General features: G+C 42.9%; 1 protein-coding gene and 1 long non-coding RNA gene across 6 annotated transcripts in view; both read left to right on the top strand.

Moving 5' to 3' along the window:
* DOCK8 (dedicator of cytokinesis 8) overlaps positions 1-25,534 on the top strand; it is an 80,487-nt gene extending 54,953 nt beyond the window's left edge. For 4 of the 5 annotated variants that reach the window (XM_065744194.1, XM_065744193.1, XM_065744192.1 and 1 more), the window contains 21 exons: positions 565-704; positions 902-1,071; positions 2,643-2,788; positions 3,490-3,672; positions 4,361-4,496; positions 4,950-5,037; positions 6,702-6,798; positions 8,061-8,195; positions 9,765-9,917; positions 10,944-11,102; positions 11,863-11,963; positions 12,414-12,606; positions 17,110-17,253; positions 18,186-18,317; positions 19,095-19,229; positions 19,763-19,852; positions 20,174-20,410; positions 21,019-21,162; positions 22,253-22,359; positions 23,489-23,656; positions 24,303-25,534. In XM_065744194.1, coding sequence (XP_065600266.1) covers positions 565-704; positions 902-1,071; positions 2,643-2,788; positions 3,490-3,672; positions 4,361-4,496; positions 4,950-5,037; positions 6,702-6,798; positions 8,061-8,195; positions 9,765-9,917; positions 10,944-11,102; positions 11,863-11,963; positions 12,414-12,606; positions 17,110-17,253; positions 18,186-18,317; positions 19,095-19,229; positions 19,763-19,852; positions 20,174-20,410; positions 21,019-21,162; positions 22,253-22,359; positions 23,489-23,656; positions 24,303-24,363 — 2,919 coding nt within the window. In that variant the 3' untranslated portion in view covers positions 24,364-25,534. Of the gene's footprint in view, positions 1-564; positions 705-901; positions 1,072-2,642; positions 2,789-3,489; positions 3,673-4,360; positions 4,497-4,949; positions 5,038-6,701; positions 6,799-8,060; positions 8,196-9,764; positions 9,918-10,943; positions 11,103-11,862; positions 11,964-12,413; positions 12,607-17,109; positions 17,254-17,953; positions 18,160-18,185; positions 18,318-19,094; positions 19,230-19,762; positions 19,853-20,173; positions 20,411-21,018; positions 21,163-22,252; positions 22,360-23,488; positions 23,657-24,302 lie in introns of those variants that run through there. The other variant, XM_065744196.1, reaches the window with a different exon arrangement.
* Positions 25,535-38,955: 13,421 nt separating this feature from the next.
* Positions 38,956-67,783, top strand: LOC136053472 (uncharacterized). The gene is made up of 3 exons (XR_010622653.1): positions 38,956-39,009; positions 39,592-39,715; positions 67,685-67,783. It is a non-coding gene; the product is annotated as an uncharacterized LOC136053472 (long non-coding RNA).
* Positions 67,784-70,913: the final 3,130 nt, after the last annotated feature.

The following is a 70,913-nucleotide window of genomic DNA, read 5'->3' as shown; positions in this document are numbered from 1 at the left end:
GTATATCAGCCACAGCCATAAGTTACAGCAGTTTGAAGGATGCTCTAAATTGTGCCAGCTGCCAACACACTCAGCCAAAAGTTTCTGGAGTGAAAGGAAACACTGTTCATATATCCTTCTTGACCTTACTTCCATGGTAGACATTATAGGTGCTTAAGAGTGCAGAGCTTTCGATGCCCAGTGTCCCCTTTCTACCAGGGGCAACCTCATCAGCTTTGCAGCAGTAAGAGCAATGCAGAATTCTACACAAAGAAAATTCTGACTTACATCTCTTATCCAAACTGATGAATATAGGGTAGAAATTTTACATCTCAAATAACAATTAAATGAATTGTTAGCACGGAATGGAAAGGATGAAGTTGCATCCTAGCAAGTAATCCACTTGAAAATTGAGACTTTTTATTTCAGACTCCCAATGTTTTCCTCCAAACTTCTTTCAGTGCCTGAAAGAAGTTTTTCACTGGTAAGGGTATTTTGTTATTTGCTTGGATTGTCCTGACAACATCTTTAGGAACGTTTTGTTTCACTGGTCATCCTTCTACTGCTTCCAATATTCTTCTGCAGAACTCTAGCTCCTGCTCCAGCTTCCAGGACCAGAAAATTGCTGGTATGTTTGACCTCTCATCAGAATACCGTCAGCAGCATTTTCTGACTGGGTTACTCTTTACAGAATTAGCAGCAGCCCTGGATGCAGACTGTGAGGGGTGAGTATATGGTTATATAAAACAGCTGTCTTTTGCAGGGAATATGGATCTCTGCCCTGAGTGGAAGATGCTATCTAATGAGTATTGGTGCATTAATTTCTTTCTTCTGTGTCCACCTTGTAGATCTAAGATTTAAGAAACAAATAACTTGTGCACGAGCCATCAGTGGCACTCATGGCAATTTTTTGTGTTAACAGGATTAGCAAGGTGCAAAGAAAAGCTGTCAGTGCTATCCTTAGTCTGCTGAGTTCCCATGACCTAGACCCACGTTGTTCCAAAAAAGAGATGAAGATTAAAATTGCTGCTCTCTACCTGCCTTTGGTTGGTATAATTTTGGATTCACTACCGCAGCTCCATGACTTTACAAGTAAGACCTTTATTCATTTGTCTTTTTCAGCCTCTTAGAGTAACTTGTGTAAACAATCTGGCTTAAAGAATTTGCCCTATGTACTGAAATTCCCCATAGTCTAGCAAGGTATAGTATTTCTTTATTTCCAGATAATTAGGTTTTTAAAGAAGAGGAAAAAATCTAGTGTCCTTACTTTCAAACAAATAATAGACCCAGTCGTATATCTATGGGATCTTGCAAAAAAACAGTCTTGCAAGCAATACTAAGGTACATACATATATATATGTGTATATAGATAGGCCTAACAGACAGTGAGGAATAAAACAAATGATATGGACATTGTGTTAAATTAGAATTTTAAAAAATTGGGTTGTATTCCTTCCATAGTTCTCTGTTTCTCCTGTGGACTGTTAACATGACAATGATGTTAACCTCAGGCGAATGTAGTCATCACTAAGAAAACATATTTCTATAACCTACTATAACTTCAGACTTCTTTCCCTGAAGCCTTTTTAAACATTATTGTCTAAGCTGTTTTCTTAATTTTTTTTTTTTGCAAGTGTGTTCACATGAAACTGCCGAAAATAGCAGGTTGACTTTTTATGTGAAAAACAGTAAATTTTTGCTACTTGGAAAATTGCATTTTACTTTCATTTAAAAAATTAAAGACTATAGAGAAAAAAATACATAATCATCAAAGAATATACTTCTGTCACCATTTCTGAAAATATTTTTCATTTTGAAATCTGAACCAAAACAAAGTACTATGTAGGTATGTAGGTATTATTGAGAACTTTCAGTCTAATAGAGTCTAATAGCATGAAAGCATTTATTGCAAATAACATAAGCAAATCTCACCACATTATTCTAATGTAAGTGTTATCCTTGTGCCACAGATTAAAGGAGTCCAGGTATAACAGTATGGCTAGTTTTTCAAGTTTCTTTTTTTAAATATCTGCAATATTTGAGGTTGTTGATCTTGTTCTGAACACTCAGGGATTGGCCGGTCAGTCAGTTTCTCTGAAAACTGCATCCTGGAAAGCACAAATGGATGCTCAGAATCTATCTGAGGTTTTTGCAGTGCTTTTACAAACTGACTGATTCACTTAAATTGATGTCAAGAACTAGCACCAAGTAGAAGCAACCAGAGGCCTGAAATTAAACTTGTCCTTTAATCTGATGACAGTACTGCCTGTGTTAGCAGACTTACATTACTTTGCCAAATTTCCCCAGGCCCACGCCTCACTTTCATGTTGATCCTTTTACCTGGACTGAAACCGGACATCTCTTTCTAAGTGTTGCGAAGTTCCATCTTAACTTTGAACTTCAGAGCTAACCTCATATTTACTACTGCCTCTGCTTTTAATTCAGCTTCCATTAACACCTGGAGGTTGCTGGGCACAGCTTCTTTCCCTGTATGATTCCAAACAGTCTTGCTATTGCTATACTTCTTGCTGCTCAATAAACCTAAGTCTCAGGAATGAAGGTACCAATCATTTTGTTAGATAACAGCTCAGTGGAAGGCTGTGAAATGTGAGCAGCAGAAGCTCAATTGCTGATGAAGTCCCAGTGTGATGTTCTAAATGTAGTTTCAGATGCCCGCAGTGGGAAGGGCCGCACAGGAAACTCAGAAGAAGAACAGGAGTCTGCAGGTGCGATCAGTCAAAATGTGGCACTTGCTATTGCGGGGAATCAGTTCAACTTCAGGAGCTCTGGAACATCTTTGGCGTCCTTGGTATGTCCAGGGTTTTGCCAATCTCCTTTCTTGCATGTATTTTAAATTTGTTCTCTCCTTTGTATCCTTTCTTGTGACTAGTAACTGCATTTACGAGAAATTGCTATCTTGTTTCTACTAGCCCTGTAAGAATGCCTGATATTTCTACTGTCATCTTCTCCTTTTCTCTTCAAATCTTCTAATTGCCTCCTCACCAGAAGTGATTCCACTTTTTCCTATGTTTTTATTGTGCCTGCACACCCAATGTAGTTATATTTTCAGATCAGCAAATTCTTCTGTAACTCCCCCAACACCTCCCATTCCCAATGTCACCTAAATCCTTGGATTTAGGGTTCAAGATTATCTTCTTCTCCCTGTATCTCTTTCATTATGATCATTTTCATTTTTCTGTGCAATTTGGCTGATATGACTGGCAAGAAGGGAGCAAGCAGTTATATTTTCTTAAATTACTCTAGTGAACTTAAAATACAGGCAACTAACAAACCGTTGTTTTGTGCTTCTTTTCTTTCATATACATACAGTTAGTGCCTCTTCCACTAACATACATGTATAGATGACAAAAATAAAACCTGGAACAGGTTAAACTTACAGAAGCTGTACCATGAGATTTGACTCAACTGAAATTTAAGTAACATTACTTCACTTGAATGTCCTCCCTATTCTTTTATCTTTCAACTGACTTCTACCTTATCTGTCTCCAGTCCTACAGACAGAGTGCCATGTTAGGCCCTGATACTACTCGCAACCTTCTGATCTGTTTCCTCTGGATCATGAAAAATGCTGATCAGAATCTAATACAGAAATGGATTGCAGACCTTCCATCCATGCAGTTGAACAGGATCTTAGACCTCCTTTTTATTTGTGTTTCATGCTTTGAATACAAGGTAAGTGAAACATCGCCTGATTTTGTTGTCCTGTTTTGTTTTTTTTTCTTCTGGCTGCCCAGAGGAAACTTGTTATTGACAAGTGTTAAATTAGCTCATGTCTAATCTATGGTACAAACAGGCATATTAATTCAAAATAACTGAGACCAGCCTTCAAGCAAAATGCAGTGAAAACTTCTGAGAACATATTACAAAGTTGGTTTTAATTGTATTATTTTCCATGTCCTGAGGATTTGATGGCTATTTTGAGTGGGGAATATATGCATATACTCAAGTCTAGTTCACTAATGCATTTCAGTTGTGACTGCATGTGAACAATTGATACTGTCATTACTGGAACCATTCTCCTTATATCCTACCCATTTCAAAGCAAGGTCCTGGTGGTGACCCTTTTATTTAAGGATTAGGTCTGGACATCATGACTTTTTCTCTGATAGAGCTTGTCTGAAAAAACCTCTCTGCGCTTTAATTTGTCTTTCTGTAGCACTTAGCTAGTTTTTATTAACAGTATGCATGCTGCCTTTCCTCACCTGCAACCTTTAAGAAGCCTTTGTATGTTAATCAAAGATATTGGTTGCTTTCTACCTGCTCTCCCATACCCTTCTGTTCTCTGTTTTGGGTGGTATAACACTGGACTTGTGTTCAAAGCTGGAGGCACTGGTGTTGATTGCTTTGACTTTACTTTCAGGGCAAACAGAGCTCAGATAAAGTTAGCAACCAGGCACTCCAGAAGTCCAGAGACGTTAAGGCCAGATTAGAAGAGGCTTTGCTGAGAGGTGAAGGAGCCAGAGGAGAAATGATGAAGCGCTGCAGAATACCAGCTGGTACTTCCTAGCACCTTTACCCCATTTTCTTTTTGAGAGGATATTGGAATGTTTTAGATTTAAATGTGTTTATTGTTTTTTATGCATACTCCCTGTTCTCATGTTTATCCTTCTCTCCCACAATCCTTTCCCGTGTAGACTTTTTCTGTTTTGCTGTGGATAAAAATATTTTTATGTTTCAATTGTGCAACATAAGACTGGGACTGAGCTCATTTCAGGTGAAGAATATGAAGCCAACAAGAAATTCAGAGAATTTTTTGTTAGTTTCTAGTCAAAAGCCATGAATCAATGTCAAAATTATCAGAATAAATTGTTAATATCAAAAGAATGTTTCATTTAATAAATGGTATATTTAGGCTTTTGGTCTTAGAACAGATCAATAAGTAAGCTTATGTTCAGAAAATCCTAGATGAAAAAATAGTGGAGTCTCAGTAATATATGTTGCACTTTCAGGGAATGACAGGTCAGCAGGGCTGAATGAAAACCTGAGGTGGAGAAAGGAGCAGACTCAGTGGCGGCAGGCAAATGAGAGACAAGATAAGTAAGTAATTTAATAAAATATATTAGAACCAAGCTGTTCACATTTTTTATGTTTTGATCTTTCTACTAGGATGGTGTCAATCCTTTTCCTCCTCTGTTAATGGGAAAGAAATAGAAAATGTGGTTAACTGTTAAACCAACTGTTGCTGTGACATAACAGAGATCACAAATACTTGAATGAGATGTTTAGTTATCTACATTTTTTTCATTTTGATTATCAGAGTGGAAAGTGCTAGTCATTCATAGGTGCATCAAATATTCCACAGAGGCTTGCCATGATACTTGCTTTGGTGTTGCTGTAGCACTTTGCTGTGTACAGAACAGTGATGTAAATTTTCCACGATAAATATGTTGGGCTGAGTTTGACATCTAATGTTAGCCATGGGAAGGTGATTTTATAGTGAACATTTTTCTTGCTGCAAGTTGTAAGTTACGATACATCAGTACATTTTATCTTTTGAGCACTATATAGTTGTTGACAAGTGAATGTCTAGATCAATGGAAAATTGTAATGTCAAGAAAGATTTGCACATTATCACATAACGTTTTTGAAAACAAAGGTTGTTAAATGTGGTATTTATCTGAACTTTAATCCTGCTGCCCTCTGTCCTAGGTTGGAAGAGGTGCATATCCTGTGTGGATATTCTTACTTTGCCTTGAAGTCAGCTTGCTTCCTCCCATTTTCACTGAAGTCAGAGTAAACCAGCCCTCAAGCAGCAGCTCTACATCTCTGTTAAATATAAATTTAATTAAAACCTTAAACTCTACGTGTTGTCAAGGCCTTTCTCTTTTACACTGTGTTCATCACTGTGGTATGTGAGATCTTTGCTCTCATCCTTTATGGATCTCCACAGTGTATGTCTTGTAAAAAAGGTGTTTGCAGGTCACATACATGGCACAAAAACTTTGCAAATGTTGCCACTCAGCCTGCATCGCCTTGAGCCAGCATGTTTTGAGATGGAGACAAGCTGCAGTTAACAAGCTAAATGTGGTGTCAGAAATGTTCCAGTCAGCATGGTTGATGTGCTATCTTAGTGGTTGTTGGAAATGGTTCAGAAGGCTGTGTTGTTTGTCTGATTTGTTCCGTTCTTCTTCAAAGTTAGTAATCTATGGCTTGATTGTAGCACCAGCCTTTTGGCAGGCCCTTCTTTTCTTCAGTACTTTGAATTGTTGTAATTAATGATTGTGCTACTGCTCTTACTTCCTTTTTTGTCCCTCCCTGAAATTAACCAGCTGTGCCCAAAAGCATGGCTCCTTAGTTCTCTGATTTTCTTTTTGGGTGTGATTCCACTGAGAAGGAAAGGGAAACAAAGGTAGTAGAACAGCTACAGATTTTGAACTTGCTCAGAAGTATGGTTGTAAGAGTGTTCTTCCAGCCACAGAAAAATGAGATTTAGCCTTAGAGCAGCTCAAATCTCAAACCTTAAAAAGCTGTTTCAGGCCACGCAATGGCTCTTTTCTCAGCAGTTTAGGAAAAAGATCAATATCAGCTCTCCTGGTTTGACACTGCAGTTCTTAAGAAACTCCACCTAACACTGTTGTCGTTGTTTGCTCTTGAAGGATCATTCAGCATTGGTATTTTGCTTTTGTTTTGACAGTAGGTCACCTACCACCTGTGGAACTCCCTTCTTGCTTTAAATAGAACTTTTTTTTTTTTTTTTGTAGGTCAAAAGCAGAGCTAGATCAAGAAGCTCTCATCAGTGGAAACCTGGCAACTGAAGCTAACCTGATCATTCTTGACATGCAAGAGAATATCATCCAGGTGGGAAACTGCAGACCTGGCTTGGTATCGGTTTCTGCTCCCTCAGACGGCAGTGGAAGCAAGCCTTTTGTATCTTAGGCAGTGCCAATTGTTTTAATTAAAGATCTACTGTAAGCTTGTATGAAGTCTTGGAGTGGGGAGGAGAAGGCAAGGGTGAATGAATCTAAAGACAAAATTACTGCCTTACACTGTCGCCACAAGCACTTTCTACTGTTAGGGCATGCTAATGTAAACAAAAGGGAAATCTAACCCCTTCACTTCTACAGATGTGTTTAAAAGCCATTTCAGGTGTCTTACTAAGATACTGGACTTTGGAGAGGATAAAGGGAAAAAAAAAGTATTCATTTATGTTAGCAATGTATCTATCCTAAGACAATAGTAATTTGGAAGTAGGCTGATGGGCAGCCTTAGGTCATACTTTGAGTGATCCTGTGAGACAAAAGTCATTTAACCTTGACTCTCACAGAGTGTTTGATGCTGAGTAAGATCTTCCACCTGCATGGAGTCTTTCTGAAAAGAGATGTGGCCCCCCATAGCGATATAAAGAGTGTAACTTGCAGGAGTCTAATGCAGCAAAATTTCATCATTTCTTTGACTACAGTAGAACTGTAACAGTTGAATGTGCTGAGACAATGACCCCTGACTTAGGAAAGGCACTCCAAATTCATAGGTATTGGAATAGTACTGTTGGAGCAACGTGTATTAATATATAGTTAAGAGAGAACTTCATTTTTCAAAACCTGCTAGTTGAAAAGCATTTAGCTTCTAGATCCTTGTAGTACTAGGCATGACTTTTACATGCCACCTATTGATGCAACTTTTATCCCCTCTGTCCAGGTTGTAGGTTTGACCAGAACATACCAGTATGCTTGTCTAGCCAGTAAGCCCAGAAGTGCGTGAGGGAAAGAGGCTGGTGCATGCCCACCACAAAATCATTTCCCAAAGCAAGGTGTATGAAAGATTAGACACAAGACAAGCAGTGTTGTAGGAGTCACTGCAAAAGCTGGCTGAGCTTAAAGGTGCATCAAGGAGCATACAAATACTGAAAAATGTTGGAAAAGTTTTCCCATCATCTTGATCACTACCGAACTGTTTTGAGTTCCCTTTGCAGTAGATGTTAACAAATTTAAGCAAACAAAAAACAACAACCTCCAAACTGTTGGATGCATCTTGTGAATGGGATGGCAGAACAGTCAATTCCTATGTGCAAGTTCACGGCTGAATTACCTCATACAGTTATTGTTTTTCTCCTTAATGTGCAGGCAAGCTTTGCAGCAGAGTGCAGAGACAATCTTTTGGGAGGAGTTTTGAAGGTCCTGGTAAATTCTCTTGGCTGTGACCAGAGCACCACTTACCTGACTCACTGCTTTGCTACACTCAGAGCGCTCATTGCTAAGGTATGCTTTGACATATTTCTGTTTCCATACTTCCAGTCAAGTTGTTAGAGCAGCATTTCTATAGACAATCGCTCACCATTTTTCCCATGGCATTTGTTAAGTGCATTTAACTTGTGTTAATACTAATGTCTAGATGCAAGGGCACTCGGGGACTTCTCCAGCTGTTGTAAGATTATTTCAATGACCATGTAAGGTGAAGTGACTGAATCAGAACAACACTGTGTTTTGAGCAGTTACTCTTAAATACAGAAAATTAACAAATGAGAAGTGTAAAAAAAAATCTAACTAGTTATTTCAAATACATTATGATTTTAATTATGCGTCTTCTCTCCAGGGTGTGTGCATGTACTGTAAAGAAAAATTTGAATTACTGTATTATCAGGACCAGTTTCCAATTTAAAATCTGGAAAAGAGCCATTCTCCTATAAAGAGAAACACTTCCACAAAGGAAAAGTCAGTGAAAAATTTTTTTCACCTAAGCTATTCTAAAATGTGAATAACAAATAGGATACTCCTGTCCAATTAATGCCTATTTGCTATTAAATGCAAATTGGCTGACAAAGACTAATTACAAGGTAGATATCTGAGTAGTTATGAAACTCATAATTATGTTTTCACTGTACTTTATCTTTGGAAGCTAACTTCCAATTAGAATAATGAATTTTGTGAAGCAATTGTTACTCTCATTGAAATAGATCTTCCAATTAAGCTGACTCAGTTCTTCATTTTATGAAGCAATCATTGCAATTATATATATTATGCCTTAGGTATATACATGTTATTTTACAAACAAATGAAAATGATAGAACCCTATACCAGCAGGTTTGAAATATCAATTAGGCACGAAACAGTGAGATAATAAAGTGAAGAAGATCAAGGGCTGCAAAACAGGCCTCCAAATGGAAATTAGTCCAGTGTTCTGCACATGCACTTTTTATCAGTCCAATCTGTGTGCATACGGCACTGGTGCAACACTTCCATGTACAGTGACAGTCCCTTATGATAGATGTTCTGCTTCCAGAGTTTATTGTCTGCTAGATGCATGAGGACACTCTTAAAAAAAGAGGGCATGTCATGAAAGCTGGGCAACAGAATTTTTGTGGCACACTAGGAGGAAGAACATGCTGGAGGGCTGGGGTGGGGTAGGGCGTTGATGTAAAAAGCCAGTAATTGCTCCTTATGCACAAGGAAATATTCACGTTTCATCAACTGTTATATATTCTGAAAGTAGCAACTCTCCCTGCTTTTTAAGAATTTTGCAATGCTTTGTCCTTTCAAAAACTCCTTAAGACACTGTAGGACTCCCTGAGAATTTTTTTTGCTCTCTCTCTTTCTATTGCTCTTTTTTTAGACACAAAGGCTATTTTCCACCCCTTCTTCTCTTCAGAATAGCTTGGAAAGGGAGTCTATAAAGGCACAGAAATCAGATTCCCATATTAAAGGGTATAAAATGTTATTTGTGAAGTTTTTAGTCTTTATCTGAACCCTGTGATTTTCATGCACTAAGCTTGTGGTATTTTAATGGCCAGAAATGGTAGTACTGAATGATATCATCTCTGTCTCCCTTAGTTTGGAGATTTCCTGTTTGAAGAGGAGGTGGAACAGTGTGCTGACCTCTGTCAAAGAGTTCTTCATCACTGCAGCAGCAGCATAGATATTACGCGGACTCAAGCCTGTGCTACTCTTTACCTCCTCATGAGATACAGCTTCAGCTCTACCAGTGTAAGATTTTGAGAACAGCAGAATGTTTCATGCAAACTCTTTCATGACCAATTGAAACAGAAACTGAAGCTGTGGTAACAAACAGGAAGCATCTGCAGATCAATATGTTGTGTTGTTTGCAGACTTGAATTGGGAGCAGTATGAGAAATGCAGAGAAGGAATTGTTCTAATTATTGTTCAATATCTTGTTTAGGAAGATTTTTTTTTTTTTCTGCAGTACCTATATATACATTTTCAAATGGAACAGCATTAGGCCTCTAATAGCAAGGACTGTATGACAGATAAGCAACACTCACAGTTTTTTTCACTCCTGTGTCAGAACATCTTCTGACCAGTCCTATTCATTAGAATAGGAATTACAATAGGAATTATACATAGGAACAATAGGAATTATTCATTAGAATAGCAATTACAGCCTCAGTAGAATAACTGTATATTGTTATTATAGAGCAGATTTTTCACTTACCCTTTCATGTCAAGAACTATAAACTAGGCTCTGATTCTACACACGTACATAGGGCAAAATACTTTATTCATGTATATTCCTAATGTCCTAGCACATAAGGACATTCATTAGCATAATTTTCTCCCTAGTTCTCACTTTAAAAGCCTTTAATATGTAAAAAGTGCTGACTGTGCAGGAGGAGAACATGCCTCTGCAGCACTGTTACCATCACAGTATGGTGCATCACCAGCTGAAGTCCTGAGAGGCCATTTGCTTCATAGACTTGTTTCCAGAATGTTTACATAGTCCTGCTGCCTCTCATTCTCTGTGAGTGGCCTGATCTACTGCCTACTGGCCTGTCCTGAGGTGAAAAGAGAGATCTGATGTCATTTTGACTCAAGCAAGCATATTCTTGCCTCAGAGCACTGACATGTTGGAGTCCAGGTGAGCAGCAACTTTAACCCACACAATGTGGGCAGGTAAAAGTGGGTTTGGTTTATGCAGGAGACAGAGATATGTGAACTGATATGATATGCATGGCATATCATTCTCTAATTTTATTTTTTTTCTTCTTCTGAAAGAATTTTGCAAGAGTGAAGATGCAGGTGACCATGTCGCTAGCTTCTTTGGTTGGCAAATCACCTGAATTTAATGAGGAATTCCTTCGACGATCTTTACGAACTATCCTGGCCTATGCAGAGGAAGATGTGGACATGAAGGCAACTCCATTTCCCATTCAGGTCAAATCTTTCGTGACATCTGTGGCTTGTATTAGAGCTTTCACATAGGAATGTGCTTGGAGCAAGTCCTAGAATCTCAGTCTTACACAGGAATGAAAATAATGATGCAGGTGTTATTGTCTGAGTTTGTCTTATGCAACAGTAAGCAGGACAGAAGTGGAAGACCCAATTCTGTACCATTTGAGTCACATTAGAGAACTTTCTCCTAGACCCCAGCAGGGACTGCACACCATAGGAGTTTCCCAGGATGGAATTTGATTAATTATGTTTTCAAGCAAAGTAGCACTGTAGAAACATCTCTTTTCAACTTATAAGGCAGTAGTAGCAGTAATGAAAAATATTTCAGACAACTTCCAGGTGCTTTGCTGAAATTCAGTTTGTGTTGAAGGCTTACAAAAGCATTTGATTTGTTGTCAGATCACAGGATGAATTAAATTAGCACACAGTCTTATCGTTTTTTTGTTGTTCTTTGTTGTTGTTTTGTTTTGTTTTGTTTTCACTCAGAAGTAAACTGATCAAAGATGTCCAGCTCATTTTGATTCATTAAAATGTATGATTAAAATTTGCTATGTCAGCAATGTTTGCTGCACTGAATAGAATTGGAAAAACATACCTAGTAGCAATTCAGCATCCTGATATTTGCTCGCATAAGAGTGACTATGTTTGAGTAACATTATCATCTGTTGCAGAGACTGGTATTTTTCTAGAAGAGAAAAAATAAGTGCCTAAAAAATGCATGTTGATCTTTGTATTACTGCAGGTAGAGGAGTTGCTGTGTAATCTGAACAGCATCCTGTCAGATACAGTGAAAATGAGAGAATTTCAGGAAGATCCCGAAATGCTCATGGATCTTATGTACAGGTAAATCCATTTAGAATTGCTAGTGAGGAAATGCTGCAGTGAGGTAAGCACAAGAACTGTGTGTGTCAGGAACAAGCTGTGGAGAAACCCTCTAGCTGTTCTGTACATTCCCACTTTAGTAGAGATCACCTCTCACACGGGATCCAGGTGGGACTGCCCATGTGGAATCCTGGCAGTGGAGCCTCTGCGAGGTCACCAGTGTGTATGGGCAAGGATGGAAGTCAGGAACTAACAATCACTGAAGGGTCTTGTGTTCAGCATTTTTACTTCCTCATAATTCCACTATTTCCTTGCTCCCCTTCCCTTGCTATTTTTTTTTTACCATGTGCTCAGTGAATCCTACTTACAGAATACAGAAGTATTTGCTTTCCATTTAGCCCGTGTGGAGAACTATATCCTTTCTGTTACTTGGGAAGTCATTCACATCTCCTGTCTTCTCTGTGTCGTTAGAATTGCCAAAGGGTACCAAACATCACCTGACCTGAGACTGACTTGGCTGCAGAACATGGCAGAGAAGCACACCAAAAGGAAGTGCTACACAGAAGCAGCTATGTGCCTTGTCCATGCTGCTGCGCTGGTGGCAGAGTACCTCAGCATGCTTGAAGATCACAGCTATCTCCCAGTAGGCAGTGTCAGCTTTCAGGTAAGAAGAGAATCCAAAGCTCTGGTAGACTAGGATGACTGGTCATGCTGTGTGTATTTCTTCTTCTGTCAAGCTGAGTAGGAGTGAACATACAGGTAGGAAAAGCTATGGGGATCTGTCACCACTTTTAATAGGTCATTCTGATGATTGATTACACTCGCTGATGAAAACTGGTTCTTTAGTATCTAGCTGTCTGTAGCTTCTTTCTGAGCCTTTAGATGCTGTAATCTCTTATTTGCCAAATAAAAATCCTCTATTATCATACATCTTTTCCTACGGTTGTTACTTAATAACTGTGAGACATTCATCTTTCAGCCTTCTTTCTGATAAGCTAAGTAATTAGATCTACTCTGTTCTTTTAGACATGTTCTCCAGTCCTTTGAGTGTCCTCCAGTTACTAAGCAACATCTTTCTCAGTACTAAATGTCACAATCACATTAGTTTATGAACAGTAAAAATGTCCCATAGGGTCTTCAACTCTGGGAGGTATATGGTTTATAGCTTCAAAGACCCCACTAGTTCCTTTGGCCTTGTTGAGCTCATTATTCAGTGATACATCAGTCTTTTCCAAAGAGATTTCTAGGATTCTTTTTGTTTGTTGTTTCCCCTCTTTGTTCTCTACACCCTATGGATTAAAATGTAATACTGTGGTTTAAGAAATAGTTTGAAATACAAGTATTTTATCACACTTAGGTAATCAGATTGTGCAGTTTTGGTCATTCTTAGCCGCACTTATTTTATGTGCAAATGTACTGATTTTATTCCTTTGTTTCACACGAAAAATAGAATTGGCTACACCCTTAGAATATCCTCACATGTTGATGATTCTTTTATGACTGTTGTCTGAAACGTATGATGATTCCTTCTGAGAATGTTTTTGTTTATAGTGTTTGCTGCAATGATTTGGAATCATTCTAAGCAATGAATATAAATTGTGCAGTTTCAATTTACATGCGTAGACATTTATTGTTTGGGCATTGTTGATGTCATCTGATTGTAAACGCCTTGAAAGTAGAACCAGAGTTTCTATAGCCTGATGCTGATTCAGATTAATTACGAAGTCTTTGATTTTTTCTTTAGTAAAATTTTATATCAGTATTTCCATTATTTTGTCTGGAATGCAACTGATAGACCTACTGTTCGCTGCTTATCTTGTTTACTTTTTCAAAAATGTCTTTCACAGAAGAATTTTCCTGCTCTGGTACTTCTCCAATTTTCCAAAACATACAGTGACTCAGTATTAGCTGCCCCTTTGCTTAGCTCATTCATAGTGTCGAGAGGCACATTTTATGGTCCAGGAAGTTCTGAAAGGGCTAATACTAAGTAGTACATTGATATAACCTTGATATAACCACAACACGCATGGTTTTTTCACTTCAGAATTGTGGATGTGAATATTATTGAACCACTTGGAATTCTGCATTGAGTTTAGTATGCTGAGAAATAGTATTCACAAATTCCGCCATAGCAATCAGGTCATGGACTAGCATTATTCTTTCATAATTCCTTTCCTTTACTGCTAAACTAGCTGCATATACTTCTTTTACTGGCTAACCTTCTGGCCATGGATTTATACTCCTGCATTCCTTGTTCTTTTGTTTTCCTCACCAATTTTTTGCACACTTCCTAAAGTCAAACTTAAATACAGTATTTCTGTTTTCTTCTTTCCCTGCTTGCTTTGTACAATCAACATCTTGATTTGTGTGGAATTCCTTAGGAAAGGAATGCTCTCAGACTGTCATAAATACTTGTAATCACACACACACTTGATTCTAATTTGATTCCTCCTTTCATTGCTCCCAGGTTGAGCAGTTTTCCACAAATGAATATGGTTCTAGTTATTTTAGAGAACTGAAGCCTATTTTATGAGGAACCGAACAAGTTAAAACTTAAAAGTTTTAGAGCATCTTAGACAAATCAATCTCTCTGGTCAAAACACTTGTCTAAATACATGCTTGCTAAAGGAAAAGTTGTTCCATAGGAGATAGATATTTAAATGCCTTAATGACCAGAAATTCAATTACAAAATATTTTATATGACAGCGTAATTTTGAGCTTCAGTCTGTTCAGTAACAACACTTAACTGTAACAAGACTGCATTTTTACAAAGCCATTCAAGAAAAGTTCTCCCATTCTTTACAATTGATTTGTGTTTTGTAGCACTTTATTCAGATGATCTCTTTAAAAAAGAAATAACACTACTTAGACTATCTCAGCTTTACCTGGAGTTCCAGATGTGACTCACTGATTCTTTCTGAGTCAGTTTTATTTAGGTCCGTTATGAAATTAACTGATGCGCACTCAGATTTTTGTAATTAATGTATAGTACTACTCTGAATGAGCAGAAGTGTTGGCTCATTTTTATAAATTAGATTAAAGTGGGGCAGCAGAAGATTAAATGAGTTTACCTCGGTCCTATTCCATTGGAATCCACAAAACTGTCAGTAAGGTAACACTTTACCATATACTGTGCCAGGCAAAACTATATGCTCCCATCTCTGCAATCATAGAATTTTCTTTGGAGATAGACAATTCGTGTTCACACTGAATCCCATTTACAAGCAAGTTTAATGACTTAAAGGGAGTACGGACTGGCTCTAAAGTCAATTTACATTACCACAGACAAATTCTTAGTATATGTGAGTCTGTCTGTTGAAATAGAAGGCTAATTAGCCAACACCTGGCAATAGACTAATTAGCCATGGTGTTTTGAGGATCAACATTGAAGGCTGCTTGCTACATCTAACTTTATGATGAGGTCTAGTGACAACTGGTCAAGCCTCCTGAATTTAACGCAAGTGTCTCTTTTACTCAAATAGGTCCATCTTGTTAAAAATAGTTACAGATTATGTACTTGGTAGTTTGTAAATTGATTTTATCATAGAAGAGTCTTACAGAATTATTCCATGTTGAAGGTGGTTGAAGGAAAAAAGTGGATGGGGTATGTCCATGCTGCAAAAGATGACACAAGCACCAGAAATAAGTCATGGAAATGCTCTCCTACTGCAGCATGTGGACTTAAAAAAACAAACATGGAAGTACATTCCTGACATTAGTTATTACAGATTTAAAGAGAAAGAAAAGATCATTTATGCCTGTTATTTTCTAGGTTTCCTCTCAAAAATAAATCACTCTTCTGGACACTTTTCTCATTGCTAAAGAAAATTTAAAAAGTCATTAAATGCTGTGTGCCTCTTTGTGTAAACAGTTTAATGGTACTGTTATGGTAGGGGAAAGGCAGAAATTGGCTGTAGCATAGCTTGTATAAGCTGTCTTAATATGTGCCAGGTATGCAAACTGTGGTTAATGTTACTGACTTCAGTAGAACTGGTAGCTGAAAAATGACAGCAGGTCAAGGGAGGTGATCCTCCCCCTCTACTCTGCCCTGGTGAGGCCTCATCTTTACGGTGAGGGTGACGGAGCACTGGCACAGGCTGCACAGGGGGGTGTGGAGTCTCCTTTTCTGGAGATATTCAAGACCTGCCTGGATGCCTACCTGTGCGACCTGGTGTAGGGAACCTGCTTTGGCAGGGGGGTTGGACTCAATCTCTAGAGGTCCCTTCCAACCCCTGTGATTCTATGATTCTGTGATTCTGTGATACTAAAAGGTGCTGTTGTTTTCCCTCTGGCTGAACTGCAGGCATATTCTTATTCGTGTGAATGCTGTCCTGAGTTTTGTGCTGATTATTGCAGAGGAGCTGATGTTCAGAATGGACACAGTGATGATAATGTGGCTGCAGTAAATTTCACACATACACAAAAGCCATGGGGAGAAGTTCTGTGTTGCTAGTTGATGTGTGATGCCAATTCTTTATCTGAAATCTCATCAGCAGGAACAGCCCTCAGGTTCTCATCCATTTTATAAAGATGTCTTCTAGGAATTAGATATCTAACCAGCTGGCATCTATCCTGCATTCAGATTTTCACTGTCAGTTCTACTGAAGTGAGACACCATGACACTAAATTAACTCATTTACTAGCAAATCAAACGTTAGCATTCAGTAATTTCAGTTTTTAGAGTAGTACTGTCCATGTTTTACTTCTCTTGTTTCCAAAAGTTGCAAGATTAGCAACTTGAGAGTTCAGGTCCTAAAAGCTCAAAGAAGGCCTGAGGTGCATCTTGAAATTGTTCACCTCTGACGTACAAGAAACTGAAAGGATATGGCTTCCAGTTATCCCTGTGGAATAGGAGATTCAGTGCATTCCAACATTCCAGGGAAACCTAGCCACTGAAGGAGGTCAGCTGGTGATCTATAGGGGTTCACCTTGTAATCCTGAGGCAAGCAAAGAAGTGTAGGATTCTTAAAACAAAACTCCTGACCTGCCATCTGCAAAGATTTATGATATTACATTTGCTTCTAAATAAGATTTAATTGTGTTCCCTCTGGCTGCATTTCCATCTCATCTTTCTGTCACGTAAGTATGTTGAAACTGCTTCTGCCTGGATCTTTACTGTAGACTGTTGGTCTATGTTCCTGATTTCTCTGCTCTGATTTATTTTAGAACATTTCATCCAATGTGCTGGAGGAATCTGCTGTTTCAGATGATGTTTTGTCTCCGGATGAAGATGGCATATGTTCTGGGAGGTACTTCTCAGAAAGTGGCCTGGTAGGGTTACTAGAACAAGCAGCAGAACTCTTCAACACGGTAAGAGCAAAAGTGTTGGGAGACGTAGTGGGGCTGTGCCAGTTGGCTTTCCTACCCAGGAGGACATGAAGGTTTAGTGCTCAGCCAGGCTCCATGGATTGGCCCCTCTGCAGACAGCAGAGGCAGGGATGCATTTTTTGGTTGACCCAGCCCTGTCTCAAGCTGACTAAATACACTCTACAAGTAGCCTAGCTCAGCCATGTGCCATTCTCTGCTGTGGGGACTAGAGGTAGCATCAGCAGAAAATGACTGTATCAACAAAGCTTTCTGGATGGTATTTTCAAGGGATGGTACATTTTAGAAAAAGACCTCCTGCTTAAAATGCAGATTTTATGGAGCATGTGAGAGTTGCTTCTCTGCTTTCACACAGTGTGGAACCACTGGTCTTATAATTTGGACTTAGTATGCAGATAGTCATGACATTAGTACTCAACTTGCTCATCATGTTGTTACAGTACTAAAAAAACATACATTTAGTTTCTCTGAATAAATCATTTCAGCACCTTTTGTCCAGATGCAGGTTACGATGCTTTCTGGTTTCAGTAAAAATCATACGTGTAGAACAAATCCATTCCCTTCTTCTCACCTGGGTTTCTTAGAACTCTTCAGGTCCCTAATCAGAAACCATGCACTTTAGACAGGAATTCTGTGCTGAGGGCCCAACAGAGATCCAAGATAAATTTATTTTTTTGGTTCACAGCTACTTTCAGAACTACTCTTTTACAGTTAACAGATCTTATAATGCTAAAACAAGGGACATAATAGATTGAAAGGTAAGTCTCATAAAACTGCTTTTCAGACAGGCTATTAATGGAGATCCAGTTTCTTTTCAGAGATCATGAGGATTTCATTTCTTGTTTTCTGTTTTTTCTTCTCTCTCTCTGTTTTAATTGTTATTTTTATTATTTTATTTTATTTTATTTTTTACCAAGGGAGGGCTGTATGAAACTGTGAATGAAGTGTACAAAATTGTCATCCCCATACTGGAAGCACATCGAGACTTCAGGAAGCTTACCTTGACACATAGCAAGCTACAGAAGGCCTTTGACAGCATTATTAATAAGGTACTTGTGAGGCAGGGCACCACTAGCAAGACATATTGCTGGGCTGCAATATTTGGTTATGACTGATGATAGTAAAATGAAGATAGGTGAGAAATAGATACGTTTTCTAACAGAAGCTTCCATCTGCATAGTCCTACCTGTAAAGTGCATTCTGTAGTGAAAGAGGCTGTATTCTCCATGCCAGAAAAAGAAGTGAATATAAAATTCTTTTAGAGTTACAGAAAAACAGCTGAAAAGGTCAAACTTAGAATAAGATGACTTTATTCAACCTTACCACAGGTATTTAAGAAAAACAACCTTCTTGTCCACTGGCTAGTATTTTTAGTTATAGAACAGAGTAAAGACCAAATGACCTCCTGACTTCTCAGTTCTCATGCTGTTTGTGTGGTTCTTCTTTTCCAGACACATTTTACTACTGAATCTAGTCAGTTTCATGTTTTTACCAACTTTTGCTCCTTACAAAATTGAATTTTGTTAAATCCAATGGAATTAAAAAAATATTATGAATGTTGTTTTGTAAAAATCACGTCATGGTCAGCCTAAATCTTAAGTTAGGTTGCAGTCAAATGTCCTCTTAAATTGTATTTTTTTCGTTAGTGGATATATACTTTAATTCACTGGCACTGAAGTCGTGTGAAACTAAACATGTCTCTGAGAAGATGTAGCATTAGTAGGTTTTCTATATATAGAATTGGTAAAAAAGGCACCCAAGTGATACTCTGTTGACATTGAAAAACAAGTAAATTAATGATTTTCCTCTTTTTCGGTATCTACTAGGGCCAAAAGCGAATGTTCGGAACTTACTTTCGTGTTGGTTTCTATGGATCCAAATTTGGTGACTTAGATGAACAGGAATTTGTTTACAAGGAGCCTGCAATTACCAAACTGCCTGAGATTTCTCACAGATTAGAGGTAAGAAATGAAACATGGTGATAATACTATCTCCTACGTTATATCATCCTTTCTAGAGAATGCACACAGTTTTAATAGTATTACTACTATATAAAAAACAATCACAAACCATAATTTATATCACAGATTATTTTCTTTGTATATGTCTTTTCTCTTTTGGTCGTAGCCCTTTTGTACAGCAGAATGATGAAAGTGAGGGCCTCAGTACCTCAGGTCCTCTCTCTTACGAAGTTGTACTGATGGTGATATAAGAATAATTTGATCTGAGCACGTCAGATATTTGCTGAGGTACCTTTTCAGCTTTTGATGGAACTGCAATGTTTCCTTCTCTCTTTAGCTGGAGCTTTGCTTTTTTAGTGAGCAATTCAAACTGAGCTTTGTCAGTAAAACAAAGCCTGGCCAGCTGTATTTCACAAGTGTATTTACCGTGCAGAACTTAGAAATCATCATAGTTGCTCCTTTCTTCCAGAGGCATACAAGTCAATAGCATTGCATTAAGGACTAAAAACACACTGGGATAATTCTGTTTCCAGGGATTTTATGGCCAGTGCTTTGGGGAAGACAGTGTGGAAGTGATTAAAGACTCTGCTCCTGTTGACAAAAGAAAGCTGGATCCCAATAAGGTAAGGAAACTTGAAACAGACTTGAGTGCTCCTTGACAGAGAAGGAGAAGGATCCCCCTGAAGCTTTTATACTGAAATACTAAGGTGCCTTATAGCCTATGCCAAGTCACTGTGGGTAGAGATTAGAAGCTCAAATCCTCAGGGTGTCCTCTTATTTTGTGTCCTCTCCACACGTAAGTTTGGTCAGCTCTGAAGAAGAGAAGAATTTGTAGCTCTGCGCTCTTCCAAACTATGCTTGGCTAAGTGAGAGCTATTTTATGTACCATTCCTTTATACTTCTTTCATGATAAAGTACTGTAATATTCTTCCCTTTTCTCTCAGGCATACATACAGATTACTTTTGTGGAGCCATATTTTGACGAGTATGAGATGAAAGACAGGGTAACTTATTTTGAAAAGAACTTCAACCTCTGTCGATTCATGTACACTACGCCTTTCACCATGGATGGGCGCCCTAGAGGAGAACTTAGTGAGCAATACAAGAGGAACACCATCTTGACCACAATGCATGCTTTTCCCTACATCAAAACTAGAATAAATATCATCCAAAAAGAAGAGGTAATTGGGTTTTGAGGACAAATGTACTTTCTCAGGAGTTGAAGGAGTCTGAGGGGGAATGTTTTGAAATTCTGTGCAAAACAGAAAAAAAGCTGCATTACTCTTATAAACAGGAATTGCATAGAATGGGTAGAGAAATGCAAGATGAGTACTTACCGTGAGGAATAAAAGGTGGAACATTTAAATTCTTTAGACCTCTCAAATGCTGTGCAGGAGAATAAATGGAGCTATTAATGGTTGTACTTCCAGCTGATAAAGTGCAGTCAAAGAACTAAACTGGGCTTAGGGCTGCAATAGAGACACAGAAGCTTTATTGAGGTAGAAAGTGAAAAACTCTTTCAGACATCAAGTCAGCAACTTAAAATAATAATGAGCATATGCAAATTTAGAGTCTCATCTAAGTCCTGTTCTTGCAAGTGATAAGATCCCGATAAGCTCTGAATCAGATGCCACATTTATCAAGATGGCATTTAGATTAAACAAGGCTTCACAACTACTCTTAAAACATTTTAAGAGTATACTAGTTATATTTTTAATGCCAGATTTAGAACAGGTCAGTTATGCAGCTGGTTCAGGCAATGAATCATCTCTTCTTCCACTTCCAATAGTTTGTTTTAACACCAATTGAAGTTGCTATTGAAGATATGCAGAAAAAAACACAAGAACTAACTGCAGCTACAAACCAAGAGCCACCAGATGCTAAAATGCTACAGATGGTTTTGCAGGGCTCAGTTGGAGCCACTGTGAATCAGGTAAGGAATCCAAATAAGCCAGATGATGATTTTCTGCATGCTTTTCTGCTTGTGATTTTTTTGGACTCATCTTTTGCACAGAGAGAAGTATATTTAATCAGACACATTTAGTCAAAATGCCAATTTAATTTAATCTTAGATACCTACTTTAATCTTAGATACCTAGTCCTTTTATTGTGTTTGGTAGTATTTTATTATTTATTTATTTATTTTTATTTTTTATTTTTTTTCTCATAGCTGAAGCAGTTCTCTGTTAACACAGCTCCTCCATCAGGTTTTCTCTGTGGATGTGTCAAGTAGAGGTGAAGTCAAGCAGAGAAAGGAGTGTTTCTTTTGGTGGAAGTGTCTGATGAAATGCTGTCTTGGTTGTACGTGCAGATACTCATATAAGCCTTGTAATTTCATCCAAGGATTTTCTATTTCTAGCATACTAGCCATCTCAGCTATTTTGTTCACTCCAGGTGCATCCTCAGGGAGCAAGAATAATAACTGTGCCTGGAATCATCATAAATTTGCAGTTGGCAGAACTACATGAAACCAAGTAAATGAGTGCCCCCAAAAAACCCACCAAGATGCACTTAAATTAACATAAACATTCCCAGTAACAAAAAAGACCCCCCGAAAAGGACGGAATGAAGACAAATCTGAGAGAAAACTGCATCATCCACCTTTTCACAGAGCTTGGTTTCTTTGCTCAAAGTCTAAATCCTCTGGGTTTCTCCAGATTCTTGGTCAGTGGAAGCCCCCAGTATGAAGTAACACATTGTTGTAAGCTTTGAAAAGAGTACCCCTTTCTTCCCTGGTTTAACTCCCTTGAGATGCCACACCCAGGCTTTGGCAGTAGGCCTACCCTAGCTCTTCTCTGGAGAAGAGTAGAGTTGGTTCTTTCTCTTCTGTGTGGGCTTGGAGGTAAGGATAAAAGACCAAGTGCAGAAACTGTTTGCCAAAGGTAAATTAAGGGACAAGAAAGGAAAAATAGCTTGTTATTGTGACTGTGCATAGTTTTCTTCTATAATTCCATGCATAAAATGACCAAGCATGTAGTCTGTTTTCAGTCTTCTCTGACATTTTCTTCTGTTGTTCCTATAAGGGACCACTAGAGGTTGCGCAGGTGTTCCTGGCTGAAATTCCAGCAGACCCCAAACTTTATCGACATCACAACAAACTGAGGCTGTGCTTCAAAGAGTTTATAATGAGGTCAGTAAAACAAATCTGAAATATGGAATGGCATCAATTATATCAGTAATGGCAGTAATGCAACAGTAATATGACAGTGTAATTAATTATGCGAGTACCACAAATTCTGGCCTCTTGTATTTCAGAGTTGTTGGTCCAGACTTATTATCCCTGCTTTGTAGTCAGTGAAAGCACTGGATTTTGGCTCCCAAATGAGAGTAAATTGTAAGACTTCAGAATAATTATGTAGGAAATTAAGATTCAGCATTCATTTTATCTTTTGATATTTCACAGAAATTGAACACTGAAGACTAATGCCTTCATTTAATTACATGGTATTTTTGTTTTAATATGTACGAGGGCTATTCCAGAATTAATGCCTCCCTCCTATGATGTTACCTACACAGAGGCAGATGTTGGTGGTATGGCAGTAAAGGTTGAGCCTTCCCACCAATATTTCATTACATTCTCTTGGCATGTGACCGCTGTCAGCAGACGGACACTGACGACATGGGATCTGACAGGGAAGCACGTATGAAGCAAAAGTGTCTCATTGATTTCCTCCATAGTGAAAAAAATGGCACCTACTGACATTCACTGACACTTACAGAATGTTTATGGAGACCACACAGTGGATGTGAGGCAGTGCGTGGTGTGTTTCAGCAGTTGTGGCAGTGACAGTGGAGATGACCTCCACTGGTGCAGATTTTTACAAGCACGGCATTCAGGCTCTTGTTTGTCACTGGTGAAAATGCACAGCGACTGCTGGTGACTGTATTGAAAAAGAGTGTCTTGTAGCTGAGAATTTGCTCTACCCACTGGTATTGTACTCTTTGTATCCTCTGTAGTTTCTGAGGAAATAAACAGGAGACATTAGTTTCTTAGAGACCTACATACTATATATAGTATTAATATATTTTATATATTAGGTCCATAACAAATTTCTGTTGACTTTAAAAATACCACCTCAGTTTGTGTACTTGGATAACACAGAGGTTTGTTATTAGTTCATCATCACTGTGGAGTTGACAAATTTCCATAGCCCAGAGCAGCTGGTGTCTTGTCTGTTCAGGTTACCTAGCGAAAAGTTAATGAGTTGAGTAGAGCTAGGTAATGCATATTGTACCTTCTTTTCTTTCCCTTTTTGTAGGTGTGGTGAAGCAGTGAATAAAAACAAGCACCTTATTACTGCTGACCAGAGAGAATATCAGCAAGAACTCAAAAAGAACTATGGGAAGCTGAAGGAGAACCTTAGACCCATGATTGAGAGGAAGATCCCAGAACTGTACAAACCTGTAGTGAAAGTCAACAGCACAAGGTACAATTAGGGCAGGACTTCCTCTTGCAGTTGTATAAAAAAATGCCTCTTTTTAAAGGAAGGAAGGCAGTTCTACCAGCAGGTTTTGAAACATAGCAAAAAAACAGGCCATAATACAGACTGCTGAATTTATGTTTGATGCATGAAGTCTGCTGACTTCCACTGGAGCTGAATGCAGTATGAACTCGTGTCTCCCAAGCAGCTTCATAATGCATTATAATACAAAGCAAGGGAAGGTTTTCCATTTGACCTAATAAAGAGTGAATGGAATTGTTTGCTGCTTCTTAGACATCTGAAGGCACACAGAACACATATATGTTTATTTTGAACGTGTGGCATTGTGTGATGTTAGCCAACGTGAAGTAAGAGTGATCCTCTCCATAATATAATCCAGTTCACTGCCTTGACTATGACACAAGAGTTTTTAATTCTGCTCTTTACTTACAAATATATGCCTCTTCACAAAGACACTGTGTCCAGCATGTGGAGAGAGAGGAAGAAGGAATAAACCTGTGGTCTCCCAACATATAACATGTTTCAGGTGGTGATTTGTCAGCTACTTCTTTTAAAGGGCAGGTATTTCCTAGATTTTTTTTTTATTTATTTGCAAACTCGATTTGTGGATCCATTTCATTTTTCATTGCAGGGAATCATTTCGTAACCACAGTTTCAGGAAGTATGATGCCCAGACTTCACAGAGCACCTAAGGACTAGCTGCTTCTGCCAAGGAAGAGCTTTGTGCTACAACCCAGAAGTGATGGGTTATTCAACAACAGAGAAATCATAAATCTCCTCATACAGAAACAGCGTGTGTGCTGTTTGGACAGCAAGCAGAAAATCCTGTACACATGATCTCAGAAGACCGTGGGATGACTCCAATCATCTGTAAATCATGAGGGCTTCAAAAGAAGGGGTTGCTTTTTAGATGCTTTTGTATTTATTGTAAAATTGTCACATAATGCCAAGGGGGATAAAATTTGAATGGTCAGTGGCGTGAGATTGGTCACCACTGACAGACTCAGAACTCTGTGAGTTTTGGCTGAGGTGTTACATGAATCTAAACAAGATGTCTACTGAGTGTTGAGGAATGATGTCTATTTACTTTCCTTTTCCAAGACAGCATTTATCCTTGTCCATTTGGCAGGAGAGCACATTCTGCAAGTTAATCACATGCTTAAATGCTTTCTTAATGACAGGGGACATAAGCCCCTGCTCAGTGTCCACTGACCTGGAGCTTTAGGCAGGAGAAATGCCCTCAGCAATTTCTGTCACCAGTTTCCATCGCAGTGTTTAACTGCAGAGAGTTCTGCACAAATTCTCTCACCAAAGCTCAGAAAGTAAGAAGCAGCAGCAAGGAATTTTTATGGGTTTTTTTAAAAAATGTTTAAATGTAGAGACAGCTACTTGATGCACAGTTGGATTTCTTAGTGTTACATTTAGCAAAGTTAACAAGATATAGTTTAAGTAGAAGGTGCTAAGCGATGTAATTTTTATTTTGAAATTTTTAGTATGTAATGCTATCGTGTAAATAACCTTATTCAAAGTCAACTACAACAGCACACAGTGAGAATTTCGTACAATGCTTTTACTCAGGCTTTACTGCATCTTTGGAGAAATTAGAACGTAATTTATGATGTCTAATGCTTAGAATTTTTTGAGCCTTGGACAAACATGTTACTAAATAACCTTTACTGCACTTCTCTGAAGTAAGAAAATATCACTGCTATTTTGCAGACGGGGATAAGGATGTTGATACGCAACGAGAGCTACTAAGACTTGAGAACTCATTTAGTGAGGCCATGGCAGAGCCACAGTTTGCACTGTGACCTTTCTTATTGTGTAATGCTCATGTTTTGAAATAAAGTTCCCTCAATATTACTTATTTTCCTCTACTTTTTCTACTTTTTGGAAATGATAGTTCAGTGCTGATTAGAGTAACCAACCCCATTTGGTCAACTGCATAATTCAAAAGAGTAAAACTGAGATGTACATTGTTTTAGACAATTGCAGCAAACCTTCTTGGAGTGCATGCCACCAAATTCTAAACACAGAGCCTCTGCTGTGTATGCAGAGACTGCTGCTTTGAGCCGAAACGCTTTGATGTTTTATGCTCATTTGCAGCCTTCCCATTGACAACAGGAATCTTCCCCACACTTCCATTGACATCCAAGGGAGACAGATTTTTGCACATGCAAAGTAGAAGACTGACAGATCCAACAAGTCAAGATATGGAAGCAAGTTAAATAAACTCTGTACATGCACAGCACTTGGACTGCAGTGAAACATTTTCCGTCTCATTCACAGTTTTGCAATTGCAATGATTAAGCACTTCGGTGATTCTGGAGTGAAAGAAACCAAAGGATGTAAACAAATGCTATAAAAAGCTCAAAGCAAAAGATGCCTCTATGGAGGGTCTTTTCAATACTAAAACTGCTTGGAACCAGTTTTAAAGACATTTAATTTTTTGCATTGCTATATCTGCCAGTTAAAGCCTACCCACTTACCTACTGTCTTTGGCAGACCATTCTGGAAGGGTGGAATTCTATCACCTATCAGCCCTACAACCCAGCCTTACCGTTTACAACTTTACAGCTAAATAACAAAAGTCTCAGGTAAACAAAGCAAAACAAAACAGAAAATCCTACAGGTTCTGTCAGACATGTTGCATGTTGTGTGATGTTGCTTGACTAACCTGATCTCCTTCTATGACCTAGTGACCCGTCTGGTGGATGAAGAAAAGGCTGTTGAAGTGTTCTATGTGGACTTCAGCAAAGCCTTCAAAACTGTTACCCATAATGTTCTCCTGGAGAAGCTGGCAGCCCATGGCTTGGACAGGTACACTCTTTGCTGGGTAAAGAACTGGCAGGAGGGCCGGGCCCAGAGAGTGGTGGTGAATGCACTTACATCAGTCACCAGTGGTGCTCCCCAGGGGTCAGTACTGGGACCTGTCCTCTTCAGTATCTTTACCGATGACCTGGATGAGGTCATTGAATGCACCCTCAGTTTGCAGATGACACCATGTTGGGAGGAAGCGTTGATCTCCCTGGGGGTAGTGAGGCCCTACAGAAGGATCTGGACTCGCTGGATTAGCTGGGCTGAAGCCAATGGGATGAGGTTCAAAAAGACCAAGTACCAGGTCCTGCACTTTGGCCACAGCAACCCCAGCAGCACTCCAGGCGTGGGGCAGAGTGGCTGCAAGACTGTGCAGAGGAAATGGACCTGGGGGTATTGGCTGATGCTCGGATGAACATGAGTCAGCAGTGTGCCCAGGTGGCCAAGAAGGTCAATGGCATCCTGGCTTGCATCAGAAAGAGTGCTGCCAGCAGAAGCTGGGAAGTAATTGTCCCCCTGTACTCAGCACTGGTGCAGCCGCACCTCAAGTATTGTGTTCAGTTCTGGGCCCCTCACTGCAAGAAGGACATTGAGGCCCTGGAGTGTCCAGAAAAGGGCAGTGAAGCTGGTGAGGGGTCTGGAGCACAACCTTATGAGCAACAGTGAAGGAGTTGGGATTGTTCAGACTGGAGAAGAGGAGGCTCAGGGGAGACCTTACTGCTAACTAGAACTACCTGAAGGGAGGTTGTAGTGAGCTGGGGATAGCCTCTTCTTTCATGTAACTGGTGACAGGACTACAGGGAATGGCTTCAAGTTGTGCCAGGGGAGATTCAGGCTGGAGGTCAGGAAATACTACTACTCCAAAAGAGAAGTCAGGCGCTGGAAGGGGCTGCCCAGGCAGGTGGTGGAGCCATCAACCTTGAAGGTGTTCAAGGAACGTTTCAGACATTGTGTTGAGGGACATGGTTTAGAGAGAACTATTGGTGGCAGGTGGACAGTTGGACTGGATGATCTTGTAGGTCTTTTCCAACCTTGGTGATTCTGTGATTCTGTGATCTTGTGTCCTTGAGTTGTAACAATTCTCTGGATAATCATCTGAGTCCTAAAGGCCTGTTTGCTCAGCCAGCTGACCACTCTAGTCTTCAGTTTGTAGCCCATGTCCTCTCTTCCACAAATGAAACATTTTTTTACATTTCTTTCGAGACAATAACTACATGAAATGTAAATTTCCTACCTAATGGTATTCATTTTTGCAGTAAAGCTTCATAGGACATTCAGAAGCACTCCTGTGTAAAACCTGGTACCTCAGAAAAATCCAGGAACAACGTTTCCTTGTAGAGTCATCATTCAGCAGAAAACTGAGATTTGAGAGGGGGAGGTGTGTTCTGTCTTTTAGATTAATTATGTCTGTTTTGAAGGTAACCACCAAAAGGTTGCTTCCAAACCATTTTTAAGCGATGGCCATGAAAAATGACTACATAGCTCTCCTTTCTTCCTCCAGGGCATAGGTATGGTGTAGAAACACAGCTTAAGCTTCAATCACACACTGTATAGGTGATTCAAAGTGGGGAGAAGTTTCTGTGTGTGAAAGCTCCTTAGTTTCAGGGGTAAGCTACAGAGACTGTTGCATGGAAATTCAGACAAAACAGCCTCCAACAAGGTGCAAAGGTGCTGCTGGTGAATGGACCGAGAGTTTACCATACTTGCCCATGCATTCACTCCTTGCATTTTCCACCAGCAAGCACTGATGGGGCTGGTTTTGTGGCTCAAATCCTTCAGTTCAGTGTCAGCATCTCCCTCTTTCCTGCTCCAGCCTTACCCCTTCCTGCAGCAACAATGGGGGCTCCTCAAGGTGTTTTCATCTCTCAAAGCAATGCTTGTTGCAAAAATGAAGCACACAGTAACTGTGTTTTACTGCAGTACAGTGCCATTTACTTCCATAGACAGGACCTGGAACAAAGAGTGTTCCCAGGGTGTTGCAGTTAGGGAACTGGGAGTGCACCAATGTGGAGAGCAGCACAGTGGACAATGTTGTAGCTATCTTTTACACTTGTTAAACATAGTAAAAAGTAAGTGATCTCAGCATGGGCAATGCTCTGGTGTAATCAGTGCACTGAAAGGAGAAGGGGCCCCTGTGAACAGTGTGTTTTTTGAATGCTTGAATAAAAGCAATGCACACTCACAGTAGAGCTCAATTAGCACTTGGAATGGTTAACAGTAAATTTTGGCATTGACTGAGTTCTTGACAGAGTGAAATGAATACATTTCTCCCATTGCTTATACTTCGCATGACTGATAGGTTTAAAAGGGACATTTTTATTTGAAAAACTGTTTTCCAAGTACTCAAGAATTCAAAACCTAACCTGGATTATTTATTTATGTATTTATTTATTTATTTTTTGCAAACAATGTGGACAGTTCAAAATCTCGAGAACACCAAACTGTATGTTTAACTGAGCAAAAGAAAGAAAACCCAACACCTTCTGATCGTGTGTTTTATTTTGTTTCTGTTTCATGTTTTGTGGTTCTTATTGGTAGTTGCTTGGGGTTTTTTTTAGGATTTGTTTAGAAATCCCTGGAAGTTGTAACATTTTCATTTGTTCCTCTATTTTAAGCAATCTGTTGCTGCTTTGTGCCTTTAAAAAGAAAACCAGCAACAGCAACATTTCCCTTTAGGAAAAGGTTACAAAGCATGTTTCTACCTTCTTTCTTTCAGTCTTCCCGTTAATGGGTGGCATATGCCGTGGTGTCCAGACCTTGGCATGAGTCTACTCTTGGCTACTAGAAAGAGATAGTTTTAAGAAAATACACCTTCCCTATGAAAACAGTTCTGAGAGAAAAAATTACTATGCAATTGTTCAAATGGCTCCAGTATTGCATCCAAAATGTCATGGAGCTGTTGGAAGTATGTCCAGGGAGGGCCACAAAGATGTTCAGAGAGCTGGAGCACCTTTTGTACAAAGTTAGGGTGAGGAGGTTGGGCTTGTTTGGCCTGGAGAAGAGAAAGCTCCAAGGAGACCTCACTGTGGCCTTTTGAGTACTTGAACGGACCATATGAACAGGAGGGGGACCAACTTTTTACATAGTCTGATAGTGACAGAAGAAGGAAGAATGGCTTTAAACTAAAAGAGTGGAAATTTAGATAAGATATCATACGGAAATTCTTCAACTCTATTCTTTATGGTGAGGCACTGGTACAGACTGCCCAGAGAAGATTTGGATGCCCCATCCCTGGAGGTGCTCATGGCCAGGATGGAGGAAGCCTGTGCAGCCTGAGAGTCTTTAAGGTCCCTTCCAACCCAAGACATTGTAACATTCTATGATTTCTATGAATCTACAATGTGTGGACTTGCATACACTCAGTTTCATGAGGAGGTCTCAGACTTGTTCTGCTGTTCCCATGCAATGGAATCCATCCACACTTAGAGGTTCAGGGTCCTGGGGCCACCAGCGCAGACTGAGGCAAAGCACTTATTGAGCGCCTCAGCTTTTTCCATGTCTGAGGAAGACAGTTTTCCATCCTCATTTATCAGAGGATCACACTCTTTGGTCTGTCTCCTCCTGTCTGTGTATCTGTAGAACCCCTTCTTGTTATTTTCCACATCCGTTGCCAAGTTCATCTCCAACTGTGCCTTGGCTTTCCTCATCTTATATCTACACATCCCTGTATTCTTCCCAGGCTGCACAACTCTGCTTCCACTTCCTGTACATCTCTCCCTTTTTCCCTCACTTTAAGCTGCAGGTCCTTGCTCAGCCACACCAGTCAGCAACCTCCTCTGCTCAGTTTCTTCTGCTGGGTGATGAAGAGCTCTTGCTCACAGAACGGCATCCTTAAAGATCCACCAGCCCTGCTGTGCTCCTACACCCTTAAGGATAGTTTCCCAGGAGATCCCATCCTGCAGCTCCTTGAACAGCCAGAATTTTGCTCTCCTGAAGTTCAGGGTACTGACTCTACTTTTTGCCAGGCCTGCATTCCTCCAGATTACTCCACCAGGGCATCACCTCTACAGCCCAGGCTGCCTCCAATCTTAACCCCTCTAACATTCTCCTCTGCATTGGTGAGCACCAGGTCCAGTAAGGCTTCACCTCAGGTCGGTCCGTCTAGTACCCGAAAGTGCCACATATTCAGAATTGAAGTATTTAAAATATTTTAAAATTACAAATTTAAATAAATTATTACACCCATTGTTTTCTATGCTATGAATTGATCTTATAGTATAGGAAAAATAGAGAACTAGTAATTCTTTAGGAACTATTTATTTTTACAGAAATAAAGCTTTTCTGTATTTTGCCTGTATTTGTGGTGCTATCTAAGCAAGCACTGGATGCCTAGCACTGAAATCCAAATCACAAAGCAAGTGAAACTCTAATAACTAGAGGGAGAAGGAAGGAATTTCAGGTAGAAGATAGAGAAGTATGTCTTGTGCTATTTAGCAAACATCTGTGAAACTGCTGGACAGGAGGATTGTTTCCCACTCTAGGTTTCTGATGTTCCAAAGGTGAGTGCCTGCACAAGCTTCCATTCCCAAACGATCTCCGTGAAGCCAGCTTAGCACTGCTGACACAATCAAAGCCTGAAACTGCCAGAATACAATATTCATACTCCAAGTGAACAAATGTTTTGGGTCATAGTAAACAACGGACAGAGGAAGTAGGGGCAAAACCATATCCTTTTGTTTGTTTGCTGGTCAACTTGAAAAGAAATATACAACCTATTTTTGGGCATCAAAAAATGGTTGGAAGTATTCCCAGAGGAGTAAATTCCTTCTTGAGTGAAGGCACAAAATCCTGGAAGCAAAACTCAGGCCTTTGGGTGGCATGTTCCCTCACTGAGAATACAATTAAAAAAATAAAAGAATGTTGGTAGCCAGAATAAATTCACAAAAAACAGGCTGATGTTTCTTGCCTCAACCATTTTGGGTAGCCTGGAATGATGATACCTCCAGTGCAAATTTATGCTGTCAGGTTTTAATGTTTGGGAGTGTAACAATAGGCCAATAATGTCTAGAAGATTTCATAGAGGTCTGCTGATGTAACAGGCCTCAGCTATTGAATACATTAGGAAGAGCAAAACCCTTGTAATCCACAGCAGGTGAAAGAGAACACACCCATGCTTCATGACTGTGGAAGGGTTCTGGCTGCAGTGACCCATCAGCCCCCACAGCCTGCAGTGAGATAGGTATAAAGAAATCCATCCACATGAAATAAAGTGACAGCAGAGCAAAAGCCTAAGACCCAGCGTGCTGCAAAGAACATGCAGAAGTGGAGTTAAGGGCAGGTTAGAGTGCTGCACGCTCACTTCCCAAACTGGAACAAATAGCACCAATGCACTCCTGGTGTTCTTTCACGGAAGAAGCAAAAAGTATTCGGAAAAGGCTTAAAAAATGAGAAAATAGGGAAATCTGTTTTTCTTTTTTGTCTCTCCTCTCCTCTCCTCTCCTCTCCTCTCCTCTCCTCTCCTCTCCTCTCCTCTCCTCTCCTCTCCTCTCCTCTCCTCTCCTCTCCTCTCCTCTCCTCTCCTCTCCTCTCCTCTCCTCTCCTCTCCTCTCCTCTCCTCTCCTCTCCTCTCCTCTCCTCTCCTCTCCTCTCCTCTCCTCTCCTCTCCTCTCCTCTCCTCTCCTCTCCTCTCCTCTCCTCTCCTCTCCTCTCCTCTCCTCTCCTCTCCTCTCCTCTCCTCTCCTCTCCTCTCCTCTCCTCTCCTCTTCTCTCTTCTCTTCCTCCCCTCCCCTCCCCTCCCCTCCCCTCCCCTCCCTTCCCCTCCCCTCCCCTCCCCTCCCCTCCCCTCCCCTCCCCTCCCCTCCTCTCCTCTCTTTTTCTTTCTTTTTTAACAGAAAACCAGACTACAACTTTTACATAGGTTTGAGACCTCCTTACCCCACCACAGTCTGGACTCCAAAATATCAAAACAGGATAAAAAAGTAATTGGATCCTCCTACAGAAGTAGGGCACAGTGAGTTAAGTTTGCGATGAAGGTGAAGCCCAGACGAGGAAGCATTTGCACTGCAGCACTCCAGGAGATCAGGGACATATAATAACAGCAGTATGTTCCTATACACACTATACTTCTATCCTCTCCTGAGCATCTGCTTCAGATCCTGTCAAAGACAGAGAACTGGCTGAGGCGATTCTCACTTATGCCAGTAAATATTTAAAGTAGCATGTGCCAGCAAAGACATAACATCCACAGCAACTGAGGAAGTGTGAGTGCGCCCGCAGCCACCCTCACATCCCACCCGTCTTAGCAGAGCTGGAAAATCCACCTGGAGATTCAGGTTGAGCTGTTTCTTGCACGCACAGCAGCTTACAAACCAATCTGAGGGAAGAGAAGGCAAAGGCAGAAAGTCCTTCTATTTCTTCTAGCGTTGATGCACTGCTATCTTCTCTCATCAACCAATGCAGGGTACTTCCCCACCCACACTGGGAGCCTACAGGCACCATCAAGGGGCACTGAATGTAGCACCATGGGGCACTACCCAAGAGGCCATCTTCCCTGAAAGGCACCTCCCCGCACCACTGAGCATTCCCACAGCCTGCTAAGGGAAAGCATTCAGTGCATGGTATTTGCAGCTGCAGAACTGGTCCTTGTTTAATCCTCTGTTTAACCTCAGCAGCTTGTTTTTAAACAGTTCCCCTCTCTGCCCTCCACAAAGCTGCTGACCCCTTGGCCCAGCACTGTATCTGACCTCAGTGAACCCAGACCTGGGCTGGGAAGGAGAGGCAAGTGCAGGAGGGAACTGCAGTCAGGTTCACTGAGGTGCTGTCATTCAGAGGTGTGCAGGAGAGCACTGAAAAGACTCCATAGCAGAGCTGGGACACACCAACACGTGCTGCCAAGGATGCTGTGCAATGCCAGTGCTGGAAGGAAGGTGGAATCCCAGAAGAGAATCCCAGAGTGGCTGAGGCTGGCAGGGGCCTCTGTGTCCCTCTGGCCAAAGCCCTGCCCAAGCAGAGCCACCCTCAGCAGAGTCCTTTGGGCCATGTCCAAGCAGCTTCTGAAGACCTCCAAGGAGGAGAGCCCTGGGATGCCTCTGGCAGCCTATGCTAATTGCAGCACTGGGCACCACTGAGCCTGGCTCCAACCTCTCTGCACCCTCCCCTTGAGCTTTTTATGGACATCGATAGGATCTCCCAGAGACTAATCTGTAAGCTGAACACTCTCAGCTCTTTCAGCCTCTCCTCAGAGAAGAGGTGTTCCAGTCCCTTTACCATCTTGGTGCCTCTCCATTGGACTCCGTTAAGTATGTCCAATTCTATTGCACTGGGAGCCCAGAACTGGATACAACACTCCAAGTTTGACTCACCAGTGCTGCTTAGAGCAGAAGGAGCATCTCACCCAACTCACTGCCAATTCTTTGCCAAATGCAGCCCAATATACCATTTTGCTTCTTAGCAGCAGGAACATATAGCTGGCTCATACTCTAGCTTGGTGTCCACTAGGACCCCAGGCCCTGTTAACGCCCCCATAATGTGTGTTGGTGCAGGACTCCACACTTCTCCTGGTTGAACTTCTTGAGGTTTCTGTCTGCCCATTTCTGCAGACAGCTGAGGGCCCTCTGGATGGCTGCACAGCCTTCCTCCTAGTTTTGTGTCATCTGTAAACAGGCTGAGGGTAGCTTCTGCCATCACCCAGATCATTAATGACTGTGTTCAACAGGACTGGAAAACTGCCTTCACTTCAGCAGCAAACCAGACCTGTCACAGCACTGGCTGTAGGAAAAGCAACAAATCAAGAAATGCTGTGAGGACTGATTTTTTGAATCCTCCGCCTGTGGCATGGGTAGAAACACCAAAGTGCACTCAGAAATGTAACCAGAAGCACAATGTGTCAAAAACAGGGAATCCTTGTCTGCTCTGGGATTGTCTGACAAGGCAAGAGGGTGTCTGTGTCCACGCAATAACAGCCACATCCCAAATGAGGCCCCTGGCTGGCAAAAATGAAGCAATAGGTCCCTTTAGTTTACAGAGGAATCTGTACTCACTGTCTGCACCAGGTTTTGTTGCCAGGAAGTACCTCCAACTTATAGTCAGGAGTTTGTCAGAACATAAATGTAGCTTTATTAGACCTGGCATGTGGTGGTTCAGCTCATCCTGATTCCATTCTGTGCAGCAGTCTGTATCAGATTCTTTGGGCCCAAGAACCTCTGTAAGTTGTAAGGGAGATCCCACACCCAACTCTAATGCTATAAATCACAGATTTATCTGTAAGACACATGTTCCAAGGGCAGCAGATGCAAAATGGGAAGGAAGAACCAGCTCCCTTCTCCAACTACATCATCTGTTAAGGTGAGACCTTGAGAGGCAACGCTTAATAACTACCAGATGGGCCCGTGTTTGTTACATCAGTCAGCAGATGACAAAAAATAGGAAAGAGACAGCCTGAGTGCCCTTCTCATTACAATGCCAATCAAGTACTCCAAGTTTTCTTCCCTTGAACATTTTCAGTCAAGGCCTTCCATATCCTAACCACACTTCTGATTTGTTTCTTTAAAAAAGAAAAAAAAGGCAAAAAGTTCCATGGAATACAACTGAAGCACAATTCTGCTAAGTTAAAATCTATCGAAATTAATTAAATCTATCACTGACAAGTGTGGTTTACACAGAGTCCATACTAGCCCAAATCTGGCAACGAGCACATTTTAATTTGAGAGCTTGCAATGCGCAGAGATATAAAGAAAATTGCACATGCCTCGCATGTGAAATGCAGGGATCCTCCAAAGTGTCCCTCAGGCCCTATCTATCTCCTGCTGCGAGCCAAACCCAGATGAGTATCTGCCTTCATGCCAAGAGGGGAGGAACTCCTCCATTAGGTAAAAGAATGCTTGGATCATTAGTTTCCTGACCCTGCCATTCCCTGGGGGGTACATGCACGAATTTGGGATTGCTCTAGCTGAGTTTAACTTTGGGAGTTTGTTCAACAAACTCTTGGCTCTGGAAGAAATTGCTGACATTTTTTTCCCTCCTGCTTTCCTCTTATAGCATGATACGGTCCTCGCTTTTCTCTTTCACTACGGTTCTCAAGTTCTCTGATGGGTTCTGTGAAATGGCTTCTGCTGGCATCCTGTGAACTTGCCCAACCCAGTCCTCCTGCTCATGGACCCTCTCATCTGCTCCAGCACAGCTGTCCTAACAACCCTTTGGTGACTGTTTCCTACCATGTGTGGAAACCAAGTTGCCCTATGCATGTTCCTGCTGCAGAAATCACTGTGTGCCTGCTCGAGGTGCCAGGCAGCTCATGACAGATGTCAAGTCCAAGTAAAGCTCTTGGTGGGGACCAAGTTTGTCAGTAAAGCTGCATAATTGACTCAGCTGAGATTGCAATAGACTTTTCACCCAGCTTAGAAGTAAAACAAAGATCTGGCAACCCTGGAGAAGCAATCATCCCCTAAAACAGTCCAGGGATAAAAGGTAGATGAAATCTATAAGGCAAAATGATGGTTATTTTTCCTCTACCTTGTTAGCCCTGCTCAAACCCTGGGGAGCAGAGTATTTAGACAGTGCTCCTTTAAAGACGGGGAAAGGCAAGTGCTACATTTCATCTGGTAAATGATTTCTTGAGTTGCATTCCTGTGCATTCATGCACAAATCGAGAGCACTGCTGAGCCTCAAATATCCGCAGGCCTAATGGAGAGATCCAAGACAACGTGTGACAAATGGCATCGCGTACCGTACCCTCCAGCACTGGGAACGCGGATGATGGAAACGCAGCCACATGCTGCAGTGTTTCATCTCACTCTGGGCTGACAGGTGAGCAATGTGAGCAATGTGAGTCCCGAGTGTTTGTGTGCTGCTCACTGCTGCCCAGCTTTGGGGTGCAGAACATGAGCATCAGTCCTTTTTATCCCTGTCCTGCTGAGCAACTGCTGCTGTGCAGCTACAGATGTAGCTCCTACTGTAGGTGGAGGTGACTCACCTGGGAGATGTGTGGCATCTTGTGTGGCAATGGCTGAGCAAAACTGCTACAGAATACAGCAGTAAGGAGGATCCCAGTGCTTAGCAGGGCCACAGTTTCTGCTCAGAGCACTGGAAATTACCTTGGGCAAGGTGATTTCTCTCCAGCCTTTCCTGCATGTGTGTAGGCTTCACCTGCACTGTGCCCAACCCAGCAGCTCACAGAGAGCTCTGTGAAAGCACATACAGTGTTACCTAAAATAATAAAATCGTTTGAGTGCGAAGGGACCATCAAAGGACACCTAGTTCAACACCCCTGCAATGAGAAGGGACACCTGTAGCTCAGTCAGGTGCTCAGAGACCTGTCCAGCCTGACCTTGAGTGCCTCCGGGGACAGATTTCCACCACCTCTCTGCGCAACCTCCTCATGTCCCTTAGTGTAAAAATAACCTTCTTCATAATATCCAATCTGCAACTCTTTTAGTTTGAAACCACTTACCCTTGTCCTATCACCACAGTTCCTGCTAAGGAGTCTGCCCCTTCCTTCTTGTAGCCCCCCTCTATATACAGAAAGGCTGTTACCAGGTCTCCTCAGAGCCTTCTCTTCTCCATGCTGACCAGCCCCAGCTCCTCCTGCCCAGCTCTGCACAGAGCTCTGCAGCAGACAGCCCCCAGGTGCTGACAGGTGAACCAAGGCCGGGTGAGTTCAATTGTACTGAGAAAGGAAAAAACACCACCTACTGTACAACTGCAACAAGGGTTCTGCTGTCACTGTTACGTAGGTAACCAACAATTGACTTCTTTATTTAATTTCACTTGTTTAAACTGCCAAGAGCTGGCAACTCCTGAAAGAAAGGATTAAGTGGGAGAAGTAGAAAGGGCCATATCTGCTTGCTCTGCTCATTGCTGTGCTCTGAGTGCTTTCATTCCATGTTTATACAGTTTCTGGTACAACATGGTCCTGACCCAGCTATCTGGATGCATGAGCTGATGCTAAGGAGCTGCTTGCTGCCCTGAGTGCGCTTTCTTTTTGGCCAGCATTGCATTTAATGGTGAGTGGTGCTCACTGCTGTCTTAACTATTTCTTTCATCAGTCTCATCAGTAGCTCAGCCATAAAGAAAGTGCTCTTGGATAGAAAATTAGCAGTGTCAGGATTAATAAGTACTGGCATTTCAGGTGCTGCAGGCCCTGGCCACAGATTCAGGCTGCAAATACTTATAAAAATATGTGCTGTTGAATTAAAGTATTTTAAAGTGCCTTTTTCTTTTTCTTTTAATGAAAGCTTGGGAGTTTGCGCAAGAGTTCACAGCAATGTGGTAACAGCGTTGCTTACAGAAATATTTGGCATGGTTTAATCTTTAAAATGTTTTAATGGCTTTGAGTATTTCATAAGAAATACTGGAAATGATGTGGATGGGAATATCACTGACTCTGTCAGCTTTTCATAGAACAAGAAATAAACGTAATTTGTTGTCTGCTCTTACCTGAGTTTGCTACACTGGAAAAAACAGAGACATTTCAAAACTTCCTTAATGTCCTCCTTGTTCTATTTTGGGATCAATACTCATGGAAAAAAAAGAATAAAAAAATCCTTTCTGGTCTCCATTCCTGAGCTTCAGGCATCACATCCGCAAAAGCAAAAATATATAGAAATAGGCAGGTTTGAAGGAGAATTACCCAGAGAAGCGCAGAAGGAAAGCAGGGGGATAATGGAGGGACATGGGAGGGGGGGACTGGGAGGTGACAGCACAGCACAGGGAAGGCTCCAAGGATCACAGTGCCACAGCACATGGCAACACCACAAATCACAGAGCGCAGGAATCCTCTGTGCACCGATGTATACTGAACACCCAAGCAGTTAAGCCAAAAACTAGAGTCTCGCAAAACTGGGACTGTACCCTTTCATAGCTGAAAAGGCCGTAGGGACAGCCCCTTCTGGCCAGCACAGAGCAAGGCAACAGCAAAAGACACTGCTCTGAGCTGCTGAGCAGGTTTTCACAGAAGTACAGAATGGTTTGGGCTGGAGGGGGCATGAAGGATCTCGCAGTTACAAGCCCTTCCATGGGCTGGGCTGCCAGCCCCCAGCCCAGGCTGCCCGGGGCCCATACTGCCTGGCCTTGAGCACCTCCAGGGACAGGGCTTCTACGGCTTCTCTGGGCAACCTGTGCCAGCAGCTCACCGCCCTGTGAGTAAAGATTTTCCCCCTAACATCTAAGTTTCCCTTCTTTCAGTTTAAAGCCATCTCCCCCTTGCCCTATCACCCCCTATCACAGTCATTTTCCCTAAACACGCTGCGCTTTCCTCGCAGCCCCGACGGCGATCCCACTCCGCACACCCCAAGTACCGGGTGACCCCGGCAGCAGGACGCAGGCGAGAACCCCCTTTCTGTCAGCAGACGCCGGCTCAGCAGCGCACCCCCAGAACCGCTCCAAGGCGCTGATCCAGGGGGGAGCCGCGGGGGGCGGGTGGGGGGCGGGGGGGGCGGCCGAGCGGCGCCGATTTGGGCAGCGCGCAGCCGCAGTGCGACCGTCGGCGGGTACAAAGCGGCGGTCGGAGCGCTCCGTGCCGGCGGCGAGGTTGGGCGGCAGTGCCCGCCCTCGCGGCGGGGGCCCCTCGGGCGCGGAGCCCGCAGGTGAGCGGCGCGAGGGGGCGGGCGGTGCCGTGCCCCATCCTCACTGCTTCCCTCCCCCCCAACTCCTCGGGGTAGGGCCGGGCCGGGGGGCGGGGCGGGCGCAGTCCGGCGGTGTGCGTTTCGTGGGCGAGGGTCACGGCGGTGCGCTCCGCGCGGGTCCGTGCGTGACGTGCTGTACCGTATCGCGGGGTTCCCCTCTGCGCTGCTTTCGCCCGAGTGATGCGCGGAGCTGCGCCTTGCTGCTACGTCGGGGCACCACGCGCGCTGCCTGCCCGCCTCTCTGCACGGTGCGTGCCCTAACTCGGAGCTCTCCGCGGAGCGCTGATGCGGGGTTATCGCGGTGTGCCCCGGGCGGTGGGTGCATCGCTTCTGCTCGGCTCGGGAAGCGGAGGGGGCGGTGGTATGGGGTGGCCGCCTCGGTGCGGGTGAGCGACTTGGAAACAGAGAAGGGGGGTGGTTTGGGGGCTTATGAGCATGCCTCGGCTTTGGCTGCTTTTGATGCTTTTCTAAAAGCGCTTAAAGTCGTGGTGTGTTTAAAAAGTGTCTTATTCTTTTCCTGACGAAAATAATCTATCCTTGCAGCCCCACAGGCTTAAAATCTTATTTAAGCGTAGTTGCAAGCCTCCGTGCATGCAGTGACTGTCTTGTGACTTCTCCAGCCCTGGGCTTTGCATAGAGTCAAGCGATGCTCAGCTTTCTTGTTAAAGTCAGTGGCAGTGTGCTTTTCGTTGAAGGCGTTTAATTAACGCTGTGGCCCTTCTGGCAGTTCTGTGGCGTGGTTGACAAACTGGAATATTGTCTCGCCAAGAAAGGGGATCAGTTTGCTAAAGTGAGTATCAGATGTTGTACTCGTTGTTTTCCAGCCTTCTGTTGGGTGGACCTGACCCAGAGCTGTGTGCATGTTGTGAGGAAGGGGAGGCATGACAGGTGTGAGGAGGCTGATTCATGTAGGGTGAATTTCAGAGAGGCTGAACCCTGGAGCCGGGATCCGGGGCTTCGGAAGGAAGCCCTGGAGTGTTGTTTCAGTGTGTCTTTAGACTGGAGCAGGGTTCCCACGGGCATTCAGGGCAGCTGGCCCCTGCCCTCCCAGGAAGGCTTTCCTCTTCCTGTAGCCAAACAGAGGAGAATACCACTATTAAAGTGGATGGCTTTCCAGTGGCAAACCCAATACTGCCTTTAAATTGCTGATGATTGCTGTGGCTAATTCGTTGATGACTTCTGTAGCACTCCAGCCTAAAGAGGAGTTCCCCACTTACTAGTTCTCAAAGTTTTCTGCACCAGCTTTCGTTTGACGTTATGTCTTCCTTTAGAATTGTGCTGGGGAAATAAGGGCAAAGCCTGCTCCTTATATCAAAAATGGAGCGAGGGGCTTGTGGGTGGTACTTACGTGATGCTTTCATGGGCAGAACTAGCATTGGATGTATTTTCCTACCATAAATGGCTTCTCTACGGGGTGAGCCTTTTGCATTACTCATATGCTTGTGTTTCAGGTGATTTTCTTGGCCTTGTGAAGCTCCTGTGCTTGTATTGCTTGCGGGCTTCGTTTCTGCAGTGCCCTCTGCATCTAAATAATGGATGCTGACAGTGAAATGAAAACTTATAGATGAAGAGTCTCTCTTGTGAACAACACAGAGCTGTCAGAAATGGGTGGCTGGCCCAAAGTTTTAGTTAACTGAAGACAGTTGAAAATCTTGTGGCGTCAGCAACCTATTGTAATGGTAGGTGGTGGAGATGGCATTTTTCCTACTCATCTAGCTAGTGGAATTGGCTAACGGGGTATGATATGAGTTTCAGGCATCACTGCTTGGGCTTTCTGGTCCATCCAGACTTGCTTGTGTGCCTTCAAGAAGGAAGAAGCGCAGAACAACCAAGGTGGCTTGAGCACTCTGTGTGTATGCACACATGTGCATATGAATCTTGTCCAGGCTTTTGTGCAATTTGGCTTGACTTCAAGAGTTACTAGCTTAACTCTTAACTTGCCTCATAATATTGAGGAGTTCCATTGGACTTGCATAGTGAGCAACTTGTGGAAAGCTCTGGTTCCCCTAACTCTCTGGAGATGCAGTGTGTGTAGCTTATGAATAACTTGAAGTGATATTTTGTACAGGAAGATTTTTTTTTGCATTGTGTTCTGACTTAAAATCGTATGTATCTTCTGCAAGTAATGGAATCAGTTTGATCATAATTCTTGTCAAGACAAACTTAAAACATGTTTGGGAAATGATTTGTCTTAAGCACCTTAAAAGTTTCTGATTTTGTGGTTGAATAATTGGCAGTGCTGTAAAAAAGGCATTTAAGCATCTATTTAAGCATCATGGAAGCCAGTTAGGATTGTCAGCTTTGATACTCCACTGTTATCTTGTGCTGCTGTTGCAGGTGCTGCATATTGAGGCACAATAGCATGTGTGTACATATGGACATGTACATACGTCTTGTCCCAGCTGGTAGAAGTCTGTTGTCCAAAGGGAAGTAGTAGTACAAGTCAGGAATAGAGTAATGGATTATCTTTTTGCAATCCAGGTTTTGTGCAGTTTGGTCCTTGCAGTATTGCATTGTGAGTTGTACTTGTCATTCTTATCTCATTTGCTGCCTCTGTATGCTGTGTATTTTGCTCTGGGAAGCTGTGTTTGTAATTGTGTTAACGCCGGAAGAGAAACCTGAACCTGGTTTGGAGCATATTCATATTCTTACACATCCCTCGTAGCCTCTGCAGAATTGCAGAAAAATGTATATGGTGATAGTCATTTCTTCACCATTAAAACTGTACTTTTCCATGTTTAGTGACTTGGGTGCTGTGTTGAATACTGGAAGTGCTTTCTTAGCTTTACTGGTAGTGTAAGACTTCCAGAACAGATGCTTTTGCAGTCCATCCCCACTACCGGGCTGCCACAGTCCAGAGGCTCTTACCTACGTGTAAAACCCAGTATGTAATCCAGCTAAAGGACAAGTTAGAAGAAAGCACCAGGATAGACTTAAAATGCTGCTGCAGGCTTGCCTTGTCCGCTTCTGTGCTCAGAAATGTTTCTGATTCTTAATTAGAGTTGTACTGAAAAATGACATCTGACAATTAAACATGAGTCATAAATTTGTTTCACATGCCCCTTTCATTCTTCAGATGTGTGAGCAGATTGAGGATAGAGGCGTCAGGCACGAGCAGCTGCAACTTCCTTGTGGCAAGCAGATCTTCTGGCATGAGTCAGGTCCCTCTGCAACCCAAAAGTGTTCCTGTAGCTGTTAGATGTGTGTGTCTCCTATGGCACACGGAAGCTAACACTGGACCCTGATATCTCACCTGAGAAGCTGTAACATTTCCTGAAAACAAGGCTTCTTGAGGAAATGTTCTGGTGCTGGTGGAGTCACCCTTCCTGGTTGTAAGTGCCTGAGCTCTGCTGGAGAGTGCCAGGTACCTCTCGTTTTCTTCCTGGGTTTTCTTCCTGGGCCGTGTTCTTCTGTGCCTGGAGACCCATGCAATCATGTGGAGCAGCAGTGATGCTGCTGTGCTTTCTGCTGTGCTGGTTTTGGTCTGTAGCTGACATGCCACAAGTGTGGCTTGTTCTGGTGGCTTTGATGGTTTCTCCACTTGGCTCCTCACAGCAGGTAACAGCTGAGGAACACCAGGGCAGGGGGGCAGTGAGAGGATAACAACCAAAATATTGGCTGTCTAGTGAGGTTCCAACCCTGCTAAGGCTGCTCAGTGTGGAGGTGTTTCATACAGAGGCTTTGAGAAATATGCAGCATTTAAGCACCCTGGGCTGATGAAGGCTAGTCTGTCTTCTGCCTTATGTCTTCTATAGGTCTGTAATTAGCAGACATGGACTTATTTAGCATTAATTCCCTAGGTTTATTTTTTCTTCCTTAGAAGACTCCAATTTGTATTTGTTTGTAGCTCTGGATAGTGCTGTTACCTATACATGTCCAGTCCTTCTCAGCCTCACCTGGTGTAGGGCAAATAACCCCCAAGAATGGTACTCAGGAAAAACAGAGTGGAGGGTGGTCTATTTTTGGTAGGCTTATATAGATGGTACACAGACAACTGGTAAGTAAAGAGTGGCTCACCTTTTGGATGGTCGAGGCTCACCGATGCCTCCACTGGGGAGGGATCTCCAACAAGTGATCCTTCCCCAGTGGTGGTCAGCCCTTAAATGGGGTCTGGGAGAGGTGGAGCCAGACTCCACCCCTTCCCATCACACAGGTACATTACCTTCACCTGTGCCCCTGCGGCTGACTCAGTGCTTGCCTCAGGTGATCAGTCAGTGGTTCAGGCTGTGATTCAACAGTTCCCATGCACCCGGTAGCCTTCAAGGATGGTTTGCAGCGATAACTTTGTAGCATGCATCTGCCAGCACTCATGCACAGAAGTCCTGGAATGGGATGAGTCTAACAGTTGTCTTATGCTGTTATTTTCACCTCCTAATTGCATGGCTTGATCATACTTTGTCCTTGTGATAAGGACAAAGCTCTGTTTTTCACTTCATAGCCTTTCATTATCTGAAATAATTTGCCAGCTTCTTCCAAATACAGCTTTCCCAGTCTGTTGAAAACTGAAGGTTTTTTAATCCTTTCTTGTATTTCTGCATGTTTCCATTCCCTTTTCAATTCTCTTCATTAGCTGAGGGGAAGTGTTCACATTGGCTGAGACAGTTCTGCACCATTGGTCTCTCAGTGCTTGCATGGAGCTGCCTTGGAATTAACAGGCATGGAGTGGTGGTGCCAGGGTTACCCTGGAGCAGTGGGCTGTTGGAAGCCCGCATTCCCTGTTACAAGGTTCAGTCCATAAATGAACGTCCTCTTATGTGACAGATGAGAGCATTCTGCTCTGCACGTGGGGTTTGGAAAGCCTTGCCCTCTCCTCACGTTTCACCTTCATCATGCAGCCATGCGGAGGTGAGAGAGCGAAGTTTAAAACAGCATCTTCTCAAAATTATTCTGACCTATTTCTTCAGAATCAAATCGGTTTTGCAGTGTAATGGCTGGGAGCTGCCCCTCGAGTGAGGCATTGGCAGGGGGTGGATGTGTTTGTTTAGGTGCATCAGCAAGGCTCGGTGTGCTAGGACTTATGTCAGTGATTTCATTTACTACTTGAGCTGTTAAATGAGGGAAGGAGGGGTCTCCTTCCATAGCCCGTTTGGAACAGCTGCATTGAGAATCCCCAAGGAGTGCACAGAAGAGTAAACTTTCTGCAAATGTTTCTCTTTTTTCATCCCACTCAGCATATGGTAATGCGGAGGACCTCTGAGGGTTACTCCCATCTAAGCCGGTTTGGACAGAAAGAGCGATGCATGTAAGCTTTTCGCAGCTCATCAGTGCTCTGCTGAGAACTTGCCAAGAGGTGCTCCGACTGGAGGAAGAGGCAAAAAAAGTACATTCCGACTGTAGTCTCTTGGCTTTTTATGTTGGCTGTCCTTTGTTACTTTTTATATCCTGAGATGTTGCACAAAAAGGTAGCCCAAGTGTAATTGCTGACAGAGCAACATTCTGAATTTTTGTCTCTGGTTTTCGAGGCTCCTGACAGAAAACCTGGAACAATGAGAGCTGATGGGTCTCTTCTGTTTTACAGTTTGGCAGAGTCAACTTAAGCCCCTGGTGCTTTCTTTGTATGTTTTTCTTTTCCCTTGCCTCAACAGTGCTCTGCTATTATGTGACCTACTTCTTCAGCCCCTTCTTTCCTGGTGTCCTTGTTAGCAGCTGGACATGTTACATGGAGGCTCAGCCTGCTTCCCACGGTGGTCCTGGCTGCAGGTGGGCTGCACAGGAGCAAAGCCTTGTTCTCTTCCAGGTAGTGGTGCCTGAAGAGATGCGGCAAAATGTGCTGAGAGGAGCTCAGCTGAACCCTTCCTAAGAGTGGGGGCTGATGCTGGAGTTGGCTGTGCTGTGTTTTCTGAACAGAGTGCTATGGCGGATAATGATTCATCCATCGGAATCCAACTTCCAACTCCAGTTTGCCACAGAAAGATAAACAAGCTGTATCTGGTATTCTGTGGTAGATAGCTTCAGCATGCCTTAGTGACATCCCTGTTACCAGAACAGGGTAAAAACCTGGCTGTTGGTTCACTGCAACTTCTTCTGTGGCTGTGTGTGTATCCCTGCATTCACTGTGTCACTGGGTGAGCAGGGGCAGGCTATGCTTAGGTTTTTCATTCAGTCCAGTGCAAGAGAGCAGAAGTAAAAGACAGGCACAGAATTGCAGCGGAAATACTGAGTGGAGGATGATTCTCAAAACTATGTGAAAGTTACAGAAAATCATGCAGGTGTTCCAAGGTGGGATTTAACAGCTATGTTGAAGGGCTCCTATGCTTTCTAGGTCCCTTCTCCTACTTGCCTTACATGCCTTGACCTCTGTCTGTCACTATCAGCCTTTCTGGTAGGGCTTGGCAACCAAAAGTTGGCTTGTTGAATGAAGAGCATTTATCACTCAGCTCTGAAGCCACCTCACAGTGAAGATGTTAATAGAAATGTGCACTTTAAGCTGGATGAAATTCTGTTCATAATCTTCAGTTTTCCACAAACCAAGAAGCAGAATGTTTCCAAGTTGTTGGCAATTTCTTGTAGTTTAGCCCTTTAGCCACAGTTCTGTTATAGAACAAGGGTTTTGTTGTTGTTTTTTTCTAAAAAATATTAAAATGTTTACTTGGTAATGTGCTAAGGCTTTGAGCAGGATGGTCAGTGTCTTAGTTTTTCTGAAAGGCAGAAGTTGTCTATCACTTCAGATTTTCAATGCAGGTTTTCATGAGTGGGATTAGAATTAAGCATTTCATAATATCTATATGTCTATATTTTAAACCACACTTAATGCTTTTTTGTGACACTATTGTTTTTTAGAACAACAGTCTTTCTCTCAGTCTCGGAGAGATTTACAAGCAGGTTGGAAAGGAAAAATGGTAACATTTCTGACTGTTAACAGAAAGCAACACAAGAAGATATTTAAGTTCCATTTCTTCTCCTGACAGATAGTATTGGGCTAATTCCTAAACTTTTACCCTGTTTTTTTGTGGTTGTTTTTTTTTAATGGCAAGCTCTTGACAAGTTTCTTTTATTCAAATGAATGCGAGTCTTACTCTGACTTGGAAGTAGGGACTGGCTGTTTTATCCACAGGAGCATTGTGGTGGCACTCTGTTGGGATTGTACTCCATGCATGGTAAATTGGTGACCTTGCAGGGTCAGGTGAAGTCACCAGCGGGGTGTGAATCTCTGAAAGCAGGTGTTGCTGGAAGAGATGGAGGTGCAATTAGCAGCAGTTTAGTTTGTCCTGTTAGCCTGGTTTAGCTAAGCTAACAAAGCTCATGCATGTTTCTTACGCTGTTCTAGTGCTGTTTTGGTGGTTTTTTTTTTTCCAAATAGACAAGGGCTTGGCTATGTGGAATATGAGCATTCCTTGTCTCTATCCTGATCCCCTCTGATTTACTGCTCAGTCTTAATCTCTGTCTGCAGTTTCTCACCCATCATAGCTGCTGCTTGTGAACATGCCATGTTTTTAAGCTTTGTGTGAGATCAGTCACATCCACGGAAATACTCGTGGCTGCCAGGATTCTTCTCAGCTGGGAAGAGTCAAGGCAAACAAGGCATACAAGCCCTTCTTTGTGCCAGCGCACATCCCACGGCTGTCACGAGTTGCTGGGTGGGTGTGCAGAGGAGATGCACTCGGTGCTTGTAGCAGCATCAAGCCTGCTGCTGGGCTGGGGGTTACTGAGAGAATGATGTGGAGTTCTTTCATGAAAAAGGAGGTGACTAAGTGCCACCCTCGTGCTATGAAGGGTTGTTTTTTGCTGGAGTAAGCTTGGGAGCATGTTGGCTCTTTCTGGTATGGCAGTTCCTCCTCATGGCCTGAGAGAGGCGGGATAGCAGGGGTTAAGCTTCCAGAGCTGAGCATAGGGTTGCTGGCCTTAGAAGTGTTATGTGTGTGCTATGGTTACTCCTGATGCAGGTATGCCTTTGATGTCCGCAACCACCCAAATACCGGGGGACCTGCGGCCCCGATAGATAGCAGGGATGCAGTGTCCTACTCCAGAGCTGTGTGCAGGCTCTGCACACTGAAACCCACACACACGGTCACGGTGGGACGAGACGGCACCCACCGGTTCCTCCGAGAACCATCGAGCCCCGCAGCAGCCACAGTTGCCTCCTGATGCCGTCGTTCCCGGTACCTGCCGTCGGCAGGACCCCTGCCCGCGCTGCTCCGCATTGCTCGCATTCCTGCGTGCGGGCTCAGGGCGGCGGGGGCTGCGCTGCCATGCGGGGGAAGCCGTGGGAGGTGTCGGTCCTCCCCGTGCCCATCGGAGCCCCCCGCCCGCATTGCTCGCATTCCTGGCTTCCTGTGCTCTGGAGGCTGACGGGGCTCCGTGGAGGAGCGGCATCAGTGCGTTTCTGGCTGCGTCTTCGTGGAAGGGCGGTGATTTACTGCCTGTTGCTCACCACCCGTCGGGGTTCAGGAGCAGCTTGGCGTTTTGGCACTGGTTCCGGTGTGTTTTCAGATGTGCTTGGTGAGTGCAGATCAGCAGTGTGGCAGGGGCACGTCGGTGTGAGCGGAGAGCGGACCGGGGCCGTGCGGGGTGTGGAGGAGGGCGGTGGGTTTGGGGGCACAGTGGTGCCCGAGCTGGGCGCTGCCGTCTCGGTGACTGTTGGCTAGAGAGGAAGTTGCACTGCGATTCCGCTAAAGGCCTTTTTTCCCCCGAGCAACTTGTTGATTTGCATCACAAAGTGGACCGAGGTTGTCTCCTTGGTGAGCTGCGGGGGGAAGGGGGGGGAGATCACTTCAACTGCTGGAGTAGCTGTGGGGTGACTTGCGGGTATCTTTATGCCTGCTGGTGCCTTTCCGAGCGGCTCTTAATTGAGACGGTCAGCGCTATATTAGTTATGGACACCGTGGGACCCGCACCTGCGGAGGAGTGGAATGGGGATGGAGGCTGCGCTGCACTGCAAGTCCCCACTCAAAAACACTGCCTGTTGTTCCCTGTGCCCACCTCATACTGCTGGAGGTGTTGAGAGAAAAATAACGTATTTATGTACTGCTAGCAGAGTGACAGTGCTGGCTTTTGCGCTGTCATCCAACAGCCCTTTATTCGTATATATGTGTATATATAAAATGTAATCAAACTGACTCTTAAGTTGGAGTGCTGGAGTATCTTGCAATGCTGACTTAAACCCAGAAGTTGTTGATGCATCAATTTGTTCTGGTACTTCTGCCTTGAGTTTCTGTTAAATAAATGGATGAGTATGGGATAGCCTTGAGGGTAATGGATGAGGTGTGTCTGCGCAGCAGGTATGTGGTGTAGGTTTCTTTCTTCTTTGTGTAAATCTTTGTACCTCTGAATAGCCCCCAAGGCAGCACAGAGGTTGTCAGAAAGGCCTGGAGCAAGTAATGGAGATCTGTATTGCCATGGGAGTTGTGTGCCTAAGCTGCATCATGAAATTGTATTATTATGCACCTCCTAAACATGTGAAAAGTGTTACGGTCACTGGGGGAAGTGTCCTCCCTATGTGAGATCTTCATTTGGACTTGTGCTTAAATACCTAAGCAAGGCTGACTGCATTCTGTCAAAAGCCGGAGAGGTTTTCATTGCCAAAAACTGAGGTAAGACCCAAATAAAACTTAACATGTGATGAGTTATCTAAATTCCTTTAAGAATTGTTCCCTCACAATGAGTTACTCACATGAAAGCAATTGCTAAACCATGTCTAGACTGCAGAATCGTGGATTTGACTGAATCTAATTAAAGCAGTAGTGGCTTGCAGGTGAGGAATTAACTGCAGTACATCATCCTAGCTCCTGCTGCGAGGAGACTGGCTTTATCTGGGATGGGTTTGGACTTGTATGCAGAGGTAAATTAAAGTCAGATAGCTGAAACAGTGCTTTCCCACCTGCCACACAGCGAGAGGCATCTGCCTGCAGCAGGGTGACTGAGCAGTCTGTGGAGATGCCATTTTCAGTATAGTGTCTTAAAGAACTAGATTGATTTCCTGCTAATTCTGGAGAATTAAGAGGGTAATCCTGGAGCACCAGCAAGATGCCTCCGCCTGCAATGTGCACATAATGGGGCAGCTGGAAGTATGGGATCCAGTCCTAGGGTTAAGCATGGGGCCCTGGCCGGCCAGCCACCCTCCTGGTTAAGCTTGTGTTCTTGGTCCATCTGTGCCATTGCCTCATGGTGACCAGTTAAGCCATGATGATCAGCAGCTATTGTCTGAGAGGGATTAGGAGAGGTGGGATGCCCACACATCTGGTTTCCCAGCTCTGATCAAGCAGCTGATGTGGAAGTGGGGCTGGCTGGGAGCTGCCCAGGGCAGTTTCCTTGTAGAAGGAAGAAACACAGTGCAGCTCTTGGTAGCTTTACTGCATGGCCTTGAATGTTTGCCCAGCAGTGTCTGTGAAACATCTCACAGCCATGCTGTTCTCACTCCTTTGCTGTTCCTCTCTGCTCTCCTGATCTGTCCCATTTCCTGTAATTTCTCTATCTAGCACATGCTTTGTTCGCTTCCGTCAGGTTGTGCTGCTTCTCCTCTCTGTCGAACCCTGAATGCTTACTCTGTTCCAAGTCTGGGAGAGAGTACAAGAAGGGGCAACAAGTGTGTGTGTGTGGGGGGGGGGGGGGGCGGGGGGGGAGGGGGAAGCTAGAGGGAGGGTTTTTAGGGGACAGAGAGGGGGTGCATGGAAAAGTAAAAGAGAGGTGAAAGAGCTGGCCCTGACTGAACTCTGGTTCCTCTGTCAGGTGAAAGTAAAGTAAAGCTTTGTCTTGAGAAACATCACGTTTTCAGTCTGTCATCAGATTTCTGTTAGTCTTGAACTTTGCCTCAAAGGGGATATTGCGGAAGTGATGACTGGGTTGTGCTTTTCTTTTCATTGCAAGGTGGGGGATGTGGGGACAGGGCAGGCACAGGTGCCTTGTTGTCGCAGCAGCAGGCAACTGCTGTAGCTTCTCAGGCTGATGCAGTGCTACAAGATGTTCTGGTTTTGTTATGGAAAAAAGACTTTCTGGGCTATTCTTGGTACCAAGTTCAGCTCTCAGCATTACAGGGAAAATTTATGTGTATCTAATAAAAGAGACACATGCTACTGCATGGTGAATTGCAGAGGAAACTTTTCCTAGAAAGGAGTGTTGACCTGAATTTTGCCTTATGTGAGTGCCTGAGAACTTGAACTTGTTGTCATCTTGGAAATAGTGCAAACTCAGACTAGTGGGGGCATTGGGGTGGGAATGGGGAAGAAAAATACATAGCTGCCAGGAATCACAACCTGTCAATGCTGAACATGTCACACATGCTTCCATCAGTTCTCCCATCTCAGCTATTGGCAGCTGGGCAGTGTAGGCTGTCCCCTCTGCAGGGCTGTGACCACCTCAGTATGCAGCACTCTGGTATGTTCTTAGCTGTGCATACTGATTTATGTTTTTTTTTTTTTGGAACTGACCTTCTGAGTTCCTTTCATTAGCATGTTAATTGAGACCTGTTTGCTATGGGCTGCTAACATTCCAGGAGAGTGTTGCCACTGTTTTCTTTACGTTCCTGTAGGAATTATGGTGTGATTTTTTTTTTTTGAATTGTGGGAAGGAAAGCTGTTGTGCTCCATGACTGCCTCATGATTCACCTTGGACGGTCAGTTGGGACTGAAGTCGGATGAGGTGAGTGGTGGTAATGGTACTGTCAGTGGTGATGTTGAAGCTGTAGGAAGAGAAGGTTCCTAGTTATCATGAGAAAGGGATAATAGTCATCTTGTTAAGATGGGATGCTGACTTCTCTCTGATGTAAGTCCTTATTATCTCCATCTATTTCCTTGTCTGCTTCTTCAAAACTTCATTTACATGAAGTCCTAGCCCATGACTCTTAAAAGCTAATTTCTGCCTGTATGGAGGGTGGTCCTTCTTGCTGCTGCCTTGCTGGCCATCTGCAGTGGCAGAAGTTGCACTGCAAGCAGGATGCCTTGTGTAGATGGGCTATTTTGCATGACTGTGGTGTTCACTGTCCTGTTGGTAATGACGGTCACAGGTTGCCGCAGTACTTTAAGTTCTGGTTCAGCACCTGTGAGCAATTTGCCCTGCTCCTGCTGGCTTGCTGCTTGTCTGACCAGCAGCTGGTGAGCTGGACTAGTGCTGGCTGCAGGCTGCACGTGGTGCTGGCATGTTTCTGCTGTGCACCTTGTGACCAAGTGTTGGGCTGAAAAGGAGGTTATGAAACTGGAAAGTGCCATCAGGGAATGTTCTGCAAAGGGAAAAGGGGGCCAGGTGCCCTGTGTGTGCTGCCTGTGTGTGTGCCTGTGCTTTCTAACGCTTGAAGTGTGGCTGTGAGCAACCATTTCCTGCCTCCTCTTCTGTACTCTTTTCCTCTGAGGTCCTTCTAGACTTGCCTTTTCCCTGTCATCTGTGTTCTTCTGGCTTCTTTGCTGGGTTGCTGACCCTTCTGTTCACTGGGATTATAGGGAATCTGTACCACACAGCAGAGCCCTGAGAGGCTTGTGGAGTGCTGTCAGTCCTGGGTCTAGCTGTAGTCAGTTCAAAGCCACAGATGGGTTTATTAAGCTTATTCCTTTGTGCTGTTGCAGTTTGAGACACTGCAGTCAGATGTGGGTAGTTGGAAGGCCACACTGTGCATCTGAGAGCTGTTCAGCCACCCTAACTTCTCCTAAAGAAAAATTAGGATAGCAACAGGTCTGTCACGAGGAGGAGTTTCAGGAGAAAAGAAAGCTAATAAACATCGAGGGTGTCTCAGGGATCCTTTCTGTCACACCTTGTTTTGTGTGCTGTATTTGATTCCATCCAAGATTGTAGAATGCTTCCCAAAGCCTAGTGATAAAATGCCTCAGTTAAATGAGGGTGAAGACTGGGGAAACTACCTAGTTTTGTGGACTGTTTCTTTCAACACCCTCAATTAATGGTGTTTTTAATTAAGAGTTCATCATACCAGAACTATGCAGCAAGTTATACCTCTAATCTGCTTCCCCTCAAGCTGCATTTCTTTGTAATTGACAAGATTCATATGTACTAGTAGGAACAGAGGAAAATATGAATATATCTGTACTGGGAGAATTTCTGAGGCAGGATGTTGAAAGTAGCATCAGGTTTCTTTCATTTTTTTTTTAGGGTAGTTGTGGGTAGCTATGAATGCTCCTTTTTAGGTGGGATAAAAGGAGAGAGCTATTAAACTGTGATTCTGCCTTTGCTTTTTCCATCTGGTGTCTCAGATCTTTGTTCAGCTTACTACTTGTTTCTCTCAGCTCAGGCCTAAAGGTCCTGGAGGGGTTACTGTGCTGGGAGCTCTGCTGGTGCCTAAGCATCCTCTGGAGAGTGAAAACAAAGACAAATCATCTCCCCTTTACCCCCTGCTTGTAACATCCAGCAGTGTGTGTTGCACTTCAGTGATGTCAGAATGCCGTGCAGCAGCTGTTGGTGAGTTTTGGTGGGCTCCCATTCTGTCAGCTTTTAGCAAGATGCTTCATCTGAAGAAGGAACATACTGTGAATGCAAATGGCCATTTACTCCCCTCCCACCATCTCAGTCTTCCCCCTCTGGCAGTGCAGCCTTAGTGCCAGCTCCCCATCCAGACATGACAGCTGGTTGATGTCCAAGGTCCTTTGTGCTGTAACAGTTAGTGTCATGAAATGATTTGTCAGTGGATCAAAGCGCTGGTGGCCTGAATTAACTTTTTTTGCCAAATCACGGACTTGATGCTGATGCAGTCTGGTACTTAGAGGGGCTGCCAGAGCTGCTGACAATGAGTGATTTCTGACTTCCCCACAAGTTGCAGTGACGTAAGCATGGCCGGTCTCACCTGCAGAACATCTGGGATATGGAAGGCTGGTGCTGTGGGGTCTGATATCTGCAGAGTGGGGGCAGTAAGATTACTGGTACCTGGTAAGCTCTGAACTCTGAAGCGTTTTTTTGCCAGCTACGCCTGAAGGCAAAGCTGTAAGAAAGGAGTGGTTTCATAATGTGCCAAGATACTAGCAGGGAGCTGGTAACTGAGCTGTTAATCAGTAACAAAGCAAGTCATCCTGCAACAGCTTGTGATGCCAAATAGTGATGTACGCTGTATAAAAGGAAAGAATGTGTTTATCCCAAGTGATGAAGGACTCATCCTTGATCTTACCCTCAAAAAATAAAAGATTATTTATGGCATCTGTTGCTCTTGAGAAGGAACAAGGCTTATCAGGGAAGAAAGGACTTCACCTTTACACCTTCTGTTCTGTCCCCTGCTTCAGATCTGATAGCAGTAGAGTGAAATGCTCAGTAATCACCATGAGGATAGCTACGTAATTCTTGCTCACACCGACTGGTTCCCAACCACCAGCACTAGTCCAGTCTGTCTTCGTCTGGCTGTTCTGGCCATCCTCTTCCAGGTTTCCAGCTGGTTTGTGAAGAGTTGTTCAAGGGATGTGATTAAGAGACAGCAGAGCATTCTCAGTGGATGGTCTCATCTCAGAAAAAGTGCATATTTACAATAATGTATAATCCCTTCACTTGCCCAGAGCAAAATCTGGTGTGATTAAGAAAACATCTGTTCCTGACACTTCCATTCTTCTTCTGTTAGCTCTGAATAGCACACCTGAGGTTGAACTGCAGGTGCATTCAGATTCAGAGTAAAACATTCTTGCTTCTCTGATTTCACTGAAGCTTGTATTTGGTGGTAAGGCTAGAAACTGCTGTCCTTTTCTCAGGGGAAGAATGTGTCTGAGGCTGCCTGGGTGGGAGGGAAGAAAAGCTGTTTGAGGGGACAAAAGAATAGAAAGCTGATGTGAGAAAACACAGCTGGCCAGGCTGTACATCTGCTGTGCGCTCAATGTGATACCACGTAGTAAAGCCCCTTACATTGTGATTGTTTGTCCAGCTGTCCTACTGACTGCTTTGACCCAAGCAGTGTGAAGACAAGGGGTCTCTTTTCTCCCCCTTTGCCTTGGGCTGAACAGGTAGTGAAAGGGGAATTGTACTGGGAGTGATTGAACAACCAAAAAAAGATTATGGGGCTGTTGTGAGTTCATCGATTGTTCTGCCTCTTCTGAAGTCCTAGAACAAAGTTAGACAACTGGGTGCTTCATTGTGTCCTAGCTAAATGAAGGGACAGAAGTCACAAACAGAACTGTGAACATAGTTTGGATTTCAGAGTGTGTTCTTGCAGGCAAATTTGTTCCTCAGAGTTTTAGTGATTGCAGTGCCTGTGTGACAGTCACAAAGGCAGCTGCTGGTCTGCAGGTTCTTCAGGTGCTGCTTGGCCTAGGAAAAGCCTACCGTGTGGCTTTTCCTGTTGCTGCTGTGCTCACCGAGCAGCTGTGCTGGGCAGACTGCTGCCAGTTGCAGTCAGCTTGGGATCCTCTGTGCTACTGTGGGCTGAAAGCTTTGTGGGACAGCTGGTGTGTGTTCTTCCAGTATTTCTTTGCACTTCTTGTCCTACCGCTAGTTCCAGAGATTTTGTAGACTTTTGCTAACTGAGCACCTAAGACTGCAGATTGGCACACAGACTGCAACCAGGAGCTTTGCACTTTGCATCACTGGGGTGAGGAGGAATTAATTAGCCTTTTTGCTAGCAAGTGTCCTCTTTCACGCTTCTCAAGTTGCAAAGAGTAAGAATGAGGAGAAAAAACTTCACCTGATAATCTCTTTTCATGGCCTGATGTTAGCCACCCTGAAGCTATTTATACCAAGATGGCTGATTGGGATTCAGTCTAAATTTTCACCTGTTGTCCTCCTGGGGCCCAGGTTTATTGCAGAGCACAGAAGTGGCAGTCACCCCCTGACTTCACTGATTTCCCCAGTGCAGTCCCTGTGGGTCACTGCTGGGAGATGGCATTAAGGACAGGAGGTAGTGTTACTGCTGCCAGGCTCTAGTTTAGCTTGTATACATCAGGTATATCCAAAGGTTTGCTGTGATATGCCTGAAGAAGAAAGTTGGGGGGGGAACCAACAATACACATCTCCTCCCCACCCCTTCCTCTCCTTAGCACTTGACTGTTGGAACTAGAAATAGCCCCTCTGCTTCATTTTCAGTTGTTTTAAGGAAGCACTCCTTTGTTTCTTGTTACTGTTTTGATAGGGCATGGGTATTTGTTGAGAATAGAATATGGGAAGTTTAGAATCAAGTCTTACTGCCTAGCAAAAATGGGATTTCTATAACTGCCTTTTAGAAGAGCTTTTCCTTAACAGCTGTGTAGATGTTAGAGGTTGTACATGAACATCCCCTGCCTTGGTCCCCCTGGAAACTTGTTGGGCGTATTGTTACCAAAGGCTTATGTTGATAGTTCTGATGTGTTTTGCTACAGTGCTGATATAAGCTGCTCCTCTTGACCCCTGAGGTTTCTGTGGAAGGTCACAATGGAGAGGCCTGAATTCCTGTGTTAATCACATCACAGCGGGCTATCCAGGATGGTTTTCCCAAAAGATTAACTGAAGGATACCGCCTTGCTTTGAAACATGATCACAGAGCATCTAGCTCTAGAGGACAGTTTCTTTCATGTTTAATCTGTGCATTGATTACGTGTATTTTTAAACCACATACATATTACTCACTGCAATAAAATGTGAATGATGGCTTGTCATGTTAGCTAGCTGTTGGCTACTGCTTTGTGTCACCAGTAGGTTCAGTGCTCTCCTGTTCAGTAGCACAGCAGAGAAAGTTCATTTCCTTCGTTCTGTGGAGGTTGTGTTCTGAGGTAATCAAACTGCATCTGTTAAGCAGTTGCTGAAGCATACAGTAACACATGGCTTCTTTGCAGGTTTGAAAATGTAAAGACTTATGCCTAGCCAGTGGGCAGTAGCTGTGATTCTGCAGGCAGTGTAGCACACTGGGCTGATGTTGCTGTTCTAGGACTTCTGGGATGCTCTTCCAGGGAGGGCTGTAAGCCTTACCCTACTTACAGCTTGGCTTATGCAGCTAGTAGCTCTTAGATTAAATCCAGATATGCTGTGAGATGTGGTATCAAAGTATTTGCTGCCTTTTGAGCAACTTGCTCATTAATTACAGTCCCTGGCATGGACAACACAGCAGCCTTCGGAGCTGCAGTTGCATGTAGATTCTGCAGCTTTCAGAGCTGAAAACCTCTGTGGAGGTGCATACCAGGATGACTGCAACACTCTTATGTTCTGCTTGCTCAGCACACCTCCAAACAAGACTGTACCTCTAAGGAGATGTATGTAGGATGTTCTTGCTGCTGCTTCCCCCAGAGCAGTTATCTGCACCCTTTTGGAAACAGTCTCTTATCAATTATATAAGACTTTCTTCCTCTCAGAAGTGGAGCACTGATAAGGAGGATTGGAAGAGTTTGTTTGTGCACCTGAGTCCCCCTCCCCCCTTTTCTCCTCAAGCCCTGGTGTATGTATAGACAAGCTATAGATTACAACACTGTTGTATGGATGCCCTCTATAATATTGTTTTCTTGCTCTCAGGGAGCAGTTTATGAAAGTGTCATGAAGATGCATACTGCAGGGCTAAGGGGGAGGTGTTCACATTTTTAGTGGGTACTCCAGATGTTTATGTAATATGCCTAAGCTTGCAGTGGAAAACAAAATACTTGTGTAAGGCCCCCATGTCTGTCCATGGATAAGCTATTTGTCTGGGCTTTATGAACAATTCAGAAGAAGGAGTGTAACTGACAGGCCCACATTAGTTCTGTGTTTCAACTACTCCTTCCTGGCAGGATGTCTTGAAGAAAGTTATCAGACCATTTCTAAATTGGAATCTTAAAACTACAGTATTGACTTTCCCTTCTCTATTATTTACCTGAAAAGCAAATATTGAAAAAAGGCTGTAGAAATTCCTGTTCATAGTGGCAATGAAATGATCCCATCCAGGGCTTGTTGTAAGATTGGGTCTTTGCTCTGCATGGGTTTCTGTAGGTGCTAGTTTTGGCCACAAACCACCACATGGCTCAGACACTTTGAATAGAAATTTAGGTGAGGCTTAGGAAGGCTGTTCAGTCCTCTTAACTGATCAAGTCATCATAAGAAGGAAGGTGAGGAAATCACAAAATAAAGCTCCCTGCAATTTTCAGAAGTCTGTAAGAAAGTGTGCTTGGTTTAACCTCTGAGCAAGCTATTTTTTGCAAAAGCTAGTTTAAGGCTAAGAAAAAAAAAACCACATTAAAAACCCAGTTTAAGGTACCTGAAAACACAAGATGAGGTTGTCAAGCTATGTGTGCAGTAAACTTTTATTTACTTTTTGTGTGCTCGCTGTGACAGTTCATGTTCCCTGACAGCAATGCTTATCCAGCATACAGGGGAAACGTACATTTTGGAGACCACTAGTTGTATCTAGAGCTGACTTGCAGACTTTGAGAGGCAGTTCAATTTGTGCACTGCTGTGACCTTCAAAAGCTTTGCAAGTCTACAAATAAAAAGGAAGAAGGAGCTTGGCTGTTTGAAATACTAACAAATCGTTTTAGAATAATTAATCTCTCCCTGTTGAACTGGTGCTCCAGAAGGATATGCTCCCCTTTAGGCATGGGGGAATTAGCTGAAACAAGTGCTGTATATCTCACAGTTGTATTTCATTCCCGGAATGGGCTGAATTAAGAACACAGCCTCCTTTGTGGGAAGAGGATGGGCAAGTGAGCAGTTCAGATCAACAATATGTGGATGTTACTAGAATATACAAAGGTGAACTGAGATCATGGCAACTGTAGGTGTTGCAGCATCACCCTTGTCCAGGAGCATGGCAAGTCCTTGAGCTGGAGGAGTAGGAAAACTTAATGTGGCAGGAGAACTCTGGTTAAACATGCATGCATAGTTTTTCTATCATTGGGAACTGTGTGTTCTTCCTGCTAAGGAAAAAGATCTGTTGTGTTCTATGAGATACCTGTACAAAATTAGGAAAGCATGCAGTTTCGTAGGCTCCAACCGCAGCTACTGGTTTGCAGCACTCAGTTTTGTTTCTGCCACCCCAAACTCAAGAAGCTGGTTTCCTAGAAAGGAGAAGGCTGCCTGTATATGGCTGCACTGAGAAACAGGCGAAGGTGTGTGGGAGAGGGATCACTGCAGGAAAGGATGGGTGACTGGCAACAGGATGGGTGGTGTCCTGGCAAGAGTCCCTGCTGGCACTGTACCAATGTGTGCCCGTGGTCACAGTGGAACAAAGCGGTGGGCTGAGCTGTTGGTGGGTCCTGCTCTGCATCAGAGGTGCTTGCATTGTAAAGGCACACTGCTAAATCCAAAGGAAACTCCTGCTCAGTAAACTTTTGTTCTTGCAGGACCTCAAGAAAAATCTTCCTAATTGCTGGTTTGGACATCATCTACGCCTGGAGTGTCGGTGTGACTTTTCCATTCATATCTGTTCACGGATGAAAGAATGTGTGGCAAATACCCAGCATAATTATGCATGTTTCTAATGTTTCAGCTTGTATAATACCGCCCACCTTCCCAGAGAGGTCAAGTTACTGTTTTCAGGAGCTGCAGTTTAATGATGCACGGTGTGCTCAGGGGAGACGGTGGACTAACAGCCCTGTAAGTTCAGTCGTTTTTCTTTTTTGGGAGGTAGTGAAAACAGATGGGTTTTGTGTTGCTGAGTAGGTGTAAGTGTTGTAATCTAAGGCTGCTTAAGTATACCTAAATGTGGACATGCTTGTGGCATGGAGTAGCTTGCGTATGAATGGTCGTATGTTGTCAATGGAAGTATTGTGAACCATGTATGTTGGTGTGTGTGAGGAACTTGGTGGTGCTTTGTGGGGACCAGACTGCACACAGGCCCTGCACAGAGCAGCCTATGGGGCAGGAGCTGGTGTACAGCCATCATGGTGTGTTGCTTTACATCTGCAGCACCCCATCACAGTAAAGAAACGCTGCAGAACTCTGTGCGGTCTGTCATGTCTTCTGCCCTCTCCTTCCCCCAGTTCTGCAGGCTGCAGTGAAAGTCTATGGCTTTCCAGGGAGAATAGGTTGGGTCTTCCTTGCTCTGTCACCTCTGTTTTGTGGTCTGTGTGAGTACGGAGGATTTCTGCAGCTTTGCATTTCTCTTCCTGGCTGCTTGAGGGGAGCATGTTTAAAATCAGTTTGTGTATGTGTTCCCTTCCTCTTCCTATCTAGTTCAAGATGTTAAACTACAACCCCCAGCGCTTGGAGCCTGCAAATCCAGCATGTAGTGCTATTGTAGTGGTGTTCTCCCTATTTTATTTTTTAATGAAAGATACATGAGTACTGGGGTTTGTGCCAACCTTATTTTCAAACAGTTTCTAATCTGTGTCATTGCTGAGTGTGCTAGCCATAACAGTTTCAGTAAGAACATCCACACTGGTACTGCATGTCTTTCTGTTGCTGTTCTTTTTACCTCCTGTTAGCATTAACCCTAGCTACTTTCATGCTTAATTTGTGAGGGATGCAGTCAAATGGCTCATTGAAATGTCAGATTTCCATTGCAATGCAATTGGGGAAAACTTTTTTTTTTTGAGAGTTAGTGGTGAGACTCTGGAGAATAATCCTTGAAAGGCCATGCATTTGTTTGCTTACTGCTTTTGGTCACCAAGTACCTAAGAATTTTTTTTTCTGTCTAAAACCCCTTATTGGGAAACACACCTATAACGTCTTATATGCAGTTGTTAGTCTGGATTAGTTTTTTCCACAAATTATAGATGTGGAATTTTGTCTTTATCTTTTCTTGCTCAAGCCACTGATTCAGAATATCTCATGAGACAGCTGTCTTATTTCTTTTTTTCCCTTCTGCACTAGAGAAGCAGTACTGCCATGGCAGGTGCCCTTAGTGATTTGTGATAGTTTCTACTTCTGTAGATCAGTACTGTGCAGCTCAGGGGGTTCACTAGGCTGAAAATATGACATACTCATATATTGGCTTGGAATCAGATGTTTCTTAGAGATGTAACAGGAGTGTGATAGATGCAGAGGGCATTTTCCAAAATGTGCTCTGAGATCATTCTACAGTGGCATTTATAAAAATCCCGTCTGTTAGGAATATATGCTTTGGCTATATCACTAAGGATATGGTAGTAAGATCTTGGAAAAGCTCCACAAGTACCTGGGCAAACAAGTAAGAAAAAGTAGAGTGACTTGGCTGAGGTTCACCTTGGTGCCAGAGGGAAACATCAGTCCTGTTGTCTTTTCCTGCCAGCTTGAAGTCAGGATGTTATCCAGTCCCAAGGCAAAGGGGAGCTTCACCCTTAAGGCTGATGTGGAGATGCATATATGGAACATGGATTCCCTACCACACAGATTCTTGGAGTGGTTAATGCAAGCTAGTTGCTTTTTGTATGTTTTGGTTTTAGCTATAGCTGTATTACACCCATGAATGTTTTGTGATACCTGACAGCTGGGGTGTGTTCTCATTTCCCATAGGTGTGGGTAAACAGCACAAAGGAAGGGCAATTTTTACGTAGGTTTACCTGTATTGCTTGAAGTCCAGCAATTAACAGTTTTGGAGCCCATCATGTTTACAAGAGCTTGAGCTGTTATTTCTGGAGATAATAGCAATCAGCTCTTCATTGTGACTGTTGAGATTGCTTACTGAAGGATCTTTATGCTTACAAGCTGATGGAGTCCTTCCCCTCACTTCCTGTTTGACCAGTTCTTAAGGGAGCAGGGGTTATGTGGGTGGTCATCAGGAGCAGCCCTGCACCCGTGTCCCACCTACATGAAGTAATTGATCAAGTGAGATAATATTTTATGGTCCCTTTCAGCTTCATTCTCCACCTTCCCAGTTATTTTCCACTTCAGGACAAAAGGATGACCTTCACAGCTTTTCCTAATCTCTGGTCTCTCCTCTAGAAAGCAAAACCAGATCAGGTACTTACTTGCTTGCCAGAGGAGTTTAATGATATGGTAAAATGTGGCAAAGCAAAGGATATAACCAAATAAAAGGTGTAAAAAAAAAAAAAAAAAAAAAGTAACTAGTGCATAGATCCTTAATCTCTTAAGTGAAGACCATCTTGTCATTTTAGTTTAACTTATTTCTTGAACCATTTCTAGGCAACTTGTTTCAGCTGTGACAGCCCTTATTCCCTCCATTTTTGGCCTAATGACTAAATTGACTTTGTAAAATACGTCTTGCTTTAGAGCCATGGAAGATATTACATTTCTAAATCTGAGCCATCTGACTTTTGGTAGTGAAATAATCTGGACAGGTAACAAAGAATTCCATCCCCCTGTGACAAGGAGGAATGTCTGCTGGTCTGTATATTGACTTCCCCTCTTACTCTATAGATAGGTTAGGAGGGGCATAGTTTTTGAATCGTAGAATGGCCTGGGTTGAGAAGGACCTCAAAGTTCTAGTTTGAACCCCCCCTGCCATGAGGAGGGTTCCCAACCACTAGACCAGGCTGCCCAGAGCCACATCCAGACTCTCCTTGGATGCCTCCAATGCATGGGGCATGCACTACCTTTCTGGACAACCTGTTCCAGTGCGTCACCACCCTCTGAGTGAAAAACTTCCTAACATCTAACCTAAATCTCCTCTGTCTTAGTTTAAAACTATTCCCTTGTCCTGTTATTATCAACCCATGTAAAAAGTTGTTCCCCATCTTGTTTATGTGTTCCCTTCAAGTACTGGAAGGCCACAAATGAAGCCTTCTTGGAGCCTTCTGTTCTCAAGCTAAACAAGCCCAGTTCCCTCAACTTCCCTTCATAGGAAAGATGATCATTTTAGTGGCCCTCCTCTGAACCTGTTTCAAGAGCTCTGTATCTTTCTTGTGTTGGGGCCCCCAGGCCTGGATGCAGTACTCCAGATGGGGCCTCACAAGAACTGTGTAGAAGGGGACAATCCCCTTCCTCTCCCTTCTTGCCAGCCGTTTTTAATGCAGCCCAGTTGGCCTTCTGGGCTGCCAGTGCACACTGCTGACTCACGTCCAGCTTTTTGCCCACCAGGACCCCCAACTCCTTCTCCACAGATCTGCTTTCCAGTTCTTCCCCAGTCTGTATAAATACCTGGGATTGTCCTGGACCAAGTGCAGCACCTTGTACTTGGCCTTGCTGAACCTCATTAGGTTCACATGGACCCACTTCTTAAGCCTGTCCAGGTCCCTCTGAATAGTGACTTTCCTGCAAATGGGAAAGAAGAAAGCACTAAGTGAGCTCTAAGCAGTGTCAGTGAACCTTCATCTGTGACAGTAGCCTTGTTAGTGAGCAGATATTTGTGATGAGTCGTTCCAGAAGTGATCATCATTTTTCTGGTTAAAGCTTAGATTTCTGTCTACCAGCTGAAAATCTCCCCTAGAATGTTAGTTGTGTTTCAGGAAGGTTTTCCTTGTCAAATGAAGATTACCCTTCAGAAAGCTGAAGTCTGCTTTTTAGTGAGGAAGGTGCTTGGAGAAGGACATGATCTGATCTGAGGATATGGTAAGCAGCAAGTCATCTTGATCTGGGTTATCAGCTAAAGGTATTAAGTGACAGCACATCTACTCATATATATGGGTTTTGGGTTCTACTACTTTGTCTCAATCTGGACCAGTTCTGTTGAGTAGAGACCAACAAAGACTGAACGCTTTGGTAAAGTGTTACCTAGGACATTACTGTATTTCATCCACAAACTTGCAGCCTTTGGATTAAAAAAATAAAAGCCTTTGTCTTTTGAAGGAGACAGTTTTTCTGTTGTCTGTCCTACATATGTATTAAATACCTGTTGAGGGAAGTCTTACGCTTTGAGTGATCATATAGCAAATGTATTTTTGACATCCTTCAGTTTTTCTTTAGCTGATACACTTTGTGTCTAAGCATGAGAACTGTTACTCTAACGCATGCTTACCAAATGTTATTTAATTTCTAGTAAATTAATATTGTTTTTTCCAACAATGATTTTTCCAGTAGTATAGGACTAATATTTGACAATGCTGGACCTGATGGTTTTGAGTGCTTGTCCTATCTGATAAGAGCAAAGAGAGCTCAGAACTGTGTGGTTCCATGCTGTAGGAAAGCAGGGCGCTTTCCAAGAGAAAACAGTTGTCCCAGTGCTCTTGCTAAACAGTCTGCTTGTTCAAACTAATCACTTTATGGGTCTGCAAGGTTTCAGTTGGATACGGTGCAAACCAAGGCCAAGGTGAAGCTGTCCTTGCAGGCACTACAACCTCTACCTGTGCAAACTAATTGAAATGTGAGAAGCCAGTCCTGCCTGCCAGGTTCTAGAAAGTGTATCCCATTTACCAGCAATGTGAGTCCTGTTGCTAAAGTAACTCATGTATAAATTCATGGACTGTGCTTTGTGGAAGGTATGCCAGACTTGAGAAATGCCATCCTTCCAATCTTAGACTTAGGACTGGCCAGGAAAGGTCTGGTTTTAGGTGTGGATTGAGAAGCAGTGACATATGGGCCAGGGACTGTTCAGACAGTGAAACTACTTGTTCAGAATAGCAGTAAAACACTTCTGTGACTTCTGCTTGCTTTGTGCCACTGTAAATGACCTCTGCATATCTATTCTGTGCTAGCTAGCTGTGTTCTGTTGCAGGTTATATTATCTGCCAGATGTTCCTCTTTCCTCTCTCTTTCTGGCTGCGGTTTCTATTAGAGCGGGTGCTTCAAGCTGCTACTGTGTGTTTTTTCCTTATGGTGTGCTTTAACAAGTCTCAAAAAGTTCAAAGTCCAACTGCAGTATGTGAAGAGCTGACCTCTGTTCCAACAGGAGGCATCAGTTATAGCAGATAAGGTACCTTTGGCTTTAGCCCAAGACTTGTTTTATCACCTTAATGTTAAAAGGAAAGCCGTGGAGTTTGGCAACACTAGTTTGTTTTTTTTTTAATGTACTAACTACTACAGTGGCTCCTTTATCTGCTGTTTGCAGTGTACCAGCTTGTGAACACTTACATGAGCACGTACGAGCATCTCTCCTTGCTATGTCTTGAGATGAGAAATTGAATTGTTGTGGGCTGAATAGCTGTAGCTGAAGGGTTGGCAGACTTTCACCATTATTACAGTTAGCCTCTGAGGAGCTGACCTGAAACTTCTTTGCTGAGGCCAAGGAGACTGTCCACAAATACACTCTCTTATGGCCTGCCTCCTAATAGCCTAGCATCCTCAATACAAACCAATTATCTTGATATTTGGGAAGAATTAAGCTAATGTATAGCTTGGTGTGGCCTACTATAGATTATCTTTAAATTTGAGATTAATGTGGCATCTTTTGAGATGAAATGCCCTTCTGTTAGGTTCTTCCTTGATATGAGACTCATCTATGATGTGGGTGACAGTGCTTGGGGGTGTGTTTGACCAAAAAGCATATTTGGTGAGGGGAGATTCCCAAGGCATCAGTGTAGTTATCATGGCAACCTGCCTAGATTAATTACTGTCTCCAGGATTAATCAGTATGTTGCTTTGTGCCATGCAGACAGAGCCTTAGTTATTTCCTTCATCAATTATGAGATCTTATGTCAGTGAAGTGTATCAGGATTGAATGTTACTTTGGGATATGTGGTAGCCTTCTGTCCAAAAATACATGTATTCACTAACACGTAGTCTTGTTACCCTGGAAAATGCATCTTCAAATATGAATTTATTTCAAAACTTTTATTCCCTAGTGAGAGTATAATTACCCTTTTGATGCTAGGCTGCGCATCTTTAACTGACTTCAAAGCATCTGATGTGATAATGAGGCATTTTTAGTGTGTTGTCCACGTGTGTCCCTGCAGTTGAGGGGCTGGTGTTATTTTAGACCAGCATAACTTTCTCTTCAGGTAAGAGAATCTGGAGGTCTGCTGGTGGGAAGTGTGTGTGTGGGAAGAGGTGTTGAACAGTATTAAAATGAAAAAGAGAAGATTCAGTGTATATATTACCAGTCTGTGGAGAGCTTGTCAAACTGAAATATGCCTGTGAAATACACAGACTTCCCATGGAAAATTGTCTACACAAGTTTGCAGAATCTGTTACGTATCCAGCTTTGTTTTAAATGTAAAGTGTTACCAAGCATAGAGCATCCTGTAAAGATGACCAACTTTATCAGCACTTGCTCCTGCTGGTATATGTAATATCTCTGCTTGTTTTTCTGTATCTGTTCTCATTTCTGCTTTTCTTTGCCTCTGCTTAGTACTCAGTTGTGTTAATCAGTTAAGTCAGTTTTTTTTTCCCAGGATTAAATTTAAATTGCTATTTGCAAGGCAGTTTAGAAGAACAGTTCCTTTTTGATAGGAGATGCATAAATCCATTCTATAGGGATTAAAATCCTGCTTGCAGTGTTGCATATATATATTTAAATCTCCATTGTGTCAGAATGTTTTTTCTAATGTTTGATGTTTTGATTAACACCTGTTAGGTGTGGTTTGTTCTGTCCTTAAGGGAAAATGAGTGTGCAGCATGTTTTTTTTTTCTGTTTTGATGGGGCTTGGATGTGTGGGAGTCAAATGACTGTTTGCTGTGATTTTTTTTTTGGGTTAAAAGGCAAAACTGAAGCTTTTTTTTTCCCCATCTGGCATGGAGGACAACAATGTGATAAATCTTAGCTCCTAAAGGATTTCTGATTCTTTTTTGTCTGCTTGTCTTAGAGGGGTGATTCTCAAAGATGTCACTTGTTCATCTTGAAGCTGGAGCCATGTCCTAGTCCTGGCTATTGTCATATAGTTTTGCTCTCAAATCGATCATTCCCAGATGTTGGCATAAACACTTGCTTCAGCTGAATTAGACTGACTACCTGCTACAGATTGATCTGATACGGATATGATGGCTGTGGGAGAACAGCCAAAGAGAAAATATTTTGAGGCAAAATTGAATCATGAGTAATATCTGAACAATCTTGACATCATGTTGTAGGCACATAACTCTCTGGGGATGGTAACAGATATTTGAAAGACAGTTTTATTGCACCTTTGAAACATCAGCTTGGACATGTAACTGTGATTGAATGTCTTGAAATTGATGGCAGAAGTCTTGAAGTATCAGACTGAGGCTCTAAGAATAATCTGCTGTAACCCTGTTTCCTACAAAACTAGGGAACAGGAGGCTGTACAGAATCACATTGACTGGTGCTTCCCATTACCTATGAATATATAGCTCCAAGGATGTAACTATGTTCTGTGGTCAGGTTTCCTTGTGTGTTACTGATTTCTTTATTTTTAGGTAAATTAATATTTAAATAGTCTGAAATACAACAACTGTTTTTAGAATGAATACGTAAAATGCATATAAACGAGTTTGTATTTTGCATTAATGCATGTATGTGTACTTGAACGTACTGGAGAACCGATGGATGGAGGGAGGAAGAAATGGACCCTCATTTCCTGAGGGTCACTTAAGAACACTGAGTACTGTTTTAAAGCCTCCCTATGGGAACATTTGTGCGGCTTTTGGATTCCTGACAGCTTCTATGGACCTATCATCAAGGAACCTAAATGTGCATCTCACACACTTTTCTCTTAGAGTGGGAAGTTCTTAATTCTTGTGGTCACTGGATTTCAGATCCAGTTGTCCCTGTCTTATTCTCTCTGCATTCTCAGGCAACATCCCTGTAATCTTCACAAGCTACGTATTCCTGCCACCACTGCCTGTGCAATTTGGTTTTGTTTCAGTGGGGCTACAAGGCTTTAACTTAACCCAGCTGGTCTTCTGCCTCCCATGTGCAACTTCTTGTAAGTTGGGATTGTGAGCTGTTGTGTCTTAAGAAAAATACCTATCTGTCTACCTTGTGAAGACAGTTTCCCTTAGTAGGCTGTTCTGCACTGACCCATTTTGAGGACTTGTTTTGAGTAAAAATAATTACTTTGTAGTCCATTAAGCTTACACTTCTGTAGTTCTTACAGGTTGAATCAAAAATTTCTCATGTTCTCATACCAAACCTTTAGAGAAATATGCAGTAAGACCTGGATGTGTCTTTTGCGTGTGGGGGGGAGGGAAAGGGATCTTCAGAACTTCTGAAGTCATGCCAGACAGATTGTTCTCATGTCTCATTGCTAGGTAGCTGTCAGATGTCCTACCAACATTGTCTAACTGCTGAATGTCTGCACATGGTGAGACTCCAGCGCAGTCTTAGTATGTAACTGGTTGTCTGATGGGGTGTATCAGTGCCAGAACAGGGGCCTTGGTGTCTCTGTCCACCTGTGGTTTTGGGAAATCTGCTTATTTATGACTTCAAAAATGCCTAATTATTTGGAAGTTAGAAATAAGTTGTCTAAACCTTGCTGGCAGAACATCTTACCTGAACTGCTGTGTAAGAAAAGGAAAGAGCTGTCCTATGTTCCAGTGAGTGGTGCGGCTATGAAGTTAACTGCAGTCTATGTGTCTTTATAATAGTTGGAAGTGCAAATCCCTGCAAGATAAGAATTCTAATAAAGGCCAGTCAGGGAAATAAGACAGAGCAGACAATCGTCTCTTCTTTTACAGCTGTCTATAAAATGCATCCATGTCTTACATATGCAGAGGCATTCTGAGTTATACAGTACTACTGCTTAGCTCACATGGACTTCTGCTGCATTTCCCAGTTCAGATTAGAACTGGGTTGCATACTTTACGCTGCTGTGTTTCCCTAACTGAGATGGCTGGTGTATCCTGTTGTGTCCAAGCTTTGTTCCTGTTCATTCACATGGACTGCTGTTTGAACAAAGAGGATTTAAACTGGGAGCACTACAGAGTGACATATCTTTTGCAAGACGTGTGCTTTCTTTTTAGGGTGTGGTAACCAAAATACTGCTTGTATGCATTACATCTTGAAAGCCAAAAACAACAGAACAATCGTGAATATGAAAGGTTAATGTTGTTACTGTTTAGTAGCATGGCTTTACCAGGTGTTTGCAGCTTTGTGTGATATATTGCCCAACATGTGTAATGAGTGCTTACTTTTCATTTCTCGTAGGATGACTTTCAGATTCCTGAATGTGCTGTCAGATGCTGAAGTATCGAACTAGCTGAATCTTCTGCCTTTATTTTCACTGCTCAGAAAAGCCTAAAGGAAAGAAGACTGTCATTTCTGTTACAATGTTTTAAGGTAAGATGTGACATGTTTTGCTAGGGGAAAGTGGGAAGATGATGAATATAAAGATATGGTCCCATGGACTTAACCAGTCCCATCTCTGGGTTCGTAGTAAACCATATTGTTGCAATATCTGTATTCTCTGTAACACAGGATCAGACTGTAAGTATTTGCCAGCCAGGATAAAATACTACCTCAAGAAGCTAAAAAATGATGCAATGAAGAAATAACTTGCTATATTTCCCTGGATAACCAGTTCTATCTATACATATATCCTTCCATTAGACTACCTTAATACCCCAAGTGCATGTTAATGAAGTTTTAGTAGTGAAAAGATTTAGTCTTCTGTCTCCATAGGATGTCAGGTTGAGACGTCCTTCACCAAAAAATATGGATAAGAGAAACTGAAGACTGTAAAAGCTGAATGAAACTGTATATCTATAGCTGGTTAAGTGACCATTCTACTCTAACTGAAGGTGCTGCACTGTCAATGCCTTCATTAATTTAAACATGCCTGTATTTTGCACCTGTCTGTTCAGCTTCATATCTATATTATCTGTTCCATGGTAAATGCTGCTGTTTCTTTTTGACCAGCTATATTGTGTACACTGCACGCACAATGCAGTCTCTCCACTGTAGAGGCATCTGGGTAAGCAGGGGTTGTGCCTGAATTAAGCTTGTGATAGGCCAATCCCAGAGAGCTCATCACTTTGTGAAGAGCCTCTTTGTTGCTGTGTCCCTGGGTTCCCTCATGTTTGACAGCTACTATCTGGAATGGTCACTGACACCTTATTTTCTTTAAGGAACTACTTCCTTCATCTTTGTTATGTGCACTGTATTGTGCTGTGGGTTTGGGTGAGAGAGATCTTCTAGAACTTATCTCTTGAAGGTTAGATATGGGACTGTGGTCACTGGCTATCTGAGGTAGTTCACTGCAGTTTAAGTGCTGTCTTGTGCAAACAGACATACCTCAAGACAGTTCCTTTCACACCTGTCCTGGGCTCTCACTCCTAGTTTTCTTTAGAAAAAGCCCTGGAAAGTGAATCCAGTCTTCTTTGCTGTCAAATAACTGCTTTCTGCTAGGGAAAGGCATCCACAACTGCTTCTAGGACCCACGGCAGGGAGGAGAAAATCCTGAAAAGTCTAAATAGGGAAACTCCTTGTCACTGCACTGAGGTTTGTCCCAGTTCCTGCGCAGCTGCATGCCACAGCTGTGCCCTGACTGTGGTGAGGTGCACCTACAGCCAAAGCACAGCTTTCTGGCCTTAGGGGGCAAGGATGTGTTAGATGGCTTTGCTCATCCCTGGCCTGCATCTCTGAGTAGGGTGAGCGTATGAATAGCTGCAGCTTGGCTGTGGGGGGGAATGTGTGAGGGTATTTGAGGTGCAGTGTGGGATAGGAGGAAATTTTAAGGAGATATGTGGACCAAGATAAAGTGTGAGTACAGAAAGGCTGTAAAAGTTGCACTGGCTGTCTCAGAGCCAAAACAGAAGTGACTGCCTGGCTCCTCCCTGAGAAGGACAGGAAGCAACATTATTGTTAAGAAGCAGACTCCTCCAATTTCAGCCCTTGTCACAGGGCTGTGACAGCAGAGTGTCCATCTTAGGTCCATGCAGGTGCTCTGCTGCTCTTATGTACTAATATGGCTGCCATAATACTGGGTCTTTTAAGTTGTAAGTCAGCATCCTCTGAATAGAGTGCTTGATGATGGTGCTTGTGCTGAATTCCATGATCAGGTGTGGTAATCTGGGAGAAACAGCATGCTTCATAAAATTAATTTTTATAAAGCCAAGGTTTGCCTTACTGGGATTGCCTGGGTTTTTTCAATGCCATGTCTTGGAGCCTTCATTTATGGAAGTGTTTTAGTTCACTCCAGTCTCCTCAGACTTCAAATTACAGTTTGTCATTTAACAGCAGGGTAAATGACACAAACCTGGTGTCTTTTTTTTCTGGGAGGTTTAACAAAAATACCCAGTAGCTACCTTCCTTAGCTAAATCTATAGTTTTTTTCATTTCGACTTGTTCATGGGAACCTGGATGCACAGACCTGGTGGCAGCATCCTTTTGCTGCTGTTGTCCAGCTCTTATGCTCAGAGTCTTTTAACGCTCACGTTTCAGATATGTAGTGTAATTCAGTTAAGTGCTGGGACTGATGTGACATGAAGACCTAGGACTGACTGAACATAACTGGATTGTTCTGTACTATCTTTTGCTTTAGGATGCCTGCTGGGGAGCCCAACCTTCAGCTTCTCTACTAGTGTTGTAAACATAATGAAGAAATTTCAGTGTGATGACTAGTTCATTAAGCTGATAAAAGCCAGCTATGTGTTTTTCTGATTTATGATGTGTAAAAGACTAAAAAAATCTATTAAATCTTCAGGGCTACCTAAATGTACACAAAACTGGTCAAAACCATCTTTTTCTCTTGGCTTTTTTTATTGGGACTTGAGCAGTTCAGCACCTGTCTTAGGATTTCTGGAGACTGCTGGTCAATTTCTAGAACTGAAAATAAGTTCTTCTCTTGCTTTAGATATTAATTGTAATGGATTCAAGGCATTGAGTTGTTGCATGTAAATAACCTTTTATGCTCTTTATTTGTAAGCCATAAGAGCAACTCATCTTGCTTTCTGCTAAATGTACTTCTAACTTTTCTAAGGAGATGCTTTGTCCACGAAGACCTGTGGCTCAGCATGCTAATAAAACTCACTTTATGCCTTTAAAATGTTTATTCAGAGTGGCCTGGCTAGCTTACAGTAGCTGTGTGGGTGGACTGTCCTTGAATTTTGTAGACTTAATTTAGTACTACACAATACCTAGTGATGGAAAACAGCTATAAATTGTCTGTGCGCAGCCATGCATTATTGATAAAGGGTAGAATAAGCTCCACAATTCCTTTAGTTGATGTTGTTAGTGCAACAGCTAGCTGATTTAAGATTTTCTTCCCCTATTGGCTGCAAAATGTCTCTTCATTTTCAACTCTGAATTTGCTCCTGAATCTTGATTTGTGTGGGTGGGGAGGCTTGCTGTTTCTCCAGTGCAAGTAAATAGAATAGAAATGTATCCATGGAGAAGAAACAAGCTCAGTGCATGGGAAAGCCAGGAAAACAGTAAA

This window comes from Cyrtonyx montezumae, unplaced genomic scaffold (assembly GCF_038088225.1).
Source record: "Cyrtonyx montezumae isolate F1298 unplaced genomic scaffold, pur_monq_1.0 scaffold_30, whole genome shotgun sequence".
NCBI lineage: Eukaryota > Metazoa > Chordata > Aves > Galliformes > Odontophoridae > Cyrtonyx > Cyrtonyx montezumae.
The sequence above is the reverse complement of the archived record's forward strand: the minus strand, read 5'-3'. Positions and strand labels throughout refer to the sequence as shown.